Source organism: Rhinoderma darwinii, chromosome 3, assembly GCF_050947455.1.
Source record: "Rhinoderma darwinii isolate aRhiDar2 chromosome 3, aRhiDar2.hap1, whole genome shotgun sequence".
Lineage (NCBI taxonomy): Eukaryota > Metazoa > Chordata > Amphibia > Anura > Rhinodermatidae > Rhinoderma > Rhinoderma darwinii.
In genome coordinates, this window is record NC_134689.1 from 25,135,305 (window position 1) to 25,196,152 (window position 60,848).

Sequence of the window (60,848 nt, forward strand, 5' to 3'; positions counted from 1 at the left end):
TTTTTCTCGCAGCCGCCATCATTATGAGGGTATGTGCACACGAAAAATGGCTTTTACGTCAGAAAAGACAGACTGTTTTCAGGAGAAAACAGCTGCCTCATTTCAGACGTAAAAGCGCCTCCTCGTATTATGCGAGGCGTCTTTGACGCTCGTAAATCTTGAGCTGCTCTTCATTGACTTCAATGAAGAACGGCTCAAATTACGTTGCAAAGAAGTGTCCTGCACTTCTTTGCCGAGGCAGTCATTTTACGCGTCGTCGTTTGACAGCTGTCAAACGACGACGCGTAAATGACAGGTTGTCTGCACAGTACGTCGGCAAACCCATTCAAATGAATGGGCAGATGTTTGCCGACGTATTGTAGTCCTATTTTCAGACGTAAAACGAGGCATAATACGCCTCATTTACGTCTGAAAATAGGTCGTGTGAACCCAGCCTGACACTCCGTTTGGATGTTTGTAAACAGAAAAGCACGTGGTGCTTTTCTGTTTACATTCAGAGTTTGACAGCTGTTGCGCGAATCACGCAGTTCGCACAGAAGTGCTTCCGTGCGGCATGCGTGGTTTTCACGCACCCATTGACTCCAATGGGTGCGTGATGCGCGAACAGCGCACAAAGATAGGACATGTCGTGAGTTTTTTTCAGCGGACTCACGCTGAGAAAAACTCACGGACTGTCTGCATGCCCCCATAGACTAATATACGTGCGTACGACACGCGTGAAAAGCACGCTCGTGTAAACGAGGCCTTACTCTCATTCATATGTATTGGACAGGTGTAGTCATTTGCAACAAATCCACCCTGAGGGTCCATTCACATTTATTGCTACGATTAGGTCTAGTCCACACGTAGTGTAATTGCTACGTATTTTCCATCCGGAATTACAGACAGAAAATACGCAGCAGAATACAGTAGCAGCAAAGTGGGTGAGACTTAATAAAACTCACCCACATGCTGCGTAAAATTTCCGATTAGAAATTGACCTGCAGTGCATATTTTTCGTACTGCAGCAGGTCAATTCCTGCTGCGGAAAGTGGACTGAATTGCTGCGTTTTTCAGAGGAGATGTCACCATCTCCCAGCATTGAGAAAAATGCAGCAAAATCCGCACCATTTTCTGCAGCAATTCCTTTACGTGTGGACAAGCGCTTACTGCGAAATAGCGGCAAAATGCACTTTGGTATCTACAATTTCCATTTTCATCTGACTGCACGGTGTTAATAAGACCTAAAGGGGTTAAACTGCTGCATAGTGATTGAGAATAGAAGTCACTAGTGGCTGCACCTGACGTCACTTTATCTCTCGTCCTATCACAGAGCTGCTCTGGTTTCATTCACAGGGTATAAATCTCTGGTTTATGGCAGACTGGGGTATAGGTGGCTGCTGGTAAGATGGGCTTGTGCAGAGCAGGGTTTGGGCTTGTAGTATTGCTGTGGACCTATGGGTTGGGGTCTCTAGTATGTGCAGTACAGGACTATTGGGATGATCCTTCCCATCTGCGTTGTGGATCTGGAGATATGGAGTTTTCTCTTCCTTCTTTGCTGGATGATGCAGTTTTATCCTTGACTGTGATTGGTAAGTTCTATAATGTAATAAATGACCTAAACTTCTATAGTGTCTTAAGTCCTCTGTGGATAAGTGTTAAATCCACAATGACTTTTATTGCTTATTATCTAATTGTTTTAACTCTAAATGAAGCTATAGCTTTGTATTAAAGAATTGCACAAGCCAACTTAGGGAACCCGTCGCCAGCACTTCACCTATTGAACTTATCCCTCACTGGCCGCTGCTATCAAAAGTTCATTGCTGTTATCCCCTCCCCTCCCCTCTCGTAAATAACGGTCTGTTAATATTTTGGGCCTTTTATCGTAGTAATCCGGTGTCTCATTGTGCGCGCGCGCACACCAGAAGGGAACATCAATGCACAAGAGTGGGATTTTGTGTGCTGGGGGAAGGTGTGGAGCTGTCAATCAAAAGTAAGGAGGTGGAGTTAACTCAGAAAGACTTGAGAATGAAGATATGACTCTTATGCTCATTAGCATCTGGCACGGGAACACTAAAACATAATACGAAAGCTACAGAGCAGACTTAGAAGACTGTTCTAGGTTATATAGAAATAATTTTTTACCCACTGCCACCTGGTATTGCTGGTTTAATAGGTGAAATGCTGGTGACAGGTTCCCTTTAATGTACACCAGTTTGAGAACTCTCTTAATAACCCCTTAGCTATGTCAGACACTGAGTGTAGTCTACCTCATTGTCACAACTCTTGCCCTATATCATACCTCCCAACTGTTCTGGGTGGCTGGTGGTATGTCCTGGTGTCAACTGTATGTGTCCTCAGGATGTGGATGCAGTTGAATCCAATGCTGAAGCATGGATCTGACAGCACCCTGCTTCAGCACTCACCGTTCCCTAGTGGAGGACTCTCTGGGCACAGCCCTACTTTAAGCAGTGAGCCCAGTGGAAGCCCTTGATGTAATTTCTCCAGGTGTGGAGTCCCTGGCTAGAGCAATGCATGCTCTCTAGATAGGAACTCCATATATGGACCGTGGTGTTTGGGGATTCCCTGGCCAGAGTGTTGCTGATGCTCTTGCCAGGGATCCTGGCATCTCCAAGCCCCAGCATCACTGTCCATATATGAACAGTGATGTCAGGGGCTCCTCCTGGACTGGAATCCATGTCCAATGTTTGGTTGGGTATTCTGATCCTGAAGACCCTGGCGTTTCTATCATATATGCAGTTGTGTCAGGGGCTACTCCTGGAGCGCAATCCCTGGCCACAGTGTGGCTGATGCTCTGGCTGGGGGTTCTTATACATTGGGGCTCCCTCTGGAAGATCTATCATGGGTAGCACTATTTTCAATGGGGTGTGTGGCAATATCTACAGGGGACACTGTGGTGCTATCTACATGGACACTAACACTATGTAGGCAGTAGGGACAGCTATGGGGGTGTCATGAATTTGGGGGCACTAAAGGGGCATTACACTGTGGGGAGGCGCTATGGTCGAGTGATGTATGGGCTGAACCAGGTGTATATGGGTGGGGTTAGGCATGACTCAAAGGCAAAAATTGCTGCATCGGTTGTCCCTCTCTGTGATGCTGAGGGGAATGCCTTATATTCCAAAACTCCCTAATAAAGGATGTCAAATGCAAATCTCTCCCCCCCCCCCCCCCCCCCCAATAAAAAAAAATATGTAATCAGAAACCCTGTGAGTGCACTTGATGTGCTTGTACGTGCAATAATCAGGAGAACTTGTTTGTGGGTGTCTTGCTGTGTCTCAGGCAATACTGGTGCACCATGTAAAGGTGTGGCAGACGCTGCATGAAGATAAACTAGGGTGGCACACCCTAGTTTATGTTCATGCAGCGTCTGCCACACCTTTACACAATGATGAGTTCCTTTGTCTATATCTCCTTCTTTACTTCTCTGCAGGCTACAAAGTACTTCCCTCGTGTATCTGTAAATAACTTCATGCACTGCATTTTAATGAGCAATTATAAATATAATATCTTACTGAATTCTAGATGAGAATGGAAAACCCCATTATCTTCACAATGACTCCAATTGCGGAACCTGGATAGTACAGAGATCTGACAGCTCGGTGGTGGTCGGTTCTTCTTTTGATGGATGTTATGTGCGTGAGGAGGTAAGTTTTGTAGGAAGCCAACTCTTCACTTGTGTAGGCTGTGGACTGCTGATTCCATTAGTGATGTATTTTATACCACTAATAAAGCGTAGCTGACAAACTCTTTTTAAAATAAAAACAAATAAACTTACAGCAGCCATTTTTTGTGTTAATAACCTTTTTGTAGAATTGCATTGTAATTTTAAACTAGTGTATTAGATTACTTCTCTAATACATTAAGATCATGGTCACAATTACACCAGCTGATGGGGCACTGTTCAGGGTTCCCTGGGGTACATTCTACAGCCTTGATACCCAAATGTGTCACTGGAAAACCCACTGACTCAGCCAGGATCTGAGGACCCCTTTGCTTATTAGAGCAGGAGATGCTGTCACTGGACAGCCAGGCACCTGCTAAAGTGCAGTATAGGCTTCCCCCTGCAGTAGTTATTCTACAAGGCCCTAAAAACACAAGATTTTTTGGGGTTAATTTATCTGGTACCTTGGTAATCGTTAAATTGCTCAGTTCCGCATATCTTATAGCAGGGCTTTTTTTATTTTTTTTTAGCCACTGTAATATTCTAAAAGTTCTCTGACCAAGCCCAGTCTTGAGTAAGAAGACAAATGTCACAATTTGAAATGTAAATTTTTTTTTTAACCTGTGCAATGTCCGTACTACTACCTACATGTGGAACATAATTGTAGCCAGCCTATTTTCTTAAATACTTTGTCATATAAGACTTGATCAGAGTATTTGCCATATGCTGCCAGCAGGGGTGTAACTGGGAAAGACTGGGCCCCACAGCAAACTTTTGACTGGGGCCCCCCCCTGTAGATAGTGCCTTTTTTACAGACCGCCCCGTAGGTAACGCCAAGTTGTAGGAACAACCCCTTTAACGGCAGAGCGGGGAGATGCCTCCCTGCTCTGCCGTAGTGTTCAGTGGCGTCGTGCTGTAGCAGCCATAGCGGCAGCTAGCGGAGCCTCCTGCCATGGCGGGGGCCCGTGCCAGCGGGCGACACAGGTCCCCTTATGCCGCGGGCCCCGTAGCATCTGCTATAGCGGTAGTTGCGCCACTGGCTGCCAGGGATCTTGTCAATTTTGATTTCTGGAGTCTCTTGGCTTCGCCTCCCACATCAGGAAAAACTATTTGTAATTGCAGGATGGAAATTATGTGGTGACTATCACTCTGGAAGAAGTTCTTCGTGATGGGAAATCCCAGTATCACAAGAAAGATCTGAAGTGCCCAATTCTTCCAGGTAAATGTCCGTGCTGAACAAGAACTTGGAGAATCTTTTGTCTTCCCTTAAAGATGAACCAGTCCATTCTAATATCCAGTCAAATGCCCAAAAAGTCCTGGACTATATTATACCAAATCTAATTCCTTTCTCATCAATAATTATGGCTGTCTGACAGGTCTTGGATGGTTCCAGGTCCTAGTAATCCAACTAGCAATCGACCTGTGGCTAGAGATTATTCAATTGTTTCGCCAGTTCACTTGACTGTCCATAAAATATATTTTGCCTCTTCCCATAGAATCAAATCTCAAACATGGCAAATGCATTGTAATGTCTGAAGCTTGAACTGGGCAAATTTGCTCATCTCTACCACAGCTAGCCTAATAAACAATAACTTCAACATAGGTTATCAAGGCTCAATCACATCAGTTATAGTGGAGTCAAACATGGACAAATGCTCCCCATGTTATGTCTCAACAAGTCTTCTGAGTCTTCCCACCATAAAGATGTATTCTCAGAATAGGCTATAAATGTATGAGTATGATGGATGAGGACTGGAGTCCCTTGCTCCATTCTGAAAGGAAACTGTTCCTCCCTAGAAGGACTAGAGAACTTTTTTTTTTTTTTCTTTCCCCCCCCAACAGTCCCACACTTGTTTACAGGTTGAGCAGTACTGCAGCTCAGCACTATTCACTTGAATGGGGCCAAGACTCAATACCACGCACAACCCATGAACAGATGTGGTGACGTTTCTTAAAAAAAAAAAATAGCCATGTTTTTCTAATCCTGGACAACTCCTTTAAGTTCTCTAGGAATTAAATAAAACTCAATCAATGCTTCAGTCTATGCCTTAGTGGCTATTGCAGTCTTTAATGGATCTGTTGGAGGATCAAATACAGAATTGCTACTATTTGCATTGACATTCTCCTTGACTGATTTATTTCTTCCCTGTAGCTATGGATGCTCCTAGTACAAGTGAATGTGCTTCAGTTCAACAAGTAGACCGTCTGCCGTGTGCTAATGACTCTGTATCTAGAGAACTTTGTGAAGGCCTTGGATGCTGCTTTTCCCCAGCTGAATTTAGGTTGCGCTGCTACTATGGAAAAAAACGTAAGTCTTTGCTATAAAAGTAAAGCTATTGATCTGAAACTTTACACCACTATATGAAGAGCCACTCTGATGGGTTACCCCAACTATGAGCCTTTACCTGACTAAGTTAAAACCATTTTATTGGCCTGGTGTCCCAAGCAGATAATTTATATAACTACAATATTGGTTGGCTTGGTGCAAGCCAATTAGTTTTGCCAGGTAACTGTTTTCAAAGCATATATACATAAATTTTTGGGATACTCAGATGACTCTGATTCTTAGTGTATGTTTAGTAAATGCATTAACAATTTGACTTTCCTGTGTATAGTGACTGCCCGTTGCACACCTGAGAACAACATGGTGGTTGCCATTTCAAAAGACCTGACCACACCGTCCTTAATTCTGGACTCTGTAAGCGTGGTCAACGTGGATTCCAACTCATGCCCAAATCTGAGAGTAGCAGCAACAGCATCATTTATTGGCTACCAGTTCCCACTGTCCTGCGGAGGTGTTAACCAGGTGAGCAAAACACACTGGACCCATGCCTATCAGTGTGCAGTTGACAGACATGGGTGAAAACCGATATCTGCTAATCTGGAACGGACAGTAGCTTTGTGCATACAGAGCTCGTGTGTGTGTGTGTGTGTGTGTGTGTATATATATATATATATATATATATATATATATATATATATATATATATTTATTTACAAAAGTTTGTTTGAAGGCTGATCTTTCATTGGTTTAAAATTAGGGGATTGCGCTGACAGGCTCCACCCCTATTGATGACATGGCAGCCCGTAATTGGCTGCAACATATCATTCCTCGCTGAATTGCCTAACACAGCAGCGCTGCGATGTTGTCCACAGCGGATTTACACAAAGGCAGTACAGTTGTCCTTTCTAGTATAATTGAGGGACTAAAATGCATGGATGAGCGATGGAGAGACTAATGGTAAAGATGAGTGAGGAAAAATAATGCCAAATAGACATGAATCAGAAGTCCCTGTCCCTCATCCACCACTTCATAGTTTAGTCTAGGAGCACTGGCTTAGGACTTATTTCCTAAAGGGAATACATTTTATTTTCGATCTTGTGATCATAGTGTTAAGGATGTTTAATGGTGCTTCCAGTAACATTGGGTCCGGTGTCACCAGTATTCCACCCGTACTTACGGACCCGTTTTCGCTACACTAATCGGCAGCCCCTTCTCTCTCACTGCTGGAAAGAGAAGGGGCAGCCCTTTCGGGGCAGAGTTTCCACAGCGATTGAAAGTAAAAAGTTCATACGTACTGGTCTCTTGGTGACGCGTCCCTCTTGACATCCAGTCTGACCTCCCTGGATGACGTGGCAGTCCTTGTGACCGCTGCAGCCTGTGATTGGCTGCAGCAGTCACATGGGATGAAACGTCTGGCCTCCCGGGATGACTGGAGGAAGAAGCAGGTAAGTAACTTTTAATACACTATTATGCAGGCCGTGCTCCCATATAAAGTATGGGAGCACAGTCCGCAAAAACTGGGCGTGTCCTATCTTTTACGGAGCCTTTCTTCGGCACGGACACCTTCCTGTAAATATACAGGAAGGTATCCATAGGCAGTAGAAGTAAATGGGTCCGTAGTTACGGACGAATTCTACAGTCGTTTGCATGGGGCCTTACAACACAATTGGGTATTTAAATAGCAAGCTTTTACTCTATCTATACCGTAAGTCAACCTCACGAGCAATGCCAGGTATAAAAGCTAGTACAATATAACTTGGCCTTGCAGAATAAATCTATAATGTCTGATACCTGTGGTTTGGTTTAACAGGGGGCTGACATGTCCGTAGTATATGAGAACACTTTTATAGCAACCAAGAATGTAAGGACCTGGCAGATGGGATCGATCACTAGAGACAGTACAATGAGGTAAGCCGGGCATTTCAAGATGGTGGCAACTACAAGTACCACAGTTGGTTTACTAAGATGCCCCTCTTAATACAGGCTGACCGTGCGCTGCAGCTATTCCCACACTGGTATTGTCCCTCTGCAAGTGGAAGTCCTCACCCTTCCACCACCTCTTCCTGTATCTACCTCTGGACCGCTGCTCCTGGAGATGAGGATAGCTGAAGGTATTTAACTTGTCGTTTGACAGATAGCTGGTTGTCTCCTGAAATTTCCATGCTTAACTTTAAGTCGGTACTCTAACATTAACTGGGGTGTAGGCAGGCAGGATAAATTGCATTAGAGCCTGGAGTAATCTTGAGGACATCTACCCTTTAAAGGGGTTGTCTCATGAAGACAATCCCTTTTTTAACATAGGAGCTGGCCCAGCTTTCAGCTGCCCTGCAGTGAGTTTTTACCAAACTATAATCGCTTCTTTTCTGATTTATACTTGGTCAATAAGACTACAGGGTACCAGTTTCTTTGCTCATTTTTGTCCACTTATGTAACCTACATAATAGAAGGGATAATGTCTTAAGTGGATGGGGTCAGCCGGTTTAATTAAAGCGTAGAAAATAAAATTGGAGGCTTTCTTAGGTGCACTTGTCCTGAATACCAGCTAACCTTTACTTTGGGTGGGCATGTCCATGATATCTAGTGATCTGTCCATTGAAGGTCCTCTTCCACCACAGACCTCTAATCAAACAAACAGAATAGCCATGTTGTAAATGGAATATGTCACCATTACATACTAAATTGGGAAAATACTAGTTAAAACTGACATTGCCCTGCCCATCAACGTCATTGTAGTGCTGAATCGTCGTGCCCGGCCATTCAGCACTAATGCATGTATATGTACCTGCGTGCAATAGACGCAGGTACAATTACTGCAAGAGGGGGTGACTCTCTTGCACCAGGGCGTCCTCTGGGGCTAGTGACGCCACCAGGCTTGAGGGCCCGTGCCGGTCGGCCCATAAACGTTAGAGGCTTGATGGTGCAGGCCCCATAGTAGCAGCCATAAAGGCTGCTAGCGGCACCACCAGGCATAGGGGGAGGCGTGTTGTCAGGCGGCATGGGCCCCCACAGGCCCTGCAGCGGCTGCTACAGCGGTGGTTCTGCCACTACCGCTTTATAAAGACTACACATGAAATAGTGTACAGCTTTGGGCACTAGTGCACAAGAAAGACATCGAAGAGATTGAGTGGGTTCATAGGCTGGCAACCATAGTAGTTTCTGGGTACTGTAGGCCAGTTTAGAAAAGGCTGAGGGGGTGACCTAATTATGTACAAATACACCAAAGTTCAATGGAGATCTTGAGTTAATTCTCCCCTGGACTAGCTACAAAGGGGCATCCCCTACATCTAGAGGAAAGGCTTCTATACTACCATACAAGGGGATTCTTTACTGTAAGTGAATTCACCATGAAAACTTCCTTCATAGTCTGAGTTAAAAAGGGGTCTGGCTGTTTTTAGTGTAATATTACAAGTTGCCTTATGGATCTTATTTTTGCATCCGATAAGGAAAATTTGCTCTTGCCTTCCTCTGGATCAACATTGCAGAATAAGCTGAACTGGATGGACAGGTTTTCAGGCTCAGCATAAGAGATTAGCCCCCCCCCCCCTCCATTTAGAAGGTACTGAGACTAAACATCCCAGTACCTGACAGAAGTTAGACTAGATGGCTATGGAAAGCTGAAATAATGTCTATTAAACAGGTGACAATATTTTTCAGATGGACAGTATGGCTCCTACTATAGAGACCAGGATTATCCTATTGAGCGAGTATTAAGAGATCCTGTGCATGTGGAAGTTCGGATTCTGCAGAGGACTGATCCAAGCCTAGTTCTGGTCTTGAACAACTGTTGGGCCACCAGTTCTCCTGTCCCTGCTGGGCTTCCCCAATGGCCTGTCTTGTTCAACAGGTGAGGGTTGAATTAAGGGACTACAAGAATTGCTTTTTGTTCAGGGCTGTCATAGTACAACTTCATATTGGGTTCACTTTTCAGCTGCCCTTTTGATGGAGACAACTATCTCACCCAGCTGGTTCCTGTTGGTCCTTCCTCACAGAACATGCCTTTCCCAACACACTACAAGCGCTTCATTGTCCGCACATTTACCTTTGTGGATTTCAACACCCAAACTTCTCTTAACGGACCGGTAAGCTGTAACTTTTTCAAACTTGTATAATCATTCCAAAAAATGTGGCCACCTTACATGAGATCAATTACCAATTTGGGAACAATGTATTGCATATTTAAAAGATCATTTATATCCTTATGCTTGATTTAATTAAGAATCTGTATGCTGTCTTTTGAAGGGTTGTTATATTATAAATGATAACATATCACTTCAGGGCCCCGCCGATCCTCAGGTTTTCACTTGCAATCCATCATGTTGTGCCGCCCCCCCCCCCCCACGGATCCTGAAAGTGTCATGGCAGCTGGACCACCAGCCAAGTCATGACAATAGTCCTTAAAGGTTGAAAAAAAGGGAGGTTAATGAAGTCACAATTACTTTTGGGTTGGCAAAATGGTGCTCATGGAAGAACGTTGTGCTTACCGTGTACTCCACTCATGTGTGTTTTACTCAAATGGTCTTATCTGAGTGACATGTTAACTGTTTGCATCATGCATGTCAATTCAATTAAAACAATGGTTTACTACGTAGATTTATGGCATAACATTTTTAAAGCTGGAAATGAAGGTTGCTTCTCTAGTCCCCCATAAACCCTGGCTGGCGTAGGAAGTGCCATAACTTGTCACCATGTCAAGTTCAGCTGAAAATAGATCTTGACACGGGGGGGGGGGGGGGGTATTATGTTTAGATTATACACTTGGTATGAGGGTTCATACAACTAGTGTCAAATTTCATACTAGCACCACTTACGTTTTATTCATTGTACAATGTTGCGCTTGCCTGGCATACAGTAACTTATGTTGTGGTCCTACAGGTTTTCTTCCACTGCAGCGCTTCAGTATGTGTCCAGTCTGCCATGGAGTCGTGTTCAGTGAACTGTCCCCAAAGACAAAGTAGGTGATCAGTCCTATATGCACTTTTAGATTGTGTCTAGCAAGATGGATATTAATAATTTTTTTCATATGGATCCTTTATTCTAAATATCTTGGAGCAGTACAATCACTTTTTTTTTTTTTTTTTGTCTTACAGAACGAATGGCTAGATCTTGGGGGTCAGAAGATGTTCTTACAACAGTCACATCTCGGGGTCCTGTTATATTCCATGATGAAGAGGCTGACACAGACAAGGTTCTCCAAGAAGAGGAAGGTAAGGGAATAATCAGCAAATTTGAATAAAATGTAAAACTGCTTAGACCTAAAAGACTGACGTTCACATTTATGCTAGGTCCTAATTCACACAGAACTACTCCTAACATACAAGGCTTGTGTATAATGTTGGTTACTTGGCGTTTATGGTTATGTAGTACTGCTGGTCATTTTATTTGATACTCCAGTTAGCGTTTCCTCCAGCCTGAAACTACTAGTTTTGCCACTTCACCAGGTAGACCCCTGATAAGTGCCCTAAAGTTGTATGGCATCTCCAAGTCCAAATGTCCTGTTTAACTCTATAGGTACTTAAACTATTCTGCTGTAATTTTAGTTTTGACTTAACAAGTGTTGCTTTGTCTGTCTTTTCTGGATGAGATCTAACATGCATTTTGTCAAACAGGTCCTCTTGGGTCGGGGCTGGCCCTGGCTTGGCTACAAGGCACAGCAGCCGTTGGCTTATTCTTGATGGTGTCCCTTCTTGGTATCTACATGTATAGAAGACAAAAGAAATGTACAGTGTCTACTGTGACTGCTTGAATAAAAAAAAAGCCCTTTAAAATAAACTCCATGTGTTTGGGTTTTTATATATTACTGATTATGGAATAGACCTTTTTAGAAATGTAAATTCTAAAAGCTGTAATAGAAACTTCTAAACATTCAGTCTGAAGTACGTTCTAAAGATATGAAACTAATGTCCACTTATAATATGATAGTAATATCAGCTTGTGTGCTGAGTAACAACTGCCATTAACAGTACACTATTTTGGGCATTGAGTATTTTTATTTTCTATGGTACCATCTCAGGGTTCATATAGGGGCCGACTTGGACAAGTCAGTCAGATGCACAAGTGCTGCACGTTGTGTCAAGTCTTTCATACATCTTGGTTTGTTTCAGATTTTTGCTAATCTAAAGCCACGACCCTTGTCAAATCAGTTAAATTCAGCACGCGGTATAGCCACAAATTCTAGTGCATTTTGAATAGTAAATCTGCCCTGTAATCTTGGAAGAAATGAACATTTCAGTCCCTTTTGCAGGGTATAGTGTTGGCAGCATTTGTGCAACCACTTTTTTTTTTTTTTTTTTTTTCTTGTCGGTAGGAGATTTGAATGTGATCCTCTGTTCATATAAAACACTGCAACACCAGTATATTTTAGTGTATCATTCTGTAATTGGCAACCCACTGGCACCCTGCATTGGAAAGGAAAATAGAGCAAGTCGCTGCCATCTAACTACTATTCTGCTAGTTAAATGACAGCAAAGGGGTTAAACAGCCAGGATCAAAGCTAGTGCCAATCCTGCCAATAGTAGCAGGGTGTCAACTGTATGACAGAGCTGATGGTATATGGTATAATAAACATTTTGGACAGTTTTGCTTTTGCAGCTTCTACATCTAAAATGCATGGAAGCTGCAGAATCCCATTCTCGGATGAATCATGTACAACGGTACATAAAAGCTGCAGAAATAAAATGGTCATTTTTAATAGAAGTGAATTTTATGCTAAATGTGTATTTATTTAAAGACTACCAAATGTGGCCATAGCCTTTAACTCCGAACAGGAACTTTAGGGCACTGTTAGAAAGCATCAACCTAAATAAAGAAATCCTAAGACAGGTCCAAAGTTCTGTGCTAATTTTGTTTATCCAAACCAGACCTGTTGAATGTGTCCATCCTTTTGGCTCATTTGCAATGTCATGTTGGAACTTAAAGGGGTTGTCCACTACAGGACAATTGATCTATCCACCAGATAATCGATCTATGATAAATAATGGTTACTAATTCTTGCCAACCCCTTCAACCATGGCAGATTTCATGTCAGTTATTGGTTTGACATCCTCATCTGACTGAACCTGCCATATTTGAGCTTTCATTCCTCTTGGACCCATAATATGTGCATTAGTCTTAATGTTAAGTTCGGATGTGGCTGAAAATTTCTGACATGGACTTCACCCTTTGCATTGGGATTTCATGTGACCCCCCCCCCCCCCATAGGTCAACATTAGCGCTGATAGCGTGCGACATCACACTGCAACGGAATTGAATTCGGGCAGTGACTGCATGAATGAAATCCATTTCTGAGGCCCATGCATGCGACTGTAAAAAAAATAGTCTGTAGTTGCAGACAAATTACGGTCCACAATTACAGACCCATTCGCTTACATGGACACTTTCCTGTATATGGGAAGGTATCAGTGCTGTAGAAGCCTTCTGCAAAAGATCGGACATGTCCTACTACGTTATGGCAGCTGAATATCATAAAAACCGCTGGAGACCTATTTCTAATGTGGGTTGACTCTGCGTCAGCTAGTTTATTTACGGCAGGAATGAGTATTTAGCCATGGCGCCTGTTCGGAAGCCGAGCGGCTGCGATAATCGCTGGGTCTTTGTTGTGTTACACAGCAGGGACCCAGCGGCAATGCTTGCGATCAGAGACCTCTCTGGCAGCATTTAATCACTAATCCCTAAGATGCCAGAGTCCAATGTGACCACTGGCGTCTGAGGGGCCTTTCAGTTACTATTTGGAGCCGGTGTGTTCCAATAGCAGCCAGGAGCCTTTTTAACGCTCCCAGCCCTGCTATATGAATGTTGCTAGTGAGCTCTGCCTGTTGCAGGTCTCAATAGCAATGCACTGGTCTATGGCATAAGCAATCTAATGATCGCAGGTTCAAGCTCCCTATGGGGTCTAAAAATAGTAAAATGTGAAAAAACCTTTATTAAAAATATATATATATAAATTCAAATCGCTCCCCTTTCCCTAGATCATATCTAAAAATAAACAAACATTTGGTGTCCACGTCCAAAAATGCCTGAACTATAAATGTCAAATATTTATCCAATACGTTGAACGTAGTTTAGGGAAGAGTTAAAAATGGTGGAACCGCAGTTTTTTTGCTATTTCAACCCCCAAAATTTTTTTTTCCTAAGTTATCAATTACAAATATTCCCCAAAATGGTATCAATCAAAACTACATCCCCCCAATACAAAAAGACCCCTTACACAGCTCTATACACCAAAAAATAAAGAAGTTACCGGGGGTCACAATATGACGAGGCAAAAAAATGTTGTTTTGATTTTTTACTAGTTCTAAGTAAGAAAACATAACTATATGAATTTGGTATCACTGATTGTACTGACCCACAGAATAAAGGTAATGGGTCATTTTCACCGTACAGTGAACCCTGTAAAAATGAAACCCATAAGAAAATGGCAGAACTGCTGTTTTTTTTTTTCCACTTCCACCCCATTCTGATTTTTTTTTTTTCCTGCTTCCCAGTACAACACACGCAATATTAAATAGTGCCTTTATTAAGTACAATTTGTCCCATAATAACTAAGCTCTCACATGGCTGTCAACAAAAAAATAAAAATGTTATGACTTTTTGTAGGCGGAGAGGAAAAATCCAAAGCGTAAAAATTAAAATTAGTCTGGTCCTAAGAGGATTAAACACAACCATGATAACTAGTAATTGACGAACATTAAAGTGTACCTAAACTTTCAAAACCCTTTTGACATGTCGTGACGTCCGAAGTTTTGATTGATAAGGTCCGAGCACTGAGACCCACCGATCGCTAAAGCAAAGCGACAGAAGTGCTCAGGTGAGTGCTGTGCTGCTTTGTTTCTGCTCGGCATTCCTCAGGTGTATGGGCTCAATAGAATGTCTATGACTCTGTAGACTGCTCCCTCGACTTTCCGAGTAGAAACTAAACGGCACAGCGGTCACTTGAGCGCTTCTGACACTGTTTTAGTGATCTAGTGATCATGGGGGTGCTCGGACCCCAACCAATCAAAACTTCTGATATGTCACTAAGACATGTCAAAAGTATTTTGAACGTATAGGTACATTTTAAGTCAACCCAACAAAGAACATTCACTCTGTCTATAGAACCCGGCTGAACAGTCCTTGCAGGAGCTTGTAGATAGACTGTATAACATAAAAACCACCGCTGAGGAGGATGTGTATTCCCAACTACACGACCCTCCGACCCCCAGCCAACAAAGACAAGGCCTTCTCCACTCCATCCTGCAAACCCGACAAATATATTCAATCCGATATCTGTCAAATTAATCCAATCCTACAAAAGCAAACCGCGATTGTCACCTTCTAGATGTCTGAGTCTCACCGCTACCACACCACGAGGTCTGACAAAACGTGACACCCTCATATTCAAAATGTGCTGTACTCGATGGCGTTGACGTCACCAGAACTATGCCACACTGTGGGATAATCTCCAACCATACTAAAACCAGCTCCGGAGGAATGATGCAAAGCATTTCAAATCTGACTATAAACGCTATTGGCTCTCCCAAATGTACATTGCACAAATCATTGCTGCCCACGTGAATATCTAACAAGGCTGGAACCATCCGGTATCTGCTGATGTTCACAACTTTGGGCAAAGTTCGAAACGACTGCAAACCTCCGGAGTCCACGCCAATGCATATCAACTGCTGTAAACCGAGAGAACAACCTATTGGGTCGATGGTGGCCCGACGCTCGGCCCAAAAGACATATGAAGATCCAATGATCCATAAAGTGAGGCATATACTGGAGACGGGTGTCGGAAAGGGCCGCTGAGACATTATGAGATCAAATGTCAGTAGCCTTAGCATAATACCGTAGCAGCAATGTGGATAAGATTTGAACAAATCTCATCCACACACTGCAGAAATGATGAGCGGAAAAAACGCTCAGAAACTGACCTGTGGTGCGTTTTTTTATTCCGCAGCATGTCAATTGTGTATGCAAATTCAATCGGGTGATAAACCCGCAACAAATGGCAGAAGTTGTGTTTTTTGGCATCAGAAAAGCTGTGATTCCACCGCAAAAAAATGCAATTCAGAGAAAAAAGAAATCTTACCCAGAATTCTGTGCTATATTGCTGGTTAAATAATGTTGTGGTGCGGTTTCTTGGCCGGAACGTCCGCTGCGGAAAGCAGTGTAGAAAAAAACAAAAACGTTCATACTTACCCCGGACGTTGTCATGGTGACGCGTCCATGCTTTGCCGTCCAGTTCGGCTTCCCTGGGTGACGCTTCAGCCCATGTGACCGCTGCAGCCTATTACTTTTTTCTGGGTTGCGATATTTGCAGCACTCGCAACACTTGGCTTTCTGTTGCGAGTTTTGCATCCCATTGAATTGAATAGGGAAAACCAGCAACAGAAAAGCAACCAAAACGCAGCATAAATCAACATAATGCAGATATAAATTCCGCACGGCAGGTACAGTTTTCTGCAGCATGGGCATGAGATTTTCTAAATCTCATCCACTTTGCTGCTACTGTAAATGTTGCAGAATTTCCATACAGATTTACGTTGCGGAAATTCCACGTTTACGCTACGTGAGGACCCGGCCTTACGGACTATTTATAAGTTGAACCAAAATTTACTGATGCAAAATTTCGATGTGGTTCTAACTGCACTTCATTGTGTAAATGGACCCTTAAGGGGTTAAACTGCTGCATAGTGATTGATAATAGAAGTCACTAGTGGCTGCACCTGACCTCACTTTATCTCTCGTCCTATCACAGAGCTGCTCTGGCTTCATTCACAAGGTATAAATCTCTGGTCTATGGGAGACTGGGGTATAGGTGGCTGCTGGTAAGATGGGCTTGTGCAGAGCAGGGTTTGGGCTTGTAGTATTGCTGTGGACCTATGGGTTGGGGTCTCTAGTATGTGCAGTACAGGACTATTGGGATGATCCTTCCCATCTGCGTTGTGGATCTGGAGATATGGAGTTTTCTCTTCCTTCTTTGCTGGATGATGTAGTTTTATCCTTGACTGTGATTGGTAAGTTCTATAATGTAATAAATTACCTAAACTTTTATATAGTGTCTTAAGTCCTCCTGTGGATAAGCGTTAAATCTACAATGACTTGTATTGCTTATTATTGTATTGTGTTTTAACTCTAAATGAAGCTATAGCTTTGTATTAAAGAATTGCACAAACAAACTTAAAGGGAACCTGTCACCAGCATTTTACCTATTGAACTTAACTTATCCCTCACTGGCCGCTGCTATCAAAAGTTCATTGCCGTTATCCCCTTTCCTAAATTCCTCCGACTGTAAATAAAGGTCTGCAAACATTTTGCGCCTTTTATCGTAGTAATCCGGTGTCCTGTTGTATGCACACCAGAAGAGGACATCAATGCACAAGTGTGGGATTTTGTGTGCTGGGGGAAGGTGTGGAGCTGTCAATCAAAAGTAAGGAGGCGGGTAAAGACTTGAGAATGAAGATATTACTCTTTTATGCTCGTTCGCATCTGGCACGGGAACACTAAAACTGAATACAAAAGCTACAGAGCTGACTAAGGCCCCATGCCCACTTCAGTTTTTCCTTCAGGGTGCTAGCTGTTTTTTTGACGGCTAGCACACTGACCCATTCATTTCAATGGGGCCATGAACACTTCAGTTTTTTTGACTGTCCCATTGCTCCGTTCCGAACCAAAGTAGAGCATGTCCTACTTAGGTCTGAGATTCCGTGACCGTGAGGCCCATGCAAGTCAATGGGGCCGTCAAAAAAAACGGAAAGCATCTGTGTGCGATGGAGCCGTTGCCTAGCAACGGCCAGGCGGACAGAAATATATTACACTAATCGGCAGCCACTATCAATCACTGATAGCGAAAAGAGGCTGTTGATTAAAACTAAAATAAAAAGCAGTTCCTACGTACCCGGTCGTTGTCTTGGTGACGAGTCCCTCTTCTTCCTCCAGTCCGACCTTCCTTTCTGACGCGGCAGCCTGTGATTGGCTGCAGAGGCGGTCACGTGGGATGAAGCGTCATCCCTGGAGGCCGGCCTTCTGACATGCGTGACCGCCACTACAGCCTGTGATTGGCTGCAGCGGCAACATGTATGAAACGTCATCTCTGGAGGCCGGACAGGAGGAAAGTAAGTATGAACTTTATAAATTTTTATTACATTAAAATTTTATTTTCCGAGCATGGTACTGTCCAGGGTGCTGAAAGAGTTACTGCCGATCAGTGCAGCCCATTAACGCTTTCAGCACTCTGGACAGTACCATGCTCGGAAACAGAAACACGGAGTGCACATGGCCGCTAAAACGGGCACACGGATCCATCACAAACGGCCGTGAAAACTGTCGGAGGTGTGCAAGAGGCCTTAGAAGACAATTCTAGGTTATATAGAAATTATTTTTTTACCCACTGCCACCTGGTATTGCTGGTTTAATAGGTGAAATGCTGGTGACAGGTTCCCTTTAATGTACACCAATTTGAAAACTCCCTTAATATCCCTTTAACTACGTCAGACACTGAGTGTAGTCTACCTCATTGCCACAACTCTTGCCGTATATCATACCTCCCAACCGTTTTGGGTGGCTGGTGGTATGTCCTGGTGTCAGCTGTATATGTCCTCAGGATGTGGATGCAGTTGAATCCAATGCTGAAGCAGGGAACTGACAGCACCCTGCTTCAGCACTCCCTGTTCCCTAGTGGAGGACTCCCTGGGCACAGCCCTACTTTAAGCAGTGAGCCCAGTGGAAGCCCTTGATGTCATTTCTCCAGGTGCGGAGTCCCTGGCCAGAGCAATGCATGCTCTCTAGATAGGGACTCCATATATGGACCGTGGAGTTTGGGGATTCCCTGGCCAGGGCGTTGCTGATGCTCTTGCCAGGGATCCTGGCATCTCCAAGCCCCAGAATCACTGTCCATATATGAACAGTGATGTCAGGGGCTCCTTCTGGACTGGAATCTATGGCCGATGTTGGGTATTCTGATCCTGGAGAAGCCCCTGGCGTTGCTATCCTATATGCACAGTTGTGTCAGGGGCTACTCCTGGAGCGCAATCCCTGGCCAGTGTGGCTGATGCTCTGGCTGGGGGTTCTTATACATTGGGGCTCAATCTAGAAGATCTACCTCATGGGTAGCACTAACTTCAATGGCGTGTGTGGCAATATCTACAGGGCACACTGTGGTGCTATCTACACAGGCACTAACTATGTAGGCAGTAGGGACAGCTATGGGGGTGTCATGAAGTTTGGGGGCACTAAAGGGGCATTACACTGTGGGGAGGCACTATGGTAGAGTGATAATGTGTGGCCTGAAACAGGTGTATATGGGTGGGGTTAGGCATGACTCAAAGGCAAGAATTGCTGCATCGGTTGTCCCTCTGTGATCCTTGGACACTGGAGGGCATGCCTTATATTCCAAAACAGCCTAATAAAGGATGTCAAATGCAAATCACCCCCCCCCCCCCAATAAAAATATATAATAATCAGAAACCCTGTGAGTGTGCTTGTACGTGCAATAATCAGGAGAACTTGTTTGTGGGTGTCTTGCGGTGTCTCAGGCAATACTGGTGCACCATGTAAGTACCACCCTAGTTTATCTTCATGCAGCATCTGCCACACCTTTACACAATGATGAGTTCCTTTGTCCATGTCTGCATCTGGAGTTCTCTTCAGGCTACAAAGTACTTCCCTTGTGTATCTGTAAGCCACTTCATGCACTACATTTTACTGAGCAATTATAAGTATAATATCTTACTGAATTCTAGATGAGAATGGAAAACCCCATTATCTTCACAATGACTCCAATTGCGGAACCTGGATAGTACAGAGATCTGACAGCTCGGTGGTGGTCGGTTCTTCTTTTGATGGATGTTATGTGCGTGAGGAGGTAAGTTTTGTAGAAAGCCAACTCTTCACTTGTCCTGGCAGTGTAGGCTGTGGACTCTCGATCCCATTAGTGGTGTATTTTATACCACTAATAGAAAGTGTAGCTGACAAACTTTTTTAATTAAAAACGAAAACTTACAGCAGCCATTTTATATTGTGTTAATAACCTTTTTGTAGAATTGCATTGTAATTTTAAACTAGTTTATTAGATTACTTCTCTAATATTTTAAGATCATGGTCACAATCACACCAGCCTATAGGGCACTGTGTTCAGGCTTCCCTGGGGTACATTCTACGGCCTTGATACCCAAATGTGTCACTGGAAAACCCACTGACTCAGCCAGGATCCGAGGACCCCTTTGCTTATTAGAGCAGGAGATGCTGTCACTGGACAGCCAGGCACCTACTACAGTGCAGCATGGGCTTCCCCCTGCAGTAGTTACTCTACAGTGCCCTAAAAACACTAACTTTTTTTGGGGGTTAATTTATCTGGTACCTTGGTAATTGTTTTAAATTGCTCAGTGGTGCATATTTTATAGCAGGGTTTTTTTTTTTTTTTGTTTTGTTTTTTAAAGCCATTGTAATCCAAAAGTTCTCTGACCAAGCTCAGTCTTGGTCAGAGAACTGAAAAATGTCACAATTTGAAATGTATTTTTTTTTTTTTTAACCTATGCAACTACCTACATGTGGGACATAATTGTAGCCAGCCTACTTTTTAAATAGAGTATTTGTCATATGCTGCCAGGGATCTTGTCAACTTTGATTTCTGCAGTCTCTTGGCTTTGCCTCCCACATCAGGAACAACTATTTGTAATTGCAGGATGGAAATTATGTGGTGACTATCTCTCTGGAAGAAGTTCTTCGTGATGGGAAATCCCAGTATCACAAGAAGGATCTGAAATGCCCAATTCTTCCAGGTAAATGTCCGTGCTGAACAAGAACTTGGAGAATCTTTTATGTCTTCCCTTAAAGATGAACCAGTCCACTCTAATATCCAGTCAAATGCCCAAAAAGTCCTGGACTATATTATACCAAATCGAATTAACTTCTCATCAATAATTATGGCAGTCTGACAGGTCTTGGATGGTTCCAGGTCCTAGTAATCCAACTAGCAATCGACCCGTGGCTAGAGATTATTCAATTGTTTCACCAGTTCACTTGACTGTCCATAAAATTAAATCTCAAACATGGCAAATGCATTGTAATGTCTGAAGCTTGAATTGGGCAAATACTTGCTCATCTCTACCACTGCTAGCCTAATAAACAATAACTTCTACATCGCTTATCAAGACTAAATCACATCATAATTATAGTCAAAGATGGACAAATGCTCCCCATGTTATGTCTCCTCTACAATTCTTATGAGTCTTCCCACCATAAAGATGTATTCTCAGGATAGGCTATAAATGTATGATAGGTGGGCTCCTACTTATAGTAAGGACTGGGGTCTCTTGCTCCATTCTCAAAGGAAACTGATCATTCTCCCTTGTAGGGGTTATCAAGGACTAGAGAATTTCTTCCCCCCCCCCCCCACCCAACAGTCCCACGCTTGTTTACAGGTTGCTAACAGTACTGCAGCTCAGCACTAATCACATCAATGGAGCCAAGACTCAATACCACGCACAACCCATGAACAGATGTGGTGACGTTTCTTAAAAAAAGTAGCAACGTTTTTCTAATCCTGGACAACTCCTTTAGGGTCTCTAGGAATTACATAAAACTCAATTAACACTTCAGTCTATGCCTTAGTGGCTATTGCAGTCTTTAATGGCTCTGTTGGAGGATCAAATACAGAATTGCTACTATTTGCGTTGACATTCTCCTTGACTGATTTATTTCTTCCCTGTAGCTATGGATGCTCCTAGTCCAAGTGAATGTGCTTCAGTTCAACAAGTAGACCGTCTGCCGTGTGCTAATGACTCTGTATCTAGAGAACTTTGTGAAGGCCTTGGATGCTGCTTTTCTCCAGCTGAATTTAGGTTGCGCTGCTACTATGGAAAAAAACGTAAGTCTTTGCTATAAAAGTAAACCTATTGATCTGAACCTTTACACCACTATATGAAGAGCCACTCTGATGGGTTACCCCAACTATGAGCCTTTAGATGACTAAGATCAAACCATTTTATTGGCTTGGTGTCCCAAGCAGATCATATATATAACTACAACATTGGTTGGTGCAAGCCAATGAGTTTTGCCAGGTAACTGTTTTCAAAGCATATGTACATTAATTTTGGGGATGAAAAAGATCAGCTTAACAGATACTCAGATGACTCTATGATGCTTCTTATTGGATGTTTAGTAAATGCATTAACAATTCCTGTTTATAGTGACTGCCCATTGCACACCTGAGAACAACATGGTGGTTGCCATTTCAAAAGACCTGACCACACCGTCCTTAATTCTGGACTCTGTAAGCGTGGTCAACGTGGATTCCAACTCATGCCCAAATCTGAGAGTAGCAGCAACAGCATCATTTATTGGCTACCAGTTCCCACTGTCCTGCGGAGGTGTTAACCAGGTGAGCAAAACACACTGGACCCATGCCTATCAAATTGTGCAGTTGAGAGACATTGGTGAAAACCGGTATCTGCTAATCTGGAATGGACAGTAACTTTGTGCATACAAAGCTATCATATATATATATATATATATATATATATATATATATATATATATATATATTATATATGTGTGTATTAACTTTGTTTGAAGGATTTTTTTAAATTGGTTTAAAATCGGTATTGCACTGACAGGCTCCTCCCCCTATTGATGACATGGCAGCCCACAATTGGCTGTAATGTACATCATTCCTCGCTGAATTGCCTAACACAGCAGCACTGCGATGTTGGCCACAGCAGGTTTACACAGAGGCAGGACAGTTGTCCTGTCTAGTATAATTGAGACTAAAATGCATGGAGAAGCGATGAGCGATGGAGGGACTAATGGTAAAGATGAGGAGCGAGGAAAAAATGATGCCAAATGGGCATGAATCCGAAGTCCCTGCCCCTCATCCACCTCTTCGTAGTTTTAGTCTAGGAGCACTGGCTTAGGACTTATTTCCTAAAGGGAATATTTTTTTTTCGATCTTGTGATCATAGTGTTAAGGATGTTTAATGGTGCTTCCAGTAACATTGGGTCCGGTGTCACCAGTATTCCACCCATAATTACAGACCCATTTTCTCTGCACTAATCGGCAGCCCCTTCTCTCTATCAGTGCTGGAAAGAGAAGGGGCAGCCCTTTCGGGCAGAGTTTCCACAGCAATTGAAAGTAAAAAGTTCATACGTACCGTTGTCTTGGTGACGCGTCCCTCTTGATATTCAGTCCGACCGCCCTGGATGATATGGCAGTCCATGTGACCGCTGCAGCCTGTGATTGGCTGCAATGGTCACATGGGATGAAGCGTCATCCTGGGAGGCCAGACTGTAGGAAGAAGCAGGTAAGTTCACTTTTAATACAGATTATTATGCAGGTCATGCTCCCATATAAAGTATGGGAGCACGGCCTGTAAACCGCAAAAACAGGACATTCCTATCTTTTGCGGAGCCTTTCAACAGCACAGACTCCTTCCTGTAAATATACAGGCAGATGTCCATGGGCAATAGAAGTGAATGGGTCCGTAATTACGGATGAATTCTACAGTCGTTTGCATGGGGCCTTACAACACAATTGGGTATTTAAATAGTGAGTTTTTACCCTATCTATACCGTAAGTCAACCTCCCAAGCAACGCCGGGTATAAGAGCTAGTACAATATAACTTGGCCTTGCAGAATAAATCTAGAATGTCTGATACCTGTGGTTTGGTTTAACAGGGGGCTGACTTGTCTGTAGTATATGAGAACACTTTTATAGCAACCAAGAATGTAAGGACCTGGCAGATGGGATCGATCACTAGGGACAGTACAATGAGGTAAGCTGAGCATTTCAGGATGGTGGCAACTACAAGTACCACATTTGGTTTACTAAGATGCCCCTCTTAATACAGGCTGACCGTGCGCTGCAGCTATTCCCACACTGGTATTGTCCCTCTGCAAGTGGAAGTCCTCACCCTTCCACCACCTCTTCCTGTATCTACCTCTGGACCGCTGCTCCTGGAGATGAGGATAGCTGAAGGTATTTAACTTGTCGTTTGACAGCTGGTTGTCTCGCAATTTCCATGCCTAACTTTAAGTCGGTTCTCTAACATTAACTGGGGTGTAGGCAGGCAGGATAAATTGCATTAGAGCCTGGAGTAATCTTGAGGACATCTTCCCTTTAAAGGGGTTGTCTCATGAAGACAACCCCTTTTTTTAACATAGGAGCTGGCCCAGCTTTCAGTTGCCTTGCAGTGAGTTTTTGCCAAACTATAATCACTTCTCTCCTGATTTTATACTTGGTCAGTAACCCTACAGGGTACCAGTTTCTTTGCTCATTTTTGCCCACTTATGTAACCTACGTATTAGAAGGGATAATGTCTTAAGTGGATGGGGTCAGCCGGTTTAAATAAAGCTTAGAAAACAAAATGGGAGGCTTTCTTAAATGCACCTGTCCTGAATACCAGCTAACCTTTACTTTGGGTGGGCATGTCCATGATATCTAGTGACCTGCTGTCCACTGAAGGTTCTTTTCCACCACATAGACCTCTAATAAAACAAACAGAATAGCGGTGTTGTGAATGGAATATGTCACCATTACATACTAAGTTGGGAAAATACTAGTTAAAACTGACATGGGGGGGGGGGGGGGGAATTTGCGTTAACCGTAAAGTTTACTGTAGCAACCAGTGTCCGATGGCGGTTGCCTAGGCAGATGAGATCATGGGTCCGTTAAAAGGGCATAAATGCGTACGACAAGATCATATTTCTACCCTGAGGCATAACTAGAATGTTACACGCACCCCCCCCCCATTATTGATACAGCCCTGCCTGTAGGTAGCGCACCTACCTCTCCCTTGTAGATGGTGCCACACAGCCCCCCAAGTAGTACAAGGCAACGGCGCATCTGAGAAATTTGTATCAGCCAGGAGGATGTCAATCAAATACGGAAAGCTGGGTTTGGAGGCAGGACTATGACTCTTCAGGATAGCGGCACTGCCCCATGACTCTTTAATGAGTAATTAGCATATAGTTTGCACCGTTTTAAAAGTTTGTTTATAGATTTTGCTGTATCTGAAAAAACATACACTTGGGATTATTGTCAGATCATTTATTACCGCATGGTGGTGGTTCAAGGTTAAAACTACCAGACAGGTTCCCATTAAATATACAATGATTTGAAAACCATTCCATCTACCCTGTAATCTTGTTATAAATATATCCTATATAATTACAGCTCCTGAACCAAGCTCGGTACATTAATACAATACCGGAACAAAGCTCAGTCCATATATACAGCGCCAGAAACAAGCTCCGTACATATATAAAACACCAGAACAAATACAGCTCCATTTAGTGCAATCCCTGCCATATAGCTTTGTATGGCGTAAAACGACACCTACCAGCATGGCCCAAACAGCTGTAAGGTTGTGCTGGGAGATTCTGTTTCACAAAAAAAAAATCATACCACCCATCTTGCTGTATATCATACAGTGACTACAGTACTGATTAGAGGCAGAACAAACATGTACATTAAGTGACTCACCGGTGACTTCTCAGATTCTAGTTCTTTCTCTCTTCTCTTTCCGGTCCAGACCTCTGTTGGATTTCTCCCAGCCACAACCCATTTCTGTAGTTTTCTACTCGGATGCCTCCCAGCTTTTTTTTTTATTTATTTTTTTTTTTTTTTAAACCTTTCTGCACCTATAAACGAAGATAAAATTCTCAACACCTCTAAATATAATGGCGCCATACACTGATTATAATACCATACACTGTGTCCCACATACACCTTTGCCCCCTGTAGATGGTGCCCTACATAGAAGCCCCTGTAGATGCTGCCCACATATGGACTCCAGAGCTGCACGGCAACAGTACTAACCACTGAGCCACCATGCTGCCCTACATATAGCTTCCCATATAGATAGTGCCTCACATATAGACCCATCCCCCCCTGTAGATAATGCCACTCTGTTTTAGTAAAAAAACAAAAAGCTTTACATACTCCTCCTGATCCCATTCCTGTGCCATCCGGTGGCAATGCAGATCTATCTTCCAAGCAGGTCTGCTGGAGCTAAGCAATGCAAGTGGCGCGTCATTGAAAGGCGCTGATTGGCAGGGCAGAATGACTTGCCCCGTCAATCAGCGCCTTTCAACCACGGAAGCAGTGCGACGTAGTTGAAAGGCGCTGATTCTGGGCAAGTCATTGCCCTGCCCATCAACGTCATTGTAGTGTGCTGAATCGACGTGCCCGGCCATTCAGCACAAAGGCATGTATATGTACCTGCGTGCTATAGGTGCAGGTACAATTACTGCAAGAGGGGGTGGCTGTCGCTAGCACCAGGGCCCCCTCTGGTGCTAGTGATGCCACCAGGCTTGAGGGCCCATGCCAGTCGGCCCATAAATGTTAGAGGCTTGGTGGTGCAGGCCCCATAGTAGCAGCCATAAAGGCTGCTAGCAGCGCCACCAGGCATAGGGGGGGGGTGTGTTGTCATGCAGCATGTGCCCCCTCATGCCGCAGGCCCCGTAGACGCTGCTACAGTGGTAGTTATGCTACTGGTTCTACCACTTTATAAAGACTAGACATGTAATAGTGTACAGCTTTGGGCAGTAGTGCACAAGAAAGACATCGCAGAGCTTGAGTGGGTTCATAGGCTGGCAACCATAGTAATTTCTGGGTACTGTAGTCCAGTTTAGTTTAGAAAAGGCTGAGGGGGTGACCTAATTATGTACAAATACACCAAAGGTCAATGGAGATCTTGAGTTAATTCTCCCCTGGACTAGCTAACAAAGGGGCATCCCCTACATCTAGAGGAAAGGCTTCTATACCACCATAAAAGGGGATTCTTTACTGTAAGTGAGACAAGGAAGTTTTAATGGTGAATTCAGAGTTCAAAAGGGGTCTGGCTGTCTTTAGTTGCCTTATGGATCTTTTTGCATCAGATAAGGAAAATTAGCTCTTGCCTTCCTCTGGATCAACATTGCAGAATAAGTTGAACTGAATGGACAGATTTAATGAGGCTCCAAAAACTATTAGCCCCTCCCCCCCCCCCCCCCCCACTTAGAAGGTATTGACACTAAACATCCTAGTACCTGACAGTTTGACTAGATGGCTATGGAAAGCTGGTATAATGTCTAGCTAACAGGTGACCATATTTTTTTTCAGATGGACAGTATGGCTCATATTATAGAGACCAAGATTATCCTATTGAGCGAGTATTAAGAGATCCTGTGCATGTGGAAGTTCGGATCCTGCAGAGGACTGATCCAAGCCTAGTTCTGGTCTTGAGCAACTGTTGGGCCACCAGTTCTCCTGTCCCTACTGGGCTTCCCCAATGGCCTGTCTTGTTCAACAGGTGAGGGTTGAATTAAGGGACTACAAGAATTGCCTTCTGTTCAGGGGTGTCCTAGTACAACTTCATATTGTGTTCACTTTTCAGCTGCCCTTTTGATGGAGACAACTATCTCACCCAGCTGATTCCTGTTGGTCCTTCCTCACAGAACATGCCTTTCCCAACACACTACAAGCGCTTCATTGTCCGCACATTTACCTTTGTGGATTTCAACACCCAAACTTCTCTTAACGGACCGGTAAGCTGTAACTTAAAAACTTGTATAATCATTCCAAAATGTGGTGCCCTTACTTGAGAGAAATTACCAATTTGGGAACCATGTATTGCATACATAAAAGCACATTTATATCCTTATGCTTGATAAATTAAGAATCTGTATGCTGTCATTTGAAGGGTTATTATATTAATGACCACATATTACTTCAGGGCCCCACCAATCCTCAGATTGCAAGTGAAAACCTATCATGTTGTGGTCATGTCAGCTGGACCACCTACCAAGTGATGACCATAGTCCTTAAAGGTTGAAAAAAAAAAAAATTACTAAGGGAGGTTAATGAAGTCACAATTACTTTTGGGTTGGCAAAATGGTGCTCATGGCATAACGTTGTGGTTACCGTGTACTCCACTCATGTATGTTTTACTCAAATGGTTTATCTGAGTGACATGTTAATTGTTTGCATCACGCATGCCAATTCGATTAAACTGGATGTGGTTTACTGCATAGATATATGGCATACAAAATTACCCTGGCTAGCGTAGGAAGTGCCATTACTTGTCACCATGTAAAGTTCAGCTGAAACTACCTCTTGATACATGGGGCTATTATGTTTCGATTATACGCTTGGTATGAGGGTTCATACAACTAGTGTCAAATTTCATACTGGCACCACTTACATTTTATTCATTGTACAATGTTGCGCTTGACTGGCATACAGTAACTTATGTTGTGGTCCTACAGGTGTTCTTCCACTGCAGCGCTTCAGTATGTGTCCCATCTGCCATGGAGTCGTGTTCAGTGAACTGTCCCCAAAGACAAAGTAGGTGATCAGTCCTATATGCACTTTTAGATTGTGTCTAGCAAGATGTTTTTTTTTTTTTCATATGGATCCTTTATTCTAAATATCTTGGAGCAGTACAATCCCTTTTTTTTTTTTTTTTCTTGTCTTACAGAAAGAATGGCTAGATCTTGGGGGTCAGAAGATGCTCTTACAACAGTCACATCTCAGGGTCCTGTTATATTCCATGAAGAGGCTGAACCAGACAAGGTTCTCCAAGAAGAGGAAGGTAAGGGAATAATCAGCAAATTTGAATAAAATGTAAGACGGCTTAGACCTAAAAGACTGACGTTTACATCTATGCTAGGTCCTAATTCACACAGAACCACTGCTCCTAACATACTAGGCTTGTGTATAATGTTGGTTACTTGGCGTTTATGGTTATGTAGTACTGCTGGTCACTTTATTTGATACTCCAGTTAGCATTTCCTCCAGCCTGAAACTACTAGTTGTGCCACTTCACCAGGTAGACCCCTGACAAGTGCCCTAAAGCCAACAGTTGTATGGCATCTCCAAGTCCAAATGTCCTGTTTAACTCTATAGGTACTTAAACTATTCTGCTGCAATTTTAGTTTTGCCTTAACAAGTGTTGCTTTGTCTGTCTTTTCTGGATGAGATCTAACATGCATTTCATCAAACAGGTCCTCTTGGGTCGGGGCTGGCCCTGGCTTGGCTACAAGGCACAGCAGCCGTTGGCTTATTCGTGATGGTGTCCCTTCTTGGTATCTACATGTATAGAAGACAAAAGAAATGTACAGTGTCTACTGTGACTGCTTGAATAAAAAAGGCCTTTAAAATAAACAGTCCATCTGTTTGGGTTTTTATATTACTGATTTTAGAATTTACATTTCTAAAAATGTCTTCCATAAAGAACTTTAATAGAAACTTCTAAAAACATTCAGTCTTAAGTACGTTCTAGAGATATAAAACAAATGTCCACTTTTTATAATACTATGATGGTAATATCTGTGTGCTGAGTAACAACTGCCATATACACTATTTTGGGCGTTGAGTATTTTTTTTCTAGGTACCATCTCAGGGTTCATATAGGGGCCGACTTGGACAAGTCAGTCAGATGCACAAGTGCTGCACGTTGTGTCAAGTCTTTCATACATCTCGTTAGATGTTTACTTTTATACCATTAATTTGCTGGCTTAGTTTGTTCCAGATTTTTGCAAATCTAAAGCCACGTCCCTTTGTCGAGTCAGTTAAATGTATCACGCAGTATAGCCACAAATTCTAGTGCATTTTGAATAGTAAACTGGCCCTGTAATCTTGGAATAAATGAACAGCATTTCAGTCCCATTTGCAGGGTATAGCTTTGGCAGCATTTGTGCAACCACTTTTTTATTTATTTCTAGTCAGTAGGAGATTTGAATGTGATCCTCTGTTCATATAATACACTGCAACACCAGTATATTTTTGTGTATCATGCTTCTGTAATTGGCAGGCTCCAGCTGCCATAGGAACGCACTGGCACCCTGCATTTGAATGGGAAATAGAGAGAGACGGCAGCGACTCAAACTATTTTGCTATTTAAATGACAGCAAAGGGGTTAAACAGCCAGGATCAAAGCTAGTGCCAATCCTGCCAATAGCAGCAGGGTGTCAACTGTATGACAGAGCTGATGGTATGGGATTCTTTTGATGCAGAACCATAACTTACCCATACTTCATATTAAACATTTTGGACCGTTTTGCTTTTGCAGCTTCTACGCCTAAAATGCGTGGAAGCTGCAGAATCCCGTTCTCTGATGAATCCGGTACTAGGGTACATAAAATCTGCAGAAATGAAATGGTCAAGTTTTTAATAGAAGTGAATTTTATGCTAAAGGTGTATTTATTTAAAGACGACCAAATGTGGCCATAGCCTTTAACTCCGAACAGGAACTTTAGGGCACTGTTAGAAAGCATCAACCTAAATAAAGAAATCCTAAGACAGGTCCAAAGTTCTGTGCTAATTTTGTTTATCCAAACCACATCCCTGTTGACGGTCTGTCCTTTTGGCTCATTTGCATGTTGGGGCTTAAAGGGGTTGTCCACTACAGGACAATTGATCTATCCACCAGATAATCGGTATATGATCAGTGGGGGTCTGGTACCTGGGTGGTAGTGGACATCCACTTTAATGAATGAGGGTCAGCATATTCGTTAGCGCAAGGGTAGTTCTAAGCCTTCATATACTACTGACATCCAGTGGAGACTATAGGAGGAATTTTTTAAACAATCTGTCTTTGTAGTGTGTGAAGTAAATTTGCCAATTTATGTTAAAGAAAAGTGGGAGGGTGTAGGGACATCACAATGAGAAATTTATGCCAGAAAACTGATGTACGTTTTATAGGCCAATCTACTCAAGCGTCTATCTGGCGCAAATTTATTTATTTTATTTTTCTGAAACACCGCAGTCAAGAGATGCAGCTTACAATCTGCCTGACTTGTCCTTCCTGGAACCATTCTGCAGATTCTCTGGTCCTTTAGGCTGGGTTCACACGACCTATTTTCAGACGTAAACGAGGCGTATTATGCCTCGTTTTACGTCTGAAAATAGGGCTACAATACGTCGGCAAACATCTGCCCATTCATTTGAATGGGTTTGCCGACGTACTGTGCAGACGACCTGTTATTTACGCGTCGTCGTTTGACAGCTGTCAAACGACGACGCGTAAAAATACAGCCTCGTCAAAAGAAGTGCAGGACACTTCTTTGGACGTTTTTGGAGCGGTTTTCTCATAGACTCCAATGAAAACGGCTCCAAAAACGCCACGAAAAATGCGAGTTGGTCAAAAAACGTCTGAAAAGCAGGGTCTGTTTTCCCTTGAAAACAGCTCTGGATTTTCAGACGTTTTTGGTCACTACGTGTGCACATACCCTTAGGGGGTTGTCCAGGAATAGAGAAAAATATAGCAGTCTTGCAAAAACAGTACCACACCTGTGCACAGTATTGCAGCTCAGTCACGGTCACTACGATAGAGTGGAGCTGAAATACCAGACACCACCTATGGACTGGTGTAGCACAATTTTGGGAAAAAACAAATGGTTCATTCTTGACGACCCCCCCCCCCCCCCCCACACCCTTCAACCACTGCAGATTATGTCCCTTATTGGTTTGACATCAGCTGACTGAACCTGCCATATTTCTGGTTTCATTCCTCTTGGAGAAAGTACAGACCCATAATATGGCCATGTGCATTGGTCTAAGGCTAAGTTCGGATGTGGTTGAAAATTTCTGACATGGACTTCACCCTCTGCATTGGGATTTCATGTGACCCCATAGCGCGCGCTAATGTTGACCTATCACACTGCAACGGAATTGAATTAGGGCAGTAACTGCATAAATGAAATCCCTTTCTGAGACCCATGCATGCGACTGTAAAAAAAAAAAAGAGTCTGTAGTTGCAGTCAAATTACGGTCCACAATTACGGACACATTTGCTTCCATGGAGACTTTCCTGTATATTTATGGGAAGGTATCAGTGCTGTAGAAGCCTTCCGCAAAAGATCGGACATGTCCTACTACGTTATGTGGGTTGACTCTGCGTCAGCCCCAGTTATTTATTACATCTAATTGTTTAACCCTTTCCTGTTGCTAATCTGCCGATTTACGTCAGGAACGAGTATTTAGCAATGGGGCCTGGTCGGAAGCAGAGCGGCTGCGATAATCGCAGGGTCTTTGTTGTGTTACACAGCAGGGACCCAGCGGCAATGCTTGCGATCAGAGACCTCTCTGGCAGCATTCAATCTCTAATCCCTAAGATGCCAGAGTCCAATGTGACCACTGGTGTCTGAGGGGCTTTTCACTTTCAGTTGCTATTTGGAGCCGGTGTGTTCCTATAGCAGCCAGGGGCCTTCTGAACGCTCCCAGCCCTGCTATATGAATGTTGCTAGTGAGCTCTGCCTGTTGCAGGTCTCAATAGCAATGCACTGATCTATGGCATAAGCAATCTAATGATTGCAGGTTCAAGCTCCCTAGGGGGGCTTAAAATAGTAGTAAAATGTAAGAACTGTTTTAAAAATATAAAAAAAATATCTAAAAATTCAAATCGCCCCCTTTCCCTAGATCACATCTAAAAATAAACATTAGGTGTCCACGTCCGAAAATGCCTGAACTATAAATGCCCGAAATATAAAAATATTTATCCAATGCGTTGAACGTAGTTTAGGAAAGAGTTCAAAATGGTGGAACTGCAGCTTTTGTTTTTTGCCATTTCAACCCCCGAATATTTTTTCTAAAAAATGATCTAAATGCCAGACACTCCCCAAAATGGTATCAGTCAAAACTACATCTCTCCCCCCCCCCCCCCCCCATACAAAAAGACCCCTTACACAGCTCTATACACCGAAAAATAAAAAAAAGTTACGGGGGTCCGAATATGAAGAGGCAAAACATTTTTTTTTTTAAACTTTCACATTTTACTAAGTAACAAAACATAACTATATAAATTTGGTATCACCGTGATTGTACTGACCCACAGAATAAAGGTAATGGGTCATTTTCACCGTACAGTGAACACTAAAAACGAACCCCATAAGAAAATGGCGGAACTGCTGTTTTTTCCACTTCCACCCCATTCTGAATTTTTTTCCTGCTTCCCAGTACAACACACGCAATATTAAATAGTGCCTTTATTAAGTACAATTTGTCTCATAATAACTAAGCTCTCACATGGCTGTCAACAAAAAAATAAAAACGTTATGACTTTTTGTAGGCGGAGAGGAAAAATCCAAAGCGTAAAAATTAAAATTAGTCTGGTCCTAAGAGGATTAAACACAACCATGATAACTAGTAATTGACTAACCTTAAAGTGTACCTAAACTTTCAAAACACTTTTGACATGCCGTGACGTCGAAGTTTTGATTGATAGGGTCCGAGCACTGAGACCCACCGATCGCTAAAACAAAGCAACAGAAGCGCTCAGGTGAGTGCTGTGCTGCGTCGTTTCTGCTCGGCATTCCTCAGGTGTATGGGCTCAATAGAATGTCTATGACTCTGTAGACTGCTCCCTCGGCTTTCCGAGTAGAAACTAAACGGCACAGCGGTCACTTGAGCGCTTCTGACACTGTTGTAGCGATCGTGGGGGTCTTAGTGCTTGGACCCCAACCAATCAAAACTTCTGATATGTCACTATGATGTGTCAAAAGTATTTAACGTATAGGTAAGTTTTAAGTCAACCCAACATTCACTCTGTCTATAGAACCCGGCTGAACAGTCCTTGCAGGAGCATGTAGATAGACTGTATAACATAAAAACCACCACTGAGGAGGATGTGTATTCCTAACTACACGACCCTCCGATCCCCAGCCAACAAAGACAAGGCCTTCTCCACTCCATCCTGCAAACCCGACAGAAATATATTCAATCCGATATCTGTCAAATGAATCCAATCCTACAAAAGCAAACCGCGATGGTCACCTTCTAGATGTCTGCGTCTCACCGCCACCACACCACGGGGTCTGACAAAACGTGACACACTCATATTCAAAAGGTGCTGTACTCGATGGCGTTGACGTCACCAGAACTATGCCACACTGTGGGATAATCTCCAACCATACTAAAACCAGCTCCGGTAGAATGATGCAAAGCGTTTCAAATCTGACTGTATAAACGCTATTGGCACTCCCAAATTTACATTGCACAAATCATTGCTGCCCACGTGAATATCTTACAAGGTTGGAACCATCCGATATCTGCTGATGATCACAACTTTGGGCAAAGTTCGAAACGACTGCAAACCCCCGGAGTCCACGCCAATGCACATCAACTGCTGTAAACCGAGAGAACAACCTGTTGGGTGGATGGTGGCCCGACGCTCAGGCCCAAAAGACATATGAAGATCCAATGATCCATAAAGTGAGGCATATACTGGAGACGGGTGTCGGAAAGGGCCGCTGAGACATTTAGACCAAATGTCAGTAGCCTTAGCATAAGGCATCATTTACACGAGCGTAATATACGCGCGTGCTTTTCACGCGTGTCGTACGCACCTATATTAGACTATGAGGCAGTGCAGACAGTGCGTGAATTTTGCACAGCGCGAGTGCGTTGCGTAAAACTCACGACATGTCCTATCTTTGTGCGCTGTTCGCGCATCACGCACCCATTGAAGTCAATGGGTGCCTGAAAACCACGCATGCTGCACGGAAGCACTTCCGTGCGAACTGCGTGATTCGCGCAACAGCTGTCAAACTCTGAATGTAAACAGAAAAGCACCACGTGCTTTTCTGTTTACAAACATCCAAACGGAGTGTCATAATGATGGCGGCTGCGTGAAAATCACGCAGCCGCGCATCATACGCTGATGACACACGGAGCTGTTTTTTGCGTGCGCAAAACGCACACTCTCGTGTAAATCAGGCCTAATACTGTAGCAGCAAAGTGGATAAGATTTGAACAAATTTCATCCACACACTGCAGAAATGATGAGCGGAAAAAACGCTCAGAAACTGACCTGTGGTGCGTTTATTTATTCCGCAGCATGTCAATTGTGTTTTCAAATTCAATGGGGGGGGGGGGTAAACCCGCAACGAATAGCAGATGTTGTGTTTTTTTGCATCGGAAAAGCTGTGATTCCACCGCAAGAAAATGCAATTCAGAGGAAAAAAAATCTTATACTTACCCAGAATTCTGTGCTATATTGCGGGTTAAATCATTTTGTGGTGCGGTTTCTTGGCTGGAATGTCCACTGCGGAAAGCAGTGTAGAAAAAAACAAAAACATTTATACTTACCCCGGACGTTGTCATGGTGACACGTCCATCCTTTGCCGTCCAGTTCGGCTTCCTTGGGTGACGCTTCAGCCCATGTGACCGCTGCAGACTTTTTTCTTAGTTTTTTTCTGAGTTGCGATTTTTGCGGCGAAATCGCTGCAAAAGTCGCAACACTTGGCTTTCTGTTGCGAGTTTTGCATCCCATTGAATTGAATAGGGAAAACCAGCAACAGAAAAGCAACCAAAACGCAGCATAAATCAACATAATGCAGATATAAATTCCGCACGGCAGGTACAGTTTTCTGCAGCATGGGCATGAGATTTTCTAAATCTCATCCACTTTGATGCTACTGTAAATGCTGAAGAATTTCCATACAGAATTGCGTTGCGGAAATTCCACAGCGTTTACGCTACGTGAGAACCCGGCCTTACAGACTATTTATAAGTTGCACCAAAATTTTCGGCTGCAAAATTTCGATGTGGTTCTAACTGCACTTCATTGTGTAAATGGACCCTTAAGGGGTTAAACTGCTGCATAGTGATTGATAATAGAAGTCACTAGTGGCTGCACCTGACGTCACTTTATCTCTCGTCCTATCACAGAGCTGCTCTGGTTTCATTCACAAGGTATAAATCTCTGGTCTATGGCAGACTGGGGTATAGGTGGCTGCTGGTAAGATGGGCTTGTGCAGAGCAGCGTTTGGGCTTGTGTTATTGCTGTGGACCTATGGGTTGGGGTCTCTAGTATGTGCAGTACAGGACTATTGGGATGATCCTTCCCATCTGCGTTGTGGATCTGGAGATATGGAGTTTTCTCTTCCTTCTTTGCTGGATGATGCAGTTTTATCCTTGACTGTGATTGGTAAGTTCTATAATGTAATACGATGACATCAATTTATGTAATGTCTTAAAGCCTCTATAGGGAAGGGTAAGGCCTCATGCACATAAATGAGTTTTTGTGTCTGCAGTTCATTTGCAAAAAATGGGTATGAGTTGTGGACCCATTCCTTTCCGTGGTCTGTGCATTGGCCTGGGAGCCCAGAATACAAAAAAATAGGATATAATTTTACTGGTCACGTCTTTGGTCTGGGCCACTTAAATCCATGTGTGCATGGTCCGTGAATTGCGGGTGACTGTGTCCGTGCTGTAATTGTGGGCTGTGCACACGGCTACGGCTGTGTGCATGAGGCCTTAGATCTGTATTGCTTAGGCTTTATTCACATTGGGATTCTGTTTGGGCTTTCTGTCAGGGGGATCCATTAAAGGAATCCAAGCTGAAACCATACCTTTCCGTTTGCATCACCATTGAATTCAATGGTGACGGATACGGTGCAAACTGTTTCCATTTGCCACCGTTAAGGGTTCCGTTTAGCCCTTAAACAACGTTGACAAATGAGCGCCTAAGGTTTATGCTTGGGTTCCGTTCATGGGTTCCCCTGATGGAAATCTCCAATGGAACCAGGAACCGGAAGAAGCTGACCTCTATCGGCGAAACTTACGTCGGGATGAACCCAGCAGTAGAGTAGGGAAAGTAGAACTGCCGGAGCGATTAGTCTAATATCTACACAGCACATCTCGCTTCTTGTCTGACTTGGGCTTTGTTCACATCTGTGTTAGGGCTCCGTTCTGTCGGAACTTTTTGACTCTTGCCAGTATTTTAACATATATTGTATGTATTTTTATTTTGTTCTCCTCCTCCCCCCCCCCCCCCCCCCTCCCTGCAATAATCTATTTTAATTGATGGTGTACTCTCAGTTTTATTGAGCTAGTCTAAAGAATGTTGTTGTTTTTTATTTTAACCCATCAGGGCCTGGTGTGCACACCCACCCCTATATTTATATGATCCTGGCTGCCTGTGTTAAAACAGAGTAGCTGCAAATGGTTCTGGCCTGTCTCCATTTGAATGGTTGGCCTGAATTAGTAGTTTTCCGCTGTGAAGGGCAAATCTCTGGGTGTTACTGATGCCAGACCTGCAGCAGTGGACTAATGGCAGCTGACTTTGATCTAAGGCAGTTTGTTCTGCTGATGTTCGGTGTGATCTGATAGCAATCTAATGTGTATGAAGGCCACCTGGCTTTTATGGCTTTCCAGACTTCAACATGGATGATCCGTTTGGGACAACTGCATTCAGGTGTTATCCTAATACATGACAATTATACATATAGCAGTACAGCTTCCTAAGCTACTTCATTCTACGCTGTCCACTAGGTGGCTCCATTGATGTGCTTGTACCTACAATACTTGTTGGTTGCAGGTATCTTTTGCTGTGCATCAGTTAAAACTGTTGCACCATGCAAGTGGTACCCTAGTGTTTTCTTCATGTAGCATGTGCCAGCCTTATTAATGTTGTGATAGATTGAGTCCTTTGTAGCCCACAAAGTGTCTCCCATGTGTATGTTAATAACTTCATGAACTGTTTTTAATAAGTATTAAATATCCAATAATTCTAGACAAGAATGGAAAACCACACTATCTTCACAATGACTCCAATTGCGGAACCTGGATTGGGCAGAGATCTGACAGCTCGGTGGTGGTCGGGTCTTCTTTTGATGGATGTTATGTGCGTGAGGAGGTAAGTTTTGTAGGAAACTACAACTCTTCCCTTGTCCTGGCAGTATAGGCTGTGGACTCCTGATCCCATTAGCAGTGTATGTTTCAGTTTTTGGTAAGGGTAGCTGGCAAGCATAGCATGTGCACTTTTTTTTTGTAAATTACCTCTTAATGACACAATGTTTTTTTTTTTTTTTTTTTTAGCTTCTCTGAAAAACAGCCATCGCTTTTATATATCTAATATATGCACAAATTATTTTTTTTTCAGACTTTTTTTTTTTTAAATCCAAACCTATGTATCATACTTCTGTGATGCATCAAGATCTATCATGAGCACACCAGCTGATATCACACACCAAGTGTACAGACAGCCCTTTCTCATACATCTCCCCCCCCCCCCCCCCCCCCCAGTCTCAATGTGTCACCAATCAAGGGGTTTCTCCAATCCTGGCTGTTTGAGCAGGAGATGCTCTCACCAGGCACCTGCTCTAAGGTGGCATGGGAGTCTTCTGCAGTGCCCTAAAAAATGGTGCTGTAGAATAGGGGTCCCTCAATGACCTGTGTAAATTTCCTCTACCACTGCATTAGCTAAAGGAGTCTAAAACTACTCCTACCAAGCATAGTTTTCTGAAATTTTAGAAGTAACTCTTTAACCAGTAAAATTTCTGCCAAAATCAGGTGGAAACTTAATACATGTGGGTCGTACAAGATCTGATCATACAAATACTTGACAAGACCCTTGGCATGGGTGGCATAACTATTTCTGAAGTCTCAAAGCTTCTCCTGTCTTCAGAAAAACTCTTTTGTAATTGCAGGATGGAAATTATGTGGTGACTATCACTCTGGAAGAAGTGTTTCGTAATGGGAAGTCTCAGTATCACAAGAAGGATCTGAAGTGCCCAATTATTCCAGGTAAATGTCTGTGTTGAATGGCAGTTGGGAGAATCTTCACATCTTCCCTTAGAGTTAAACCAGTCCACTTGAATAGCTGTAGTCAAATGCACAAAAGTCCTGGACTAAATTTACCAAATCTGATGCCCTTAATACTTATGACCATCAAACTGGTCTCAGATGTTTCCAGGTCCTTGTAATCCAACTAATGGTTAACCTCTAACCAAGGGTCAGTAAATTGTTTTATTAGTTCACTAATGTGACAGTCCATAGAATATAATTTGCCTCTTACCTTTATCGCCAAGATCAAATCTCAAACCTGGTTAAACCCTTCACCAATGCATTGGAATGGCTGAAAGCACGACTTGGTTAGACAGGGGACAACTTGCTAATCTCTACCACCAGTAGCCCAATAAACTGGCACTAGCGCATAAATTATAAAGGCACAATCTCCTCGCATTCAGCTGCGTCAAATATGGATGAATTCCTTCCCCCCCCCCCCCATATGATGTCTATCCTACAAGGCTTAGTGACTGAGAACATGCTTTGCCTTCTGAGTCTTCCCACCATGTACATGTTATAAACACCTAATGGAGGGCTTCTAGCTATAGTGAGAATTGGGGTCCTCTTCCTAGTTCTGCAAGGAGAAGTGGTCGTTCTCTAAGGTCTATACAAAATTAAAAACTCAGGTATCTTTAGTCTATGGCCCTGGTGGCCTTATATTCTAGATCTGTTAAAGGACAAAACACAGAATTGTTGAAATTCTTGACTGACTTATTTCTTCCCTGTAGCTATGGATGCTCCTAGTACAAGTGAATGTGCTTCAGTTCAACAAGTAGACCGTCTGCCGTGTGCTAATGACTCTGTATCTAGAGAACTTTGTGAAGGCCTTGGATGCTGCTTTTCTCCAGCTGAGTTTAGGGTGCGCTGCTACTATGGAAAGAAATGTAAGTCTGAACTATTCCACTATGAGACTTTAGATGACCACATCAATAGCTCTAATTTTATAGCAGAAAAGCTCTTCATATCATGATGGAATTGTTAAATACATATATATATAACTATACATCATGCTGCTTGGCAATGGTTGGCTTGGTGCAAGCCAATGAGTTTTGCCAGGTGACTACTGTGGTTTTTTAGCATATGTACTTCAGTTTTTGGGTAAGAAAAACAATCCGCTTGACTAGGACTGTCAGACAAATCAATGATTTTTCTCATTGTAGGTTTAGTAGAGCCATTAACAATTTGACTTTCCTGTGTATAGTGACTGCCCGTTGCACAACTGAGAACAACATGGTGGTTGCCATTTCAAAAGACCTGACCACGCCGTCCTTAATTCTGGACTCTGTAAGCGTGGTCAACGTGGATTCCAACTCTTGCCCAAATCTGAGAGTAGCAGCAACCGTGTCATTTATTGGGTTCCAGTTCCCACTATCCTGTGGAGGTGTTAACCAGGTGAGCTAAAATCATTGGATGATGCCTGTCAAAGTTTGAAGTTCACAGACACTGGTGAAGACTGATACCAGCTAAACTGCAATGGCGACTCACATTAATTCAGTGCATACAGGGCTTCACAATGTAACTTGGTGTTGCAGAATAAATCTAGAATGTCTGATACCTGTGGTTTGGTGTTCCAGGTGGCTGACATGTCTGTAGTATATGAGAACACTTTTATAGCAACCAAGAATGTAAGGACCTGGCCGATGGGATCGATCACTAGGGACAGCACAATGAGGTAAGCCGGGCATTTCAGGATGGTGGCAACTACAAGTACCACAGTTGGCTTACTAAGATGCCCCTCTTACAGGCTGACCGTGCGCTGCAGCTATTCCCACACTGGTATTGTCCCTCTGCAAGTGGAAGTCCTCACCCTTCCACCACCTCTTCCTGTATCTACCTCTGGACCGCTGCTCCTGGAGATGAGGATAGCTGAAGGTATTTAAAATCTCCCCTGACAGGTAGCTGGTTAGTGTCTCCTGAGATTACTTTGAAGGCAGATTTACACAAACGTGTAATACGTCCGTGCAACACGCGTGTTTTTCACGTGCGTCGCACGGACCTATGCTATGCTATGTCTATGGGGCAGTGCAGACTGTCAGTGATTTTTGCGCAGCGTGAGTCCGCTGTGTAAAACTCAAGACAGGTCCTATATTTCTGCATTTTTCGCACATCACACACCCATTGAAGTCAATGGGTGCGTGAAAATCACGCGCACCACACGGAAGCACTTCGGTGGGACGTGCGTGATTCGCGCAACAGCAGTCAAAAGTATGTTTGCAAACAGAAAAGCACCACGTGCTTTTCTGTTTACAAACATCCAAACCGTGTCATAATCATGGTGGCTGCTTGAAAATCACGCTCCGCACATCCTATGTGATGACACACGTGTAAATCCGCCCTAACTTTGATTAACTTGGTAATCATGTGGGGTTTTTTATTAAACATTTTCATTAAGACTTGGAGTAAACATCATGAGGAAATCTGCCCTTAAAGGGGTTGTCTCATGAGGACTACACCCTCTTAGAATCGAGGCTGGCCCAGCTTTTAGCTGATTTCCCTCCCCCCCCCCCCCCACCCCATTTATAGTGGGACAACCCCCTTTCTGGCAATAGACTTCAGTAGCTGTACTCAGTGGGGTGTTTTTTGTTTCCCCCAATCGATACACTTGCAATGGGTTATAAAATCTCCTCTGATCATACTTGCGTAGTAAGACTCAAGGGTTCCATGAACCATTTCATCCAGTCTTTGCTCATTTTAACCCATATGTGTAACTTGGGAAACACAGCCTAAACATCCTAGTGTCTCACAGAAGCTAGACTTGATGGCTATGGAAAGCTGATTTGATGTCCAGGTGACAGGTGACCATATTTTTCAGATGGACAGTATGGCTCATACTATAGAGACCAAGATTATCCTATTGAGCGAGTATTAAGAGATCCTGTGCATGTGGAAGTTCGGATTCTGCAGAGGACTGATCCAAGCCTAGTTCTGGTCTTGAGCAACTGTTGGGCCACCAGTTCTCCTGTCCCTACTGGGCTTCCCCAATGGCCTGTCTTGTTCAACAGGTGAGGGTTGAATTAAGGGACTACAAGAATTGCTTTTTGTTCAGGGCTGTCATAGTACAACTTCATATTGGGTTCACTTTTCAGCTGCCCTTTTGATGGAGACAACTATCTCACCCAGCTGGTTCCTGTTGGTCCTTCCTCACAGAACATGCCTTTCCCAACACACTACAAGCGCTTCATTGTCCGCACATTTACCTTTGTGGATTTCAACACCCAAACTTCTCTTAATGGACCGGTAAGTTTCACACTTGTGTGGCCACCTTGCACAAGCTCACTTAACAATTTGGAAGCTATATATTCCAATGCCAGTATTTCCTTCTCTAAGAGGCACTTAAAAGCAGTTGGCATTGAAGCATATTTATGTCCTTCTGCTTCACATATCTAATCTAGGCTCTAGATGCTACCACTTGAGTGGTTATTCCATCACAAATTATAGCATATTACCGTACTTCAGAACCCCCACCAATCTTGAGCTTGCAGGTGAAGACCTGCAGTGCTGTGGTTTTGTTTTTAGGATTGGTGGAGGTCCTGGCAATTGTACATCCAGAGTTAGCAATAGCCCTTTTTAAATCTATTACAATGTGTGTCACTTGGGTAAAACGGGATGTGATTTGCTGTCTAGACCGATTTAGGGCCTGTTCACTTCACTGTTTCCACTGAGGGGTTTAGTCCGAGGTTTGTCGGGTTAACCCCTCAGTTGAAAGCCATACTGAAACCTCCGCTTCCATTTCGCTCACCATTGAACTCGATGATGACGGAAACTTAGCTAATGGTTTCCATCTGTCACCGTTGTGACAGGGTTCCTTTCTTGAAACAATAGCGCAGTCGACTGCGCTATTGATGCTGTCAAAATGACAACCCTGTCACAACGGTGACAGACGGAAACCATTACTTAGGTTTCCATCACCATTGAGTTCAAGGTTGAGTAAAATGGAAGCTGAGGTTTCAGTTTGGCTTTCCGCTGAGGGGTTAACCCGACAAACCTCGGACGGAACCCCTCAGTGGAAACTAACAGTGATGTGAACACAGCCTTGTTCAATGCATCCTTCATTTACAACTTAATTTTTTTTTTTTACTTTATTCCCCATAGATCATGGCCTAGAAAGCACCATAATATAAGTTAGATTGGCTGAAATGATGTCACCTGATATGTGGACCACTTTACATAGATTACTTGTATGAACACTATACCAAGTGTATATTGTCAAACTTTGCACACTGAATAAAACTTTTCTAAATCTGTGCTGGTACAATGTTATGCTCGCCTGGCATACAGTAACTTATGTTGTGGTCCTACAGGTATTCTTCCACTGCAGCGCTTCAGTATGTGTCCCGTCTGCCATGGAGTTGTGTTCAGTGAATTGTCCCCAAAGACAAAGTAGGTCATCAATTTTCTCCTATTGTCTCTGGTCTAGTAAGATGGGTCTCTTTTCTTGAATCTAATCTCTTAGATCACTAAACATTGTGTTGGTACCATCTTGGGGGATTAATAATTTTTTTTTGTCTTGCAGAGAGAATGGCTGGATCCTGGTGGTCAGAAGATGCTCTTACAACAGTCACATCTCAGGGTCCTGTTCTATTTCATGCTGAACAGGTTGTCCTAGACAAGGTTCTCCATGAGGAGGAAGGTAAGGGGATAAATCCATCACAATTTGATTAAATGGTAAAATAGCTTCGCTCTAAAACAGACATTAACTGAAAGCAAATGTGTCTATGATAGTTTTTGTTTTGTTTTTTTTATATGGACCTATTACAAACTTGGGCATAATGTTGGCTATTTTGAATTTATGATCATGCAGTAGAGTAAGTAATTCCATAGAATACTACAGAACCCTTCCAGCCTGAAATGAGTTATGCCATTTTACCAGGTAGACTACCAACTAGTACCCTGAAGTCAACAGTAGTTATGGCATAAAGTCCTAATGTCCCATATCAACTAATGCTGCAATCTAGTCTAATATGGAGTATCGGGCATGACTAAACAAATGTTGCTTCGTCTATTTTCTGAATGAGGTCTAACGTAAGTCTCTTCCAACAGGGCCTCTTGGGTCGGGGCTGGCCCTGGCTTGGTTACAAGGAGCAGCAGCTGTTGGCTTATTTTTGATAGTTTCCCTTTTGGGTATCTACTTGTATAGAAGACAAAAGAAATGTACAGTGACTGCTTGAATATGTGAGTCTTTAAAATAAAAAAACAAAATGTGTTTGGGTTTTATGTATTTCTAAATTATGGATTGGAATAGAATTAGAAGTATTTCATAAAGCACTTCAATAGTTACATTTTTTTTAAAACATGGAGTCTTAAAGCATAGCTAAACTTTCGCCCAAAAAAATAAAAAAAATGTAAACGGCTATTATGGTCCTCTATGTGAATACATTGCTCCTAGCAATTTTTTTTCATTTCAAAGTACCTTTTTTGCAGCTCTTTTTCTTGTGAAACCGTCCATCTATTTTCTCACACTTCCTGATTCTGGCCGGTTGCAAGGGGCATGTCTAGGGCCATGTTTTACTGCGTGTGATGATACGATTTGTCTATCTTTCATGGGCAGTGAACTCTGAGGTGATAACTACAATACTGTCGGTGTGTACTGAGCTATGCACAACACATTCTATACAGAGATGTTAATATCTCTGCACACTCCAGAAGAAAAATCAGTTTCTTTTCACTTTCCCTGGCAAGTGCAAGGAAGATAAGACCGGATGGCAGGGTGCTGGGAGGGGGGAGGACTGAACAGTCCTAGTCTTATCTGATGCTAATTAGCAGCTCATATTAGTGTCCTGAGACGGGGAGAATCAGAGACCAGTGTACAGTCTCTTCCATGAACTGTGTAGTGTATAGAGGCCAGGAGACCTTCCTGACGTCACGATGGGTCGTGCACATCTGACACCAGGATGGGGCCACCACCACCCACCCGTATTCATAGGCAGCAGAATTCGTACACTGATGCATTCAAATGGTGTATGGTTTCTTGCTAGCAACAGGAGAAATATAAGAAATAATATGTGGTAGAAAAGTCAGAGTGGCCATTTATAACACAAAAAGGAGCCCAAATTCATTAAAGTATATTACTAAATATATTTCTATTACACATGCTGGCAGAAAATAAAAAGTTGATCGAACATTTAGTTACGCTTTAAGTACTGACACAAAGCAGTATGTTAACCTTTAAGGCTGGGTTCACACAACCTATTTTCAGGCGTAAATGCGTATTATGCCTCGCTTTACGCCTGAAAATATGGCTACAATACGTCGGCAAACATCTGCCCATTCATTTGAATGGGTGTGCCGACGACCAGTAATTTACGCGTCGTTTGACAGCTGTCAAACGACGCGTAAAATGACTGCCTCGTCAAAAGTGCAGGACACTTCTTTGAAACGTAATTTGAGCCGTTCATTGAATTCAATGAACAGCTCAAATGTTCGGCCGTCAGACGCCTCACATAATGCGAGCAGCTTTTACGTCAAATGACGCAGCTGGTTTCTCCTGAAAACCGTCTGTCATTTCAGACGTAAAAGCCAGCTAGCATGTGCACATACCCTAATACTATGGTAGTGAGAGCCACTTCTGTGATTACCAACCTAAAGACACCACTATTTTGGGCATTGAACTTTTTATATGGCACCACTTTGGGGCACATATAGGGGCAGATTTACTAGTACTGTTAACAAACTTTGATAACCTTGGTGCATCTTTTGCCAGCTTTTCCAAGTGGTGCATGATGTATGAAAATGTGCACATCTTACTAGACAATTTTTATATTTTTAATGCCACCTATTGGATGGATTAGGTTACACCAGGTTTTTGTGCATTTAAAGCCACCCCCCCCCCCCTTGAGTGTGGCACAATAAGTGTTAAAAGTTAATGGAAAAAAAAGTGGCATGCAGTAGATCAAAATGAGCCAGAATTCTGGCGCATTTTGAATATTAAACCTGCAATATAATGTATTACGTTGGGACAATTCAGTTTTGCTTGTTTAAAATCTCCAGTAGGGGATCTGAATATGCAATCCTGACCTCCCTGCAATACTTGTGTATTATGCTTCTATGAATATGGCAGGTTCCAGCTGCCATAACTGATTGGCACCCTGCATTGGAGGTAATAGAGGGATTATCTCATATTGACATGGCAGCTAAATAGCCAGGATCAAAGCTAGCACCAATCCTGGCCATGGTAGCAGGGTGTCAGCTGTATGTTAGAGCTGATGGTGTGTCAGGAGCTGGCTATAGAATAACACCTTTTGGAATGCTTCTCTATGTATCAAATGCTGCCGACTAATTTTTCTCAAATCGTTTGCTATGATACGCAGAAGTAAAATGCTAACTTTATACAAAAAAAGGCTACCAAAGTTGGCATAGCCTTCAACTAAAACCAGGAAGTTCAGAGCAATGTATAAAAGCCACAACTACTATAAAAAAAATAAATATTAACCATTGAGAAATAGGTCCAATTTTTGTGTGTTTTTTGAGTCAAAACGGTGGACATTCACTGTGTATGTGGTCTGGATAATCTGCCATGGAGAGACTTAAACAGATTAGGATCAGCGTATTTGTTAAGCAAATGTAGTTCTTAGCTTTGGAATACTTCTGCTGTAAAACTGGTTTACAATAATGCACAACCTATACCAGCTCCTAGCTGGCATCATTTTGATTTATCTAGTACACGGCACTCCAGACATGCGGCTTATTAAGGTGAAGTTCACCCTAGCGTTAGTAGAAGTTCACCCTAGCGTTAGTAGAAGTTCACCCTAGCGTTAGTAGAAGTTCACCCTAGCGTTAGTAGAAGTTCACCCTAGCGTTAGTAGAAGTTCACCCTAGCGTTAGTAGAAGTTCACCCTAGCGTTAGTAGAAGTTCACCCTAGCGTTAGTAGAAGTTCACCCTAGCGTTAGTAGAAGTTCACCCTAGCGTTAGTAGAAGTTCACCCTAGCGTTGGTAGAAGTTCACCCTAGCGTTGGTAGAAGTTCACCCTAGCGTTGGTAGAAGTTCACCCTAGCGTTAGTAGAAGTTCACCCTAGCGTTAGTAGAAGTTCACCCTAGCGTTAGTAGAAGTTCACCCTAGCGTTAGTAGAAGTTCACCCATTCTGTCAGACAGAGCGGATTAAACCGGAAGCAACAGTTCTGTTAGAATTACCATTGATTTCAATTGGAATTCTCTTGTTAGTTTGTCTCCGTTCACTAGGTCTGTTTAATTTTTTTTTGACGGAAGCAAAAGTGCAGTCTGCAGGACTTATGTTTCGGTGAGAACTTTTGATTCTCTGCCCCTCCTTTCGGAGGATGAAAAGTATACTGACACTAGTGTGAACTTAGTCTAAGGCCTCATGCACACGACCGTATTTTTTCCCACCCGTAAATACGGGTCCGGTGTCACACATATTCGACCCGGTTTGCACCAGTATTTACGAACCCGTGCCCGTAAATATGGGTCCGGTGTCACCTGTATTCCACCCATATTTACGGGCACGTTTTGGCGGCAAAATAGCACTGCACTAATCGGCAGCCCCTTCTCTTTATCAGTGCAGGATAGAGAAGGGACAGCCCTTTCTGTAATAAAAGTTAAAGAAATTCATACTTACCCGGCCGTTGTCTTGGTGACGCGTCCCCCTCTTCACATCCAGCCCGACATCCCTGGATGACGCGGCAGTCCATGTGACCGCTGCAGCCTGTGATTGGCTGCAGCGGTCACATGGCCTGAAACGTCATTCGGGACGGATGTCGAGAGGGATGCGTCACCAAGGCAACGGGCGGGAGACCGGACTGGAGGAAGCAGGAAGTTCTCGGTAAGTATGAACGTCTTTTATTTTTTACAGGTTTATTCCGATCGGTAGTCACTGTCCAGGGTGCTGAAAGTTACTGCCGATCAGTTAACTCTTTCAGCTCCCTGGACAGTGACTATTTACGGACGTCGCTTAGCAACGCTGCCCTAATGACGGGTGCACGCATGTAGCCATCCGTCATTACGAGAGCTCCATAGACTTCTATGGACTGTCTGTGCCGTTATTACGGCCTGAAATAGGACATGTTCTATCTTTTTCAACGGCACGGGCACCTTCCCGTGAGAAAACGGGAAGGCACCCGTCGCCAATAGAAGTCTATGAGCCCGTTATTGCGGGTCGTAATTACGACCCGTAATAACGGGAGTTTTTACGGTCGTGTGCATGAGGCCTAAGGTGTGATCTGGCTGCAGTGTTTTTATCTAAACTCAAAAAATACTGCCCTGTTTAAATTGAACTGTCTTCTCTGTATCTTTCATGGTGGTTGGTAGTTCCATTCTGTTATTTAGTGTGTGCCTGCCATGTTATTAGCAGCCACTAGGTGTTACTGAAGGGTAATGTGGCCTGTGCCCCTAAAATGTGATTCTGCTATAATAACCCTTGACAAAACTGGTCTTTATGTGTGTTGTGTTTAAGTTTAGCTACATCTGCCTTCACCAAAGCTATATACACATCTCAATTGCCTTACATGTAGTGGGGGGGGGGAATCAATAATATGTCCGGGATACGACTAAGTTTGTTCTGAAATGACAGGACTTGGATATCCAGGCTCAGGATGAATGCCTGCTGGCCTCCCTTGATATCGTGAGCCTTTTGTAAGAGTATGGATCATGATAGGGGGATTGACTTCATTAGACAGATTTTGTTCGATTCTGATCTAGATGAGGAGGGTATGAATTTTCTCGTCACTTCTTGAATTGGTATTAAAGTAATTAATTTTTATTCCAGGACCGCTACTATGTACAATGTAGAGGAAATGTGATGGGGTCCAATGTGGCCCCAACATATGCGAATATTTTTGAGATTGTTTGAACAGGAATATATACCCATTCAGCCCTTTACAATTTGTGAAGGGCTGGATGAGGTATATTGATGATATTTTCTTATGGTCAGGTATGGAGGAAAACCTCAAGGCGTGGCTAAACCAATGCAATCGTATCAATGGAGAATTACATTTCACCCTGGTTTACTCCAGTGAGTGTATTAAATTTTTGGATACCAAGATTTATTTACAGGAGGGTTGTCTGGTGGCAGACCTTTTTGTCAAGCCTACTGACAGGAATAGTACATTGAGGTTTGAATGTCAACATCCCAGACGCATGATTGAGTCCCTTCCTTTCAGTCAACTTTTAAGAGGAGAATTGTATCTGAAGAGGATATTGTTGATTAACGCCTTGACTATATGTGCAGATGTTTCTTTGAATGGGGCTACCCTAAGGCCCCATGCACACAAACGTGCTTTTGCTGCCGCAATTCCCCCAAAAATCCACGGGAAAATTGCAGCCCCATTCATTCCTACGGGCCCATGCATACGACCGTGGTTTTCAGGGTCCGTGCATGGTCCAGGCTCATATGAAATAATGTGCACGGCCTGTGATTTGCCCGTGGGTGTCTCTCCGGTGCCGGCCGACCCGAAAATCGCAGGCCGTGCACATGGCGGCGTCCATTATTTCCAATGAACACCAAAAAATTTCCCCCTAAACGCTATAAGACAATCAATCGAATCATAGAAAAATAGAAAAATCTTTATTTAAGACAGGCAATACAGTTGATCAAAACCTATTTAAAATGATACCCATAAAAACACAATGTTGTACATAAGGCAGGGCAGAAACCATTTTTTTTTGCCCTGTCTTAGGTACAACATTGTCTATTTGTACTCCCTGTACATTGTGTTTTATGGGTGTCATTTTAAACCAGTTTTGATCAACTGTATTGTCTGTCTTAAATAAAGATTTTTGTATTTTTTTTTCTATGATTTGGTCTTATTATAGCATTTAGGGGAAGTTCTTTGGTGGTTGTGCTGTGTATGGTTTCCTATATGAGAAATTATATACATTGAATAGATGACCTTTAAAATAAAGTGGTATTCTTTTTGGTTTAATTATTTCCTATGAGCCTGGGCCATGCACGGACCCTGAAAACTACGGCCGTGAACATGGCTATGGTCATGTGCATGAGGCCTAATAGATTGCTACACAGGCATAGAGGGAAAGGTTAAATCCTATACACGAGATGAGACATTGATTCGGAGACAAAAAATTGAGTAGAATCAGAGAATTCCTTGTGTCCACTTTTTCAAATGTGAGTAAGGAGATGGGTAGGATTCTTAATAAGAACTGGTCGATTCTTCCACAGAAGTTTCTGGATGTTGTGGAATTTAATTCCCCACCATTATTGTCCTTTAGGAGATTGAGAGCTCGGCTGGTTAAAACTGATACTTTGGATTCCAAAATTTCCCTTCATAAGAAAACGGGTTGTTTCCCGTGTCTGGTTTTCTGTAATGGTAATCACATTCAAAAAGGGAAATGGCTTTGTGCACCCAAGAACAGGTAAACGCTATCCAATTAAACAGTATTTTACATGTAAATCGGATTATGTGGTTTACCTGCTACAGTGCCCATGTGGGTTACTGTATGTTGGTGAAACTATTCAAGAATGTGGGAGAAGACTGAAACAACATAAATATACCATTTGTAAACGGAAGTTGGATCTGCCTGTTCCATTCCATTTTGATAGTCCTCATGGTTTATTTGCTATATGCCATATTTGGATTAAAGGGGTTGTTCGCTTATTTTTTTTTTTTTTTCTATTTTATAGAATGGGAAATCATACTGATTTCTAACATCCATATATTTAAAAATCTGCTCACATTTCTTATATCAGTGCAGGTGTCTGTCTAAAATAAATAATTAAAAAATGGTAGAGCCCACAAATTTGGCCATAAAAAAACACCCATAGGATAACTGAATGGACAGTCATGTGACCCCTGACATTCAGTTAACACTGTTCAGGTATAGAACAGGTAAAAGTTTTATTGAGGAGCAGAAATTATAAAGTATTTCTACCTACAGCAACATCTCATAATGTCTGTGGAGGAGCAGCAGCTCTTTTCTTCGCACTGTCTCTGTCGTGGGTGCGCTTGCTTTTTTTTTAAATCTATTTAACTTTAAAGGGGTTTTCTGAGATAAAATGACTGCTTGTAATTTATTAATGTAAATACATTTGTAATATACTAACATTTTCCAGATGCTGCCGTGGGGTACTTGACGGGTGATGTCACTCTCTGGCCGCTGTGTTTGATCTTCAATTATTTCCCAGTTATACGACACGTCACTTGTGACGTGCCGTGTATGGGCTGTTATGTTGTACAGCCCGTAACGCGCATGTGCAGTCCCTGCTGTTCTTGCGATAACAACATGGACTGCGCATGCGCATTATGGGCTGTACAACAGAACAGCCCATACATGGCATGTCACAAGTGACGTGTCGTATACCCGGAAAATAATTGAAGATCTACACAGCGGACAGAGCGCAGTCACCCGGCAAGTACCACACGGCAGCATCTGGAAACGGGGCCAATTTGGAAAATTTTAGTATAGTACAAATATATTTACATAAAATGACTGTTTAATGCTTGTAATTTTATCTCGGGAAAAGCTCTTTAACATCCCCTAGAGAGACAGTTGTTTTATAAATCATCTAGAGTGAATACAGGCAATGAAGTAATTGTTTATCATTATTCCACTATAGTCCTATTCATAGTCGGTGGTGGTATGATTATATCAAACAATGGAATATCACCGCACCACATATGATTATATGGGTGCAAGCCTCAACAGAATCTGATCCAAAGTCCTTTGATGTAATCCCAAAAAAATTAGGACTTTATTCACCCAAATATGCAACATTTTAATCCAATAGGACCTTTCTCAAGCATGCGAATACACACAACACAATGTGATGAGTATATATGGACTGTCATTAACAATCAGCAAATATAATTAAGCGCTACAGTACAAAAAAAATACAAGTAAAAGGGTCATGATGTTAAATAGGTCATGTAGTGTTTGCTAAGTATAGTGTAGTGATCATTATAAAGGTGTTTAAAATAGAATGTTCAATATTCAAGTTCTATTTAATGGGTGTACATGGTAACACAAGTGCCACAAAACCTTCCAAACACACATACTAAAAATGTAATTAATAAATAAAGACCAAGAGACCATGCAGGTGGAATAAAATGGCTGTGGTATTTATTAAGGGGTTACATAATAGAATAATTATTAAACTTGTAATACCAAATATTTAAATAAATATTAAAAACCAATAAATATTATACCAATAATTCATGACCTTGTCCACCCATAAACTGGGCGACTAACCCCCCCCCCCCCCCCCCCCCCCACTAACCAGATACTGCGACAATAAAAGGGAGGGGGGCGGGCTGGGGCGGGGCGATAATGTTCCTCTTCTTCATTCAACTCGGACGGGCAGCAGACCACTCCAAAACCTGGGAATATATAATCAAAATTCCTGCCTTTTTACCAAAGGGAACCAATGAAAACACCAGATTTTCCCGCCACATAGGAATTTTCCAGAACCTGTGCGTGCCAAGACCAAGTGGGTGGAGCACCACTGACCTGAAATTTACCTCATACAGGTGAGTACCACATAAAAAGAGGGTTAAACCAGTTGACCTTTAATTAATGACCATAAAAGGAACTGAAGGAAAACAGGAGGACAAAGGGGAGGGGGAGGGGGAGGGGGGGAGGGGGGCGTGAGCCGTGTTACCATGAGGGGCCACGCTGTAAACAGGCTAATAGCCCCTATTGGATACTTAAATACACCACCAATCATCCAACAGTGTCTTGGCTGGACAGGCCAGTGATGGAGCATAATCAGAAACACCTTGTCAGGGGCCCCCCCGGGCTATTGCCTGGGGGACACATGGTCGCACGGTCCCCATAAGGTGTTAATAAAAGGTGTTTTTGCTTGGTATGTTTTTCTCTTCCCCCCCCCCCCCCCTTTTCCCCATTTATTTTATATTAGAATGGTACTTACCATCCTGGTTTCCCCCGGGTAAGCTGTGCTGGTGGCATGAGACGGTTTCCAGATGTTTCTGTCTCTGGGCAGTTTTGAGATGGTCCCAGCTGATTGAACCTAGGTCAGCTGTGCAGTTGCATGAGCAGGTTCTGGCAGATTCTATCTCCAGGCAGATTTGGTGAAGGCCAGCTGATTGGTCATTGATAAATCCTAAAGGCGGGAAAAATTGGACATAAAAGGAGCAGTTCGTCGTGGTCAAGCAGCCAGTTTTGAAGATTGGACCGTCGCCCACCCTCCCTCCCTCCCTATTGTTTTGAATTCCTTCACGTCACGTTGTTTGTTAGAGGGGTTTGTCACCCAGCTAATGCTGGGCGGACTTGGTTTTTATTGGTCAAAATATTTATATTTTATTATTCTATTATTTATGGTTATTCTCTTCTAATTATTTTATCTTAGGTTACCCTTAATAAACACCGTGGCCATTTTTATCCAAAGAAACTGTTGTCATGTTTTATTTCAGTTAGATTTAGTATTGTGGGGTTTGTGCTACCATGCACACGAACGAGTTTGGGCCGTGAAAAATGGTCCTAGTGTCAGCTGGATTTCCCAAACCGACCGTGGTACAGGTGAATGGGACTTCTGGCATCATAGAAACTTTATGTTGCTAGGAGTCCCTTCCTTCCTGCGGAACTGCTGTTCTGTACTGTATCATTCTGTTCAGTACAAAACAGCAGTTCCATGGGAAGGCAGGGACTCCTAGCATCATAAAATGTCTGATGCCAGGAGTCTCATTCACCTGTACCGCGGTCGGGCCGGGAAATCTGACCGACACACAAACTGTTACTGATTATGCTCCATCACTGGCCTGTCCAGCCGAAACACTGTTGGATGATTGGTATAGATCTTTTGCTGCCACCATTACAGACTCACTACCCACTTGTCCTTCCTGGAGCCATTTTACTAATGCTCTCATCCTCTATTAAAGGGGTTTAGAAATCGAAAAACATGGCTGCTGTCTTCCAAAAATCGAACCATATCTGTCCACAGGATGTGTGGTATTGCTTCTCACCCTCATTCACTTCAATAGAGCTGAGCTGCCAAACCAGACACAACCTATGGACTGGTGTGGTGCTATTTTGGAAAGAAAGCACCCATGGTTACTAATCTTTGACAGACCCTTTAATCGCTGCAGATGTCCATCACCGTTTCTAGATCTTTACATCCTAAGATGATTGAACATTTCTGTCAGAATTTGACAGAAAAAAAACCTCTCTACCGCCAAAAGAAATCAGAAGCATACAAAGGTACAAAGGACGTAAAGAAATGGAAGTAAAAAAATGTAAATGACAGGTCCCCCGACTACCCCCGACTACCCCCGACTACCCCCACTAAGTAACGACAAACCGCTCGGCCCCATCTTGCAAATTCAACAGAAAGATATCTAAGCCAATATCATTCAGGTGGACATTGGCGGGAGCCAACATATCTGCGTTATCGTCTTCTAAAGAGCGATGGCACACTCAATTCCACCGATAGATCGAACAAAACGCGATATGTGAACATTAAGCAACCTCTTCGCCCCCTCTCCAATGGTGACATGTCTCCAACGCCACGCCAAACTGTCCGAACTACCACCTCGTACCAGACCAAAACACATCGGGAATATAACTGCCGGAACCGATCCAAGTCCGTTCTAATTAATGATAGGAGCTCGGCCACCTTAACCTGACCGAGATCATTACCCCCAGCATGTATGATCAGCTCTACAGGAAAAGTAGCATCTTTGCTGATGGACATCATTTCGGGCAACAGCTGTACCTACTGTAGTCCCCTGATACCCTTCCAGCACACATCAGCATGGGCTAAATTCAAATTTAAACCAAGTGGGTGACGTGCCACGTGGAAAGAGGCCCAATGCACATATGAATGCCCGAGGATCCAAATCTAGAGCCTGTGAGAACCTGGTAAATAAAAGAGGGTGGACGGTGGAAGGAAAGAGAGATATAAGATTTCCAAACAGACTAAATCTGGTCTAACATAAGACTTATAATTATCGGAACTCCACCTACACAAGTGCATTATAGCGCGTTCCTCTAAGCCTAACGCGTTTGTCTCATTGGCTGCACCAATGCGGAAAAAGTCCCAAATTCATGCGCTGGCAGCTCCAAAGTCCTCAAACACTACTTAAAAATTTAGTCAAATTGAAAACGCGCGAGTACGCTGTTACCATGTAAAAAAATTGGATCCCAGAGGCCCGATGTAACAAAAATTTGATAATCACAGACACGGGGCAGTGCGGGTACCCCACCCGCCTAATAGACAACCAAACAATAGCCATGATTAAGAACACCGCGAGTGTTCGAAACGCGTAGGCTCCGAATACCTACATGAAATTGCCTTGTCACCACGCCTGTTTGTCCGTCCGATTTTAAATTTTCATACCCAATAAATATAGGAACATGATTCCTTTTTAAATACAACAGCAGCACTGGATCAACTTTCTTTGTCTTCTAGACAACCAAGACACTTTGCCAGACTGATCTGTTTTTGATTTACACACACATATTTTGATCTTGAAGAACCACTACATCTGAGGCGAACAGACCACCTACCCTCCTAGCGCTAGGAGCAACCAACTCGCTGATGCTCAATGCAGCGAAAAAGGCCAATTAAAAAATGGTGCAAAACAAACAGCACTCATACCTATCAAGACAAACCTCAGTAACCACAGACAGGATTCTGCCTAGCAATGCAAATTAAACAGGCCGTCTCATATCACACGAAAGCCTTTCTTTCTTCCACCCCTTAAGTGCTTGGCATACCACAAATAATTTTGTGGCGTCCTTAACTCCCCACAAATATAACATAAAAGCTACTCCAGCTAAATGACTGTTGACCATAGCAGTAATGCTTCTCCCCTGTCGCAATCGTACCAAGAAATCCAAAGTGATTTGTCAGTTACCGGGAAATTACCATCTGCCACCTCCAAAAACAAACCCTGACCAACGCCCGTAAGTGATGGGGGCGGGCTCCCCATCCCCCAATGCCTCCCGGTGTAAATCCAAGAAAACCGAAATCTGTGAACGTGACAATTCATTTGTGATCTTATTATAAATGTCAGCAACATGTTTCGCATGAAACCATACATTTAAACGCAGACACTTCAAGACTAAATAACGCAAAAGAGCTAGAACTGGCAATGAACCTGATGATAAACAATTCACTGCGTGAACAAACGCCATGTTATCTGTCCAAAAACGAATGAGTTTGATAACCATCCGTTGACCCCATAGCTCATCGGCAACGATGATAGGAAAGAATTTCAACAAATCAGATTCTTAGTCAAACCAAGATCACCCCACGCAGTTGAACAGGGCGACCTGCACCAAATTGAGCCCAACATCGCTCCAGAACTGTCGTTCCCGGCTGCATCCGTGAATAACTGCGTCTATATTAGAGACTTCAGTTTCTTGGCAAACCGCACGACCAGTGGCGTAGCTATAGGGGTCGCAATTGCAACCGGGCCCGAAGCCAGGGGGGCCCGCCGCCCCCGCACCACATCAATAAAAAGTTACTATAGTAACTGGGGCCGCGGGCGCAGCGGAGGTCCAGACGTCACAGCGCTGTGTGCAGCGCATGACGTCACAACACTATGCGCCGCGCACGACATCCCAACCCTGGATAGAGTCAGGACAGGAACTCCGCTGCGGCTAAAAAGGAGGGTAAGATTAATAACCCTGTCTACTGAGGCTGATAGGTCGGGGTCCGACTCCCGGGACCCCGCCAATCAGCTATTTTGAAGGGGCCGCAGCGATCGTACGAGAGATGCTTCCCCTTCATTCCGGTCACTTGCTCACACTGTGAATCCGTGTCGGCAACTCACTATGTGAGCAAGTGAGGGAAATGAAGGGGAAGCAGCTCTCGTACGAGCGCTATGGCCCCTTCAAAACAGCTGATTGGCCGGCTCCCGGGAGTCGGACCCCGACCCATTAGCTATTGATGGCTTATCATTGATAGGCCATCAATGTTTAGGGACTGGACAACCCCTTTAAGCATACCATGTAGCAGGCTTAGAGGGCCCATGAGACAGGATCACAGATTGTGTGATGCTGTCTGGGCCCTGTATCTAAGCTAATCACATGGTATGCTTAGATACAGGGCCCATGTGTGATCCTGTCTGATGGGCCCTGTATATAAGCCTACCACATGGTAGGCTTAGATACAAGGCTCCAGCAGACAGTAAGCTTATACTGTATAAGATTACTGTCTGCTGGGGCCCTGTATCTAAGCATCTTACATAACCACATGGTAAGCTTAGATACAGGGCCCATATGTGATACTGTCTGTTGGACCCTGTATCTAAGCCTACCACATGGTAGGCTTAGATACAAGGCTCCAGCAGACAGTAATCTTATACTGTATAAGATTACTGTCTGCTGGACCCTGTATCTAAGCTTACCTTGTAGTAGGCTTAGTTAGATACAGAGTCCAACAGACAGTATCACACATGGTCCCTGTATCTAAGCCTACCACATGGGTTACTAATAGTTTTTTTTGTGTTTGTTTTTTTTTTTTTTACAAGTTTGGTCGTTGGACTACGGCGGATTCCAGGACTACTTCGATGATAGCTTTTTTTATTATCAATAAAATGGTTAATGAGGGTTGTGTGAGTTTTTTTTTATTTCAATAAAATATTTTTTCTGTGTCTTTGTGTTTTTTTTAAACTTTATTACTACCGCCTTAGTAATGGCCGCCACTGATTGACAGCGTCCATTACTAAGGTGGGGCTTAGTGTTAGCCGGTGCAGAGGCTAACCCTAACCCCCATTATTACCCTGGTACCCACAGCCACCAGGGGTGCTGGGAAGAGACGGGTACGATCCAGTACCTAACCATCTGTAGTGATTGTCGGATATTGGGGTGGCTGCGGGCTGGTATTATCAGGCTGGGAAAGGCCAGAAATAGCACCCCATTTAAAAATAAATAAACTATAATAATTGGAAAGAACGATGTCGGGTCCCCCCCAATTTTCATAACCAGCCAGATACAACAGAGCAGCAGCAGGCAGCATTACCAGGGAGGGAAGGGCCACTGTTTTTGGCCTTCCCCAGCCTAATACTACCAGAATGCAGTCACTACAGATGGTCGGGTATTGGTTCATACCCGGCTCTTCCCAGTACCCCTGGTGGCGGTGGGTACCGGGGTAATAATGGGGGTTAGTGTTAGCCTCTGCATCGGCATAACATTAAGCTCCGCCTTAGTAATGGACGTTGTCAATCAGCCAACAGCTATTACTAAGGTGGTAATAATAAAGTTTAAAAAAAATACAAGGACATAGAAAAAATATTTTATTGAAATAAAAACACCCACACAACCCTCATTAACCATTTTATTGAGAATAAAAAAACTGTCATTGAAGTGGTCCTTGAATCCGACATAGTCCGAACCTGTAAAATAACACAAACACACAAAAATAATTAGTAACACATAAAGAAGCAAAACAATTATTATTCTTACTTTTCCTAGGTCCAGCGCTGGAGCCGCAATGTCAGCGAGCTGGGCCCTGTATCTAATCCTATCATGTGTGATACTGTCTGCTGAACCACTGTATCTAATGCTATCCATAGTTTATAGAGTCGTCAGTGCTGTAGGTATGCTGTCTCCTATACACACATATATACACACACACATATACACACACACATTTTCTTGGGGGTCACACATATGTATTGGGGCTATTTCCCCTGACATTTTAAGACCCCCCTGCGCACGACTATGGAAAGAACTCAGAAACGTCTGCCACACAATCAAGTTCTCAGGCAAAAAACTCAACCCATGGGAATAATTCGACAAGCAAACACAAACAATCCCAGTAGGGACTGCAGCTCTCTCAAGGTCACCTTTTTTGACCCAATCACCTTATCAATTTGGGAACTCGCTAGTTTATCATCGGGCAACTGAAAAACCATACTCACCGTATCAATTTCTATACCCAAAAAGGACAACTTGGTAAATGGACATTCCGTCTTCTCTTCTAAAATCGGTACACCAAAGCAAGCCATCATCTTGCGAAAAACTCACCACAAATATCTTCACAAACCAGAATCCTTTGGACCAACAAAAAGAAAGTAATTTATGACAGAAGGGAAAACCATCTCAAAACGTACCACCCATTCCAAAAAAGATCTAAACATCTCAAAATAACTACAGGATATTGAACAGCCCATAGGGAGACACATGTCTACGTAAAAATAGCCTTCTAAACAACAACCCAATAGGTGGAATGCTCCAGTTAAGGCCGGATTCACACGAACGTGATTTTCGTCCTTGCAGTCCGCGTGGTATTCACGCGGGTCGCACGGACCTATACAAGTCTATGGGGAAGTGCAGACTGTCCGTGAGTTTTGCGCAGCGTGAGCCCGCTGCGTAAAACTCACGACATGTTCTATATTTAGGCGTTTTTCGCGCATCACGCACCCATTGAAGTCAATGGGTGAGTGAAAATCACGCGCACCCCACGGAAGCCCTTCCGTGGGACGCGCGTTATTCGCGCAGCAACAGTAAAAGAATGAATGTAAACAGAAAAGCACCACGTGCTTTTCTGTTTACAAACAGCCAAACGGAGTATCATAAAGATGGTGGCTGCGCGAAAAGCACGCAGCCGCGCATCCATATGAACAGGACACACGGAGCTGTCACGCTGCTGCCACGCGCTAAAAACGCATGCGTTTTGTGCGGGCGCAAAACGCTCACGTTCGTCTGAATCCGGCCTAACTGGAAGAAAACAAAACGCAGCTTCAATATCTGACTTTGCCACGACGGAAGGAGAGATGATGAATAAGTCTAAACTTCCCTCGTTGCTTTTTGGGAACCAAGCTAAGGCGAGAGACCCTCAGGTTGGCGTACAGATGTTCTGAAAAAGGGCCAGTCATTCTTCCTAACTCCACTTCCTTCGCAAGCTTTTTGCGCGCCACATCAACATTATCATTAATCGACTTCAAATTGTCTGCCAATAACAATGTTGATGAACCCTCGTAAGGTATAACAAAACCGTAACTGAAACCACTAATGAGCACTTTGGCCTGCCGTCTCCTGTGGTACTCAGTGGCGTAACTACCGCCGTAGCAGCAGTAGCGGCTGCTACGGGGCCCGCGGCATGAGGGGGCCCGTGTCGCCCGCCGGCACGGGCCCCCACCATGGCCGGAGGCTCCGCTAGCAGCCGCTATGGGGGGGGTGGGAACTGAGGGACAGGGAGAGGGTGGAACAACTTTTGAGATTTGTTCTCTGTCATCCACTTCGCTGCTACTGTATTATGCTGCGGATTTTCCACAACGAATTCCATTGCGGAAAATCCGCAGTATTTACGCAATGTGTGAACTGACCCTAAGGGTGCTTTTACATGAGATATTTTTGGTTTAAATGAGCTTCACTTGTACATGCTGCGGGGTCAACAATTTGTATTGCAAAAGCACACAGTCAAAAACAACTCATGCAAACCTGCCCTTAGGGTATGTGCACACACACTAATTACGTCCGTAAAGGACGGACGTATTTCGGCTGCAAGTACCGGACCGAACACAGTGCAGGGAGCCGGGCTCCTAGCATCATAGTTATGTACGATGCTAGGAGTCCCTGCCTCTCTGCAGGACAACTGTCCCGTACTGTAATCATGATTTCAGTACGGGACAGTAGTTCCACGGAGAGGCAGGGACTCCTAGCATCGTACATAACTATGATGGTAGGAGCCCGGCTCCCTGCACTGTGTTCGGTCCACTACTTGCGGCCGAAATACGTCCGTCAAATACGGACGTAATTAGTGTGTGTGCACATACCCTAACAGTTTGCTCAGATGACACGGTCAAGTCGTTCTATTTTTTATTTATTTTTTACCTTCTCAGTTTTTCAAATACTTGACCGCGCCATCTGAATAAACCCTGAGAATACATATAGAACCGCATCTGAAAAAACGCACAGTTTTACTGAGATTTATCCCAGTTTTGTAATGCGGTATTGGTCGCGCAATTTCCATAGGTGAAACAGGTAAAATAAATGTGTTTCACCTGTAAAAAAAAAATGTGGCCAAATACAACCGCGTGCGTTTTTCAGAGTTTTGATGTCGTTTCTAACCTCAAGCGCTATGTGTATGTGCTATACCCTATGGGTTTTTGACTGCATGAATACTGCATGAAAAATAGCGGCAAAACTGTACACGGTTTTACTGCATGTTGCTGTGGTTTTGTGACACGGTTTTTATAGGTGAGACATGTAAAATAAATGTTTTTCACCTGTTAAAACTGCAGGTTGGAAAACCGCATTGCAAAACCGTGCTTTTAACGCATTTTTTCATGCGTTTTTTGCCGTGTGACCAAAAATGTCTCATGTAAATGCATTCTGTCAGTTCAATACATATGAATGGAGATATTTCTGCAGCAAGTGCATGGATTTCTGCAAACCCCACTCAGATGTATTGGACAGTCGCAGAAATGTATGCAACAAATCTGTCCTGAGGGGCCATTCACATTGTGGTTTATTGCCTCAATTACCGCAAAATTGCGGCGGAA

At 43.3% G+C, this 60,848-nt stretch overlaps 3 protein-coding genes across 3 annotated transcripts; all 3 read left to right on the top strand.

Moving 5' to 3' along the window:
• The first annotated feature begins 1,387 nt into the window (after nt 1–1,387).
• LOC142750920 (zona pellucida sperm-binding protein 4-like) lies at nt 1,388–11,691 on the top strand. The gene is made up of 12 exons (XM_075859896.1): nt 1,388–1,571; nt 3,526–3,647; nt 4,787–4,883; nt 5,817–5,972; nt 6,280–6,470; nt 7,759–7,856; nt 7,932–8,059; nt 9,603–9,792; nt 9,877–10,027; nt 10,821–10,899; nt 11,036–11,152; nt 11,555–11,691. The coding sequence occupies exons 1-12, from the start codon at nt 1,388–1,390 to the stop codon at nt 11,689–11,691; spliced, it is 1,650 nt and encodes a 549-aa protein (XP_075716011.1).
• A 5,067-nt stretch (nt 11,692–16,758) lies between these two features.
• On the top strand, nt 16,759–29,045 carry LOC142750921 (zona pellucida sperm-binding protein 4-like). The gene is made up of 12 exons (XM_075859897.1): nt 16,759–16,942; nt 19,667–19,788; nt 20,608–20,704; nt 21,637–21,792; nt 22,115–22,305; nt 23,599–23,696; nt 23,772–23,899; nt 27,026–27,215; nt 27,300–27,450; nt 28,171–28,249; nt 28,383–28,496; nt 28,909–29,045. The coding sequence occupies exons 1-12, from the start codon at nt 16,759–16,761 to the stop codon at nt 29,043–29,045; spliced, it is 1,647 nt and encodes a 548-aa protein (XP_075716012.1).
• A 6,602-nt stretch (nt 29,046–35,647) lies between these two features.
• On the top strand, nt 35,648–43,641 carry LOC142750922 (zona pellucida sperm-binding protein 4-like). The gene is made up of 12 exons (XM_075859898.1): nt 35,648–35,831; nt 37,420–37,541; nt 38,335–38,431; nt 39,202–39,357; nt 39,675–39,865; nt 40,048–40,145; nt 40,218–40,345; nt 41,286–41,475; nt 41,560–41,710; nt 42,775–42,853; nt 42,987–43,103; nt 43,514–43,641. Exons 1-12 carry the CDS (start codon nt 35,648–35,650, stop codon nt 43,639–43,641), a joined length of 1,641 nt encoding a protein of 546 aa, XP_075716013.1.
• The last annotated feature ends 17,207 nt before the right edge of the window (nt 43,642–60,848 follow it).

Bases quoted from the DNA above. Each gene is read 5' to 3' on its own strand.
- LOC142750922 (XM_075859898.1), top strand. From the start codon at position 35,648: ATGGGCTTGTGCAGAGCAGCGTTTGGGCTTGTGTTATTGCTGTGGACC. The intron at 39,358-39,674 runs GTAAGTCTGAAC...TCCTGTGTATAG, and splicing joins CTGCTACTATGGAAAGAAAT to TGACTGCCCGTTGCACAACT. The intron at 41,711-42,774 runs GTAAGTTTCACA...GTGGTCCTACAG, and splicing joins AAACTTCTCTTAATGGACCG to GTATTCTTCCACTGCAGCGC.
- LOC142750921 (XM_075859897.1), top strand. From the start codon at position 16,759: ATGGGCTTGTGCAGAGCAGGGTTTGGGCTTGTAGTATTGCTGTGGACC. The intron at 20,705-21,636 runs GTAAATGTCCGT...TCTTCCCTGTAG, and splicing joins GAAATGCCCAATTCTTCCAG to CTATGGATGCTCCTAGTCCA. The intron at 23,900-27,025 runs GTATTTAACTTG...ATTTTTTTTCAG, and splicing joins GGAGATGAGGATAGCTGAAG to ATGGACAGTATGGCTCATAT.
- LOC142750920 (XM_075859896.1), top strand. From the start codon at position 1,388: ATGGGCTTGTGCAGAGCAGGGTTTGGGCTTGTAGTATTGCTGTGGACC. The intron at 3,648-4,786 runs GTAAGTTTTGTA...TTGTAATTGCAG, and splicing joins GATGTTATGTGCGTGAGGAG to GATGGAAATTATGTGGTGAC. The intron at 4,884-5,816 runs GTAAATGTCCGT...TCTTCCCTGTAG, and splicing joins GAAGTGCCCAATTCTTCCAG to CTATGGATGCTCCTAGTACA.